Source organism: Hyalella azteca, unplaced genomic scaffold (assembly GCF_000764305.2).
Source record: "Hyalella azteca isolate HAZT.00-mixed unplaced genomic scaffold, Hazt_2.0.2 contig13555, whole genome shotgun sequence".
NCBI lineage: Eukaryota > Metazoa > Arthropoda > Malacostraca > Amphipoda > Hyalellidae > Hyalella > Hyalella azteca.
Window position 1 is genome coordinate 13,844 of NW_025943473.1, and position 72,089 is coordinate 85,932.

Consider the following 72,089-nt stretch of genomic DNA (forward strand, 5'->3'; position numbering starts at 1 on the left):
ATTAGAAAAGTACGCATTGACAGCAAACAAACGCTACTCATGTTTCCAATGCAGTGTGGCAACTGAATAGGCAAGGTAAAAAAAACTTCATGACCTTGCCTTTCATTTGAAATACTTTTCGCTCTTTCCCTGCAATATCTGGCTGCTTGGTGCGAAATAAAAAACAGAAAGTTTTTATGAATCGCCCTGTAATTGGTCACGACAGCAAATACGCTTTACTGTGTTTTTTGTAATAGTAATAGTATTTGAAGCACAAAAATACGACCGCGCATATTTCTCGACTTGAACGTTGTTTGATAAATGAATTCAGTTGCGAGCGCCATCTTATATGGCGAAAAACAAAAATGTATTTCTAAGTTGAGCTATAATTTTTTCGTTATTATTACGAGAAAATTAATTAAATATTTCTCGTTCCATGCTCCTCAAATTACAAGCAAACTTCCATTTCCGCTCTTGACAAAAAAGCTTTATTTTATTTGTAGTTTTGCCAGAGACAAATTAATTAAAATTCTCGGAGGGAGGCGAAAATTTACGAGTAGTGCGAAGGCTGAGCGCGAGCAGCGACATCGCGAGCTGTGCACGCTGAGGAAGAGATTCTTCTCTCCTTTTTGCACTTGCCTGAAATTGAATGCTCTACATTTTCGAAGGTAGAAAATATTTGTCTCTTTTTAGCGCATTTTCTCATTTATGGAAAAAAGGCGCTATTGTGCTCGTCCGTCCGTCCTTCCGTTCGTCCGTCCGTCAGTCCGTGACTTCACGTTTTAATCCTGACTTCACGTCAGTCCGTGACTTCAAAATGCGTCACTCACTGCAGTGAGTACTGAGTTATATTTTTTAAAGGTTTGAGTTTCATCCAAGAAATTGCACTGGAGATGATAAGAAATATGCGTCAATTTTGATTGACTCAACCTTAATTGAGTGTGATTAAGCAGTGAGCTTGCTTAATGAACAGGTAATCTCGACCGCGAAAGTGTTAAGATCCATATTAACATGTAATATAATTTGAAAAACATTTTAAAGTAATTTTCAAACAGCAAAATGGCACGAGCTTCGATCCGGCCGGGGGACTAGGAAACCATTTTTGGCTACCTCTTGAAAATTGTTAAATACCATCTAATAATGAGAAAGAATGCAACTTTGAACAAATTTCATGTAAACCTTTCTCGAGGTATGTTCGATTATGATATACTTTTCGACCTTCTTTCAGGAAAACCTATTTGAGAGACAATTTTAGGATATCCGTAAAAAATTGCAAAATAATTTACATCCATTTCGCGAAACAACATTGCAAAAAAATTGAAACCGGGTGAAATAATTTGTATCACTCGGGTACCATATGTATGCTCCTGTCTTTTTCCAAGATTCGTCACTGAATATGCATTATGCTCACAACTTATTGCGATGGATGAGCCAAGCAAATTTAGCCAAGATTAACCTCTCTGCTCATAAGCGCGAGATGCTCCTAATTTATTGCTCATTGAATGAAAAACCTTATGAAACACCTTATGAAACACTTTATGAAACACCTTATTACACGAGAATCTGGAAACAGAAAAAAGTAACAACGGAATTAATTATTTTATTCTTCAGCTCTCACCTTAACATTGAGATAGAACGTATTTCTTATAGTTTTCCTTTGATACCCACTATGCTCACAGGACAAAAATAATCATAATACTTCAAATTTTGAATTATACTCTTCATGCTCACAAGAGTTAATAGAAATTAATCTTTCAATTTTTCAATTTATTCCTTCTATATGATCCCAGAGCTTCATTTTTCATATAAATTTAATATTAAGAAAGTAAATGAAGTTGAAATATTTTCCATGACTTCCATGACTGTTCTGATCTTCTACACAAAAAACGTTCCATTTATATTCTTTCAGTCATTGTGAAAATGTACCTATTCATAACTTTTACTTTAAAATCCAATCTCGGTTCTCAATTCAAGAACGTCCACAGAATTTTCATCAGCACAGGAATGTTCTTTGCCAGACAGTCGTTGTTACGAGCATCACTGAATGCACGCATGAAGCGGCTTTTATGTTAATTAAAACATCAGATTAGATGGAGCACGAGGCCAATTTGGATACAAGAATCATACTCATTATTCCCTGGCTGCCAGTTCCGAAAATTTGATTCTACGGCAAGCATTTACGAAGATCGTTATAAAGTTTTGAACTTTAGAACGTCTTCATCGAGTTTCGCCTAAAGACGGGCGTTCTTTCTTTTTTGGCATGCAATTTGGGCTTCTCACGAGGAGCGTCTTGAAGTTGAGGACCTTACTGGCATTGCCTGACAGATGACTCTGAACAATGGCCACTTCGTCATCATTAAGAGCACGACCCAAAATATGACAAGGCTTATATCGCAAGCTGATGGGTCATGCCGAGCATCGCTGTACGAGCTTGATGTATTTCGTTCGCAGCCAGAATCTTTGATGGCCGTCAGGGAGAAATGTTACGACGTACGTTATTCAAGAGCATTGATGTTTTGCCATCATTCTTGATATCGTGATCGACAGGCCTAATGATTTGAAAGCGCTCGTCTGATGTTATAGCAACGCAATCTCTTGCGATGCAGCTCATGTATATCATATTAACTTGCAAATAGTAATTGCATGACAAATGTCTTTACAAATCCCCGTTTACAAAATAGCGAATATTCCTAGAATATTTTTAAAATTTAATAAGAATTGTGATCAAAGTCACTTTGAGATTTACATTTTTATTCCTGCAGACTGTGTTCCAATAATAAGTGCTTGACCATGTTAGAAACGCTTCAAACTAATTATCTTCTATAAATAATTCAAGAATCTAACCTGTTTCTTCCAAGTATTAAAAACCTTATAGTGCTTAAAATACTAGGAATACTTTCTTTTAAATACTTTATCATGAATTTCCCAACCAATATATATTTGTCGCAAGGCAACGTTTTAGGGTTAGGAAAATTGTAAAGGCGCCTAAGGGAATATCTAAATCATGTATCTTAGTGGCGCTTGTTATGTAAGGCATCAGTTTCAGTGATACGGATCAGCGACGAGGCGTTCCTTGGGGTTGAAGGCAAGTCCATTGAGGCGTGTCGAGAAAATATTGCTTGGTGCCGAGGTGTGTTTGAACAGTTGTGCTTGTTGGCAGCCCTGAGGGGGAACTTCCGTAATTATAAGCGCTTTAACATTCCGCCGGACGCTCCACAGGAGGCAAGAGGCTTCGGAATGCGATTATAAGCGTTGGAATTAAGAGATTCGTCGGGCACAGAGGCGCTCTTATAGTTTAGAGAAGCGTCTCTGTTCGCTGCCAAAGAGTTGAATCCTCTACTTGAGAACCGACTCTCCATCAAGTCGAGTAGGACGCCGTCGAGGGCAAAGCCAATAGTGGCCATAGTTCGAAGGCTTCTCACTTGGGTACAATGAATGGCAAGGTTACTCCTTCGCTGCCTGAATATTATTTCTCTAAAATCAAATAAAAGAATACTTAATAATATTATAACAAGTTTAATGAACTGAGCACTAAACGGTCAAAGATAACACGTCAGAGCGAACAGAAAGATGTAAGTCAAATATGCTACGAAAAAAATTAAATTTCGATAATCACGGAGCGTAGTTTTAGTTTTACAGTTTATTTCTCCTGTACTCTAAGAACGTGTAACAAAGTAGCAATCTCTTTACCGTTCATGCTATATTATTACTTATTCGGTCACCTCTCTGAAGGAATGCGTACCAAATTTCTAGTGCCAGTCGAGCTGTTCATCCACTGTCGTTCCCGCGAAATATTCAATCATTTTCATATATATTTCTTTCAACTTAAAGCAGACAGAGCGCAATGTAAGCTTCCGGCCTTTCCGATGCTGCCACGATGAAACTTCAACAAAAAAAGCTTGAATTGAAAAATTAATTTTCACTGCGACTGATGGGACATACATAACTCGCATGAGTCCCCCTTATGGCTTTCACATGACATATACGCAACAATCATACATCACCCACGCACCCTGCATACATAACACACATCATTCCCCATGGTACATGTATGGGGGCTACACATGCATAATACATCATCTCACCCCTGCTTGTCTATCTATAACAGCTCCGACGTAACCTCACACGTAAAATACGCAGTGTGTGTATATATGCTCGGGACGATGCATTAGGTTATGCTGGTATTGAGGCTCTAATAATAAGCCTGGCTGAGAGCCGTCACAGAAGTGAAACTAATCACCGAGCTTTCAATCATGAGCTGTTGGCTGTCATGTGGTGCTTGTAAAGCCTAATTTGCCTGCCTACAGCTGCACGCGGGCCCAGTCAAACGCGTAGACTTCAGTTCCCGTATATCCTAGTCGGTCGTTCCGACCAATCCTTATGCGGTTTTCGCTCTTCAATTCTGGTGTTATCAATCAACGCCACGTGGAGTTATCAATCTAAAGTTGAGTTCAATTGAAACTCAATTACAGAAGCCTGTCAAATATCCGCTGAACATTTTTTGGTGATGAGAATTTATTCTAAGTTATCCCTAACAGTGATATATCCGTTTGCACCCATTATCATTTATATTATTAACAATTAATGTAACAAGGTAATACATGAAAAAATTCCCACGTGCTCACTGTATGCTCAAAAAGAACAAATTCCATTTCTTCCGCATTTATTTTGCAATATCTTTTCTGTAATGCTCCAATTTCTTCAATAAACCCCTTCCGTTTTTTAATTGGAAATTCTTATTTGTATGTTGTACTTGTGTTGTCATAACGGATGAATTTTCTCCGAGTAGTCTTCAAACGATTGACGTGTTCGTTAATTAAGCTCTTGCTTTTCTTTTGACTATATATTATCCTCATGTGAAATAATTTCGATTGATTGCATGTTTATCGCATTTTGCATTGTGACACATCCCGTAGAAATATTAGGAAAATAAAAAGTCTATTCATAATAAAAATCACTTGTTGGGTTTAAAAAAATGTTAAAAATTCAGTACATTTCGGTTAAGTCTATTATCTTGCTCCCTATAGTTCCGCTCTGTTTCATTGTTTTCTTTCACGCTAAGGATGCACCTTTTAAAATTTCTCTTTTAGACGCAAGTTATTTACTATGACTCCCCCTTTTTTAAATTAATTGAATGATAATTGACTGCATATTAGATATGCAGGTGTCAGTAACATTTTCTCGCAGCAATATCAGCTTTCGACACATATTAGCTAATCTTAACAGCGCTCAACAGCTTTTAATTACATGCATAGTTTGTTATATACTTATATTGAACATGAATATGTTCAATGTGGGACGTTCCTCCGCTGTCAATAAATCAGAATTCATTAAAAGATTTTTCGGATTTTACGCTGTTGCCAGATGCACCAATTATACTTATTAATGGGATCCCCTTATCAGCTTTCTGTCCTAGAAAGCCTTTATCGATACGTCATCTCGAGGCTCGCGTTCTCGGCCCCTGGCGAGACTGGAAGAGGCGTTTAGAGCGATTTTGGCCAAGCTCGTTTTTAACGAAGCTAACAAGCTTTATCCTTACAAGGTTACACTCGCCGATCCATTTTGAAGTTACTTCTTTAAAGGGCGTGGGCAATAGCTGCTCTTGCCCTCGTATAATATAATTCAAGCTTTTCACTCTTCAAATGACAGGTTGTTAAATATTCATCAACAAGACTTTGAGAGCAAAAAAAACAGCAAAAAATTGACCATTTCTAATAAGCTTATGAGAGAAAACGTGTTGGAGTCCAGCTCCATCGTCAGTTCAAAAACCTAAAACAGTGGTTTCCAAAGTGGGCGATATCGCCCCCCTAGGGGCGATGGAAGGATTTTGGGGGGCGATAAAGATGAAGAGGGCGTTTGGGGGGCGATAGGGGGGCGGCATTCGGAAGTCGAAGTCAGAAGTTCGAACGTTTGTTTGACGATTTGTGCACAACACGTGCAGCGCATCATGACTCCCAGCGATGGTTTTTTCACCCAGATCTGTTTTAGCGCATTTACTCATTTATGAAAAAAATGCACTATTGTGCTCGCCATGTCCGTCTGTCCGCCTGTCTGTCAGTCCGTGACTTTACGTTTTCGTCGACGAGAAAATGCGATCTCTGTCACTCACTGCAGTGGGTACTGACTGAGTTATATTTTTTTAACCTCTCCTGGGTTTACATCTCCGACAAATTAACGGCCGGACTCGCGGCCGGTCTCACGGCCAATTTCCAAATTCAATGATAAAGGAACACCTCTCAAACTAATAAACTTAACTGGATGAAACTTGGTACACGTATTCATTAGGACCTAACGGTAATGTAAAGCTCGTCAAAATTTTTTGAATTTTGCCTTCAATTGTTTTTGCCATATTTATATTTACGGCCGAATTCACGTACGGGCCGAATTCACGGTGATCAAGGAATTTCTTCCAAATTACTGAACAGATTCGGACGAAATTTTTAATTTACAGTCCTAACTACCGAACGGTGATGTTTAGCTCGTGAAAATTTTTTTCGATTGTGCCTTCGTTCGCGAGTTTCATTCGTGATTTAAGCAGCAATACGTGCTTAAATTCGCAGTAATCAAGAAATTTCTTGCAAACTACTGAACAGATTTGAACGAAATTTAGTATTTTAATACCTAACCTCAGCATCGGCGATGTTTAGCTCGTTACAATTTTTTCGTTTGCCTTCGTTTGTGAGTTATACGGCTATACGTAAACGACTCTTGGTTAAACCAGCCGGTAGAAAAGCCGATCGTTTCTCCTTTATCTGTATAACTTGCAAACGAAAGCGAATAAGGAAGTGTGAAATCAAGAATGACGGTAAAATGAAAAAAATCTCGCAAACGACGGTAAAATAATTTTTTTTCAATCTAAAAAACACCATTTGGTAGTTAGGAATGTATATTCAAAATTTCGTTCAAATCTGTTCGGTAGTTTGGAAGAAATTCTTTGATCACTGCGAATTTCGGCCTGTATCGCAATATAACTCACGAATGAAGGTGATATTAAAAAAATTTTCGCAAGCTAAACGTGACCGATCAGTTCTGATGAATACATGTTCCAAGTTTTATTGAGATGCGTTCATTAGTTTGGGTGATATTCCTTGATAACTGAATTTGGAGATTGGTCGTGAGACCGGCCACGAGTCCGGCCGTAAATTTGCCCGAGACGTCCTAGGTTTCTAGTGTTGGAACGGTTAAAACAGCTGAAAAACACATTGGTTCACTAAAAGGGTCCTATTTATGAAATACACATTTGTGTTTAACCTTTATCTGTTAGAATTGCAGCGTACTAAATTTCAAGAAAAAGGCGCATGATTTTATATGTGTCTGTGGGGGGCGCTAGAAATTCACTAGGAAGCCAAAGGGGGCGCCAGCCTGAAAAAGTTTGGGAACCACTGACCTAAAACATGAGTACAAGCAATTATCACACTAAAATTAAAACATAAATTGTCATTTAAAGCAAATAAAAATGAGACCAACATGAACAGACAAGCCTATCTATTTACTATTTCGAGGGGATATGAACTGTAGGCGGCATTTACAGTAGGCTTTTGTTTAAAAATATACAGGGACTCTGAAATTCACAGGTTAGAAAACCGGTTGTGGCGGCTAAAACTCTAAAATCACTATCGGACACCGAGACATTGCACTGTTCGGCATGAACGCGTACTGCTGAATGAGCGGGATGCGCAAGCAGGTTTCCTGTTCGAAAACTCTCCCTTTTATGCTCCGCCAGCCTAGTATAAAAATTGTGTGCTATCATACCAAAATACGCTGATGCGCACTGCGCGCAACTATATTGGTAAATGAGTACGATCACATGGGAATGAGGAGTGAATCATTTTTATACTTGAAAAGAGAACTGATTTTTAAATTATTCACCAACAATATTTGAAGATTTACATTTAAGAAGTATTTAGAGAACAAAACTTTCAACTGCTAAGCCATAGTCTCCGAAGCGGGACCAAAGTAAGGAAATAAACAATCAACAGCATTCCTATTGTCATGTTCGAGAACAACCACAAAATGTTGCTGGGACAAAAATTATTTGATTTAAGTAAATTGAATAAACCAACTGCGATGAGAAGCCATTTAGTGAAAAGGTACTGCGGAAAATTCCAAATTCTGACTGCATAGCATGGAAAGTAGTGCAAATACGAAATCCATTGAATTTTCGATTTTCGGTAAACAGATGTCTAAAAACGGCCATTTGATTTTATAACATTTCAATCAAGAAAAGATGACATCTGTTTACCGAAAATCGACGTTTATCAGCTTAAGCACCAGCTTTTTTAACTTATATTCTTTTCATTTAAAATTAAATGGGATTCAAACGTGAACTGTGGCTTTTGTATTTGCTCCACTTATCATGCTATGCACTTATCACTTATCATTGTTACGCAGTACCTTTTACACTAAATGGTTTCCCGTCGCAATAGGTAGATACTAAAATTAAGAAATTTTTGTCTAAGCAACATTCCGAGGTTCTTCCCGACCGTGACAATAGGAATGTTGTTTATTGTTCATTTCCTTATACTCTGGTCCCGCTTCGGAGACTTTATGGTTAAGGAGTTGAGAGTTTTGTTCTCTAAATACCTCTCAATGTTAATTTTCATAAATTGCCGGTAAATAATTTAAAAATCAGTTATCTTTTCGAGTTTAAAGTACACTCCCTGTTTCCATGCGCTCGTCCCTAGTGTATAAATATAATTGTGCGCAGTGCGCATCTGCGTATGTCGGTATGATTTCACGCAATTTTTTGGCTAGGCTAGCGGAGCATAAAGGAAGGAGTTTTAGAACAGAATACCTGCTTTCACATCCCCCTCATTCAGCAGTACGCGTTCATGTCGAGCAGTGCTACGTCCCGGTGTCCGCGATAGTGATTTTAGAGTTTTAGCCTCCACAACCGCCTTTTCTGACCTGCTAATTTAAGAGTCCTTGTAAACTTTCAAACAAAAGCATAGTTTAAATGCCGCCTACTGTTCATATTCCTTCGAATTTTAAATAGATAGGGTAGTCGGCCCATGTTCACCTCATTCTTATTTGTTTTCATTTGACAATTTATACTTTATTATCTTCTATGTGAATTTTAGTTTGCTAATTGTTTGCACTTGTGTTTTATATTTTTCAACACACGATGGAGCCAGATTCCGACACGTTTTCTCTCATAAGAAATGGTGAATTTTTGGCTGTTTTGTTTGCTTTTAAATTCGTGATAAACTCGCGATTTAAGCAATCTAGTGATCATACTTTTTATTTTCAAAATATATCTCGTTGCATGTAGATGGACGCAGCAACTGACAGTGATCTTTCATTTCGTAAAACGTCGAAGTGAACTTCAAACTAAACGCTTTAGTAACAATCTCCAGTGAATCCGAAATTCTACCGTATATATGGTTGTGTACCGCCGCATAATTAATTGCCATCACACTGTTGATTAATGTGACTTCCTTGTGAAATAGCCAGCTCGATTTTTCGGAATATTGCTTTTGATGTATTTCTTAAACGAATTTGAGTCTCATATTGGGAATAATAGACCATTGAGCTAGAACGTGTTTGAGCATGACAGTAGAGATTTGAAGCAAACGATTAAACCATTGTTCGTTAAGATAATTCGAGCGTAGACTTATAAGGCTCGTCGTTGAGCGTATCAAACAAAGGAGGTCGTTACGCGGCAGGCGATCGTGTCTTCATCTCAGTGACGCTGTTTAAATAATGACAAATATCATCGGGAGATCTCTGGCCGCTTTTAATGCGGCGCATATTTTTAATGTGAGCCCCGCGATGACTCGACCTGCGATGCCAAAATGGTGCACAAACGGTAACGTAAGAGTGGCATTCGCCAAGCCATCGAGATCAGAAGAAAAAATGTTCCAAAGCGTTTTAATGCGTGGCGCCTCGCCCAATAGGAACCTTCGTGGCACAAAGACGACAATTAAACAAAGATCTTTGTTGTTTGGGCTCGTCATGCGAGGCCCGCGGGCCAGGAACTATATGCGTTTGTCCTCGCAGATAAATGACGCAGAACGGCCGGAAAGAGACCACCCAAGAACAGATCCCCGTACAAGTGACAGATGTCGCGCAAATCGCGGCCCCAATCACCTGGAACGATCATACGATTGTTTGTCTCTACAGCTGTCGTGAATACGACCTCTGAATACGGAAGAATTGTCTCGAAAATGCAAAGCTTTCGTGTATGATTGAAATCTGCGAACTTTCTCGAATGTGAGAGGAAAAGTAAAACTAAGATTTGTGAAATGACGATTGTTTTGTTTAATAGTATTGGATTTTAAATGCAAATGCTGAAACCATTAAAAGTTTGAGAGCTCTTACATGGACATATTATTATATTAATAAACATTAAATTAATTATATAAATAAAAAGCTAAATATCTTGCGAAAAGGACTTGGTCTAAAATCTCATCCCGAGCTATGAGTTTTAGTATAAGAGTGTTTGAACATGTAACAAAACACTATTCTGGATACAATATATGTATATAGTTCTTAAGACAGCTTCGAAGTTCGATCTGTAATATAAGTTTTACAGCTTAGGCCCTGAAATCCAATGCGGGAAAGTTGTAACAAGGCGTGAAATTTTACTCAACTTCGAAGCTGCGTTTTGGTGACTGGGTTAATGAAGGCCAAGGCTCAGCCTGCTCACTCCAGCGAACACTTGAGAGTCACAGAGACTCTTGACGTGTCAGTGACTGCCTCTAGATGCCTGCCTCAAGAGGATACACGAGGCCGCTACAAGAGTTGGTGCCAGCCCTCCTCATCTCTACAAGAAGTATTTCAGAACATACAAGTTTTCGGCGTGTAATTGCACGGTGACTTTGCAGCGCTTCAGGTGTCGATATGATCACTAGCAAAAAAGTCTACACCATCCTTGTGAGACCGAGGTAATGAATCAGAGGATGGAAGTGCTGAGCAATAATAATTACTGACTTTTTATTTCACTTCCGCAGAAGAGAATTCAGTTAAAGTCAGGAAACATTTCCTGATAACTGATGATTAGTAAATTTTAATATCTGGGCGAGCGATTACAGCAAAAAAATCAGAACTTAGGTTTTATCCTAGCTCTGTGTTTATCGTGACATGAATGCAGAGAGTTTTTGGATGAAAAAACTTCCATTTTTGCCGTCCAATCTAATATTTATTTATTAATTTTTTTAGTTAAATTTGACTTTAGGAAATTATTCAAGTGAGAAGCAACTTCCATAAGATGTTTCTCCACTTCAATTTTAATGCAGTACTTTCGTCATAATAATTTTCGGAATAGAAATAAAGGCCAAAATGGATACCTTTGACCCGTTTCCACTAACCATGCCATGAACATAAAATTAATATATGTAATCAGTCCCTCAGATCGTTGTAAGTCATGTTAACGAATTTATTATACATGTTTCATTAACGACACTTTTCATCATCTAGTCATTGCTTTTTAGGCACCCTCCTATATTGTTACGACTAAAAACCTAGATTTCCAACGAAAACTTCCTTTGTTATTCAGAAGTAATCCAGAACTTTTAGGACTCTCACCTCACTGGACAAGTTTTCCTACAGCCATAAAATTTAGCACTGAGCCTCTCTCTGCTTATCCATCCAAGAATCACCTCCATTTGCAGTGGACGCTAATCCATCAGGGCGAGGTGTGACTCAACGCTATTACGCACGAGATGGAGATGAGTGCGTGAGATAGCGCACCGGGCGCGCACCTTTGCTATAAGGCGGAACGCCGTGCAGACAAACCTGCAGCATATTTAGTCCTAACTGCGCGCAATATACATGCGACATTTCTGCAGAGATCGTGCGTCACGTGTAATATTCAAGCTACGCCAATGCATTTAGGCCATGAGCGTGTAAATACATTTTTAAGATTGTGCATCCGGTGGAATCAGTATAGTTTTGGATACCAAGCTGCGATATGTAGAAAGATGCTCATAGGCAGAAATGTGGAGAATAAGAATCGTTTGAGGATTAAAAAAAATTAGGTAACGCAATTTACAGATGTTCGTTATGTTTCTGCTTTCGCTATTGCTGGTCTTAATTTCGAGTTAAGATTTAATTAAAAAACCAGCCTAGGAGCATCGCAAAATCCGCCATGCCGTTCTCTGTGAGAGTCGGTATCGGGCAACTGCGCATGAGGCCGGGCCTAGACCAATTGACCACTGAGTCCGGGCCTGCGGGATCGGTCATAGTTTATCAGCGGACGTCGCGGCTTACACGAGAGCCGACGAAAAATACGTGAAACTTTGCAGCCCTTCCAAAAATACGCTGCCAAAATGTTGAGCTCTTAAAAAATGAACCTGTGAATCCGGATGTTTTCCGTACACTTCACGGGGCGCGGAAATGAAGCGCCTCAAAAGCATGTTCGAACCACCGATGACTATTTTTACTGTTTGTGCTCAAACTTGTAAAAATTTGCGACGAGAAAGGGCAAAGACTTTGAGTTTAAGTTCAAATATTGGTGCTAAAGATTGAAATGTTTGTGAGGGTTCGTTAAAATGTTTGGAAAAGAATTTAATATTTCTCCCGTAAGTAAATCGAAGTGAATATCAGAAGCTAATTAACGCGGCTGAGATCCGTGACCAGCACCTTTGTGAAGGTGCTGGTGGTTCAATACCATTAACACATTAAATAGTGACAAAATTAATATGCGAAGCGTAATCTGCACTTATATTTTTCATGTTACTCCTGTTCCTCATTAATGGACATTATTTCGAAGGGTATATTTAACTGATGGTATTCAAGTAAGCATTGTTTTTATGACATACCTGCAGAGTAAGAATCGTATTACATTAAAAATTCAGCAATCTGTTCACCAAGGGACGTTAGCTAATTCAAATGTCGAAATTAAGTAACACTCTAAGCCGGACCTTAAATCCTTTAGATTTATTTAGCTACTTCACAAGCTGGCAAGGATTTAGAGAATTTATGTACTAGCTTTATTTGATGACTCTCTTAAGTGCCACGCCCTGAATCTCGCAGTCTTCTAGCGTATGCATTGCCTCTTTGTTTCTGAGAGCCGCGGCGAAGAAGCTACTTTCAAGGAAATTACCTTTGGGAAAACAAAGCTGTTAGCCTTGCACATTGCTCTCCGGACGCCGTTTGAGTGTCAGACAACGTAGCCTTTACACATGTCAAGTTGTTCGGTGTTACGTTTAGCCCTGTACCTAACTATTACCCAAAACATGGATATAAATGTCTATTTATTCTATTGATGTCTATTGACGCGAGGGCTCCAGTCGTTAACAAATTAGGGTCATTAATTTCGACATTATTGCCACTTTTTGTAAGTGTTAGTTTTCAATTTAATTCGTGAACGAAACTATGAATTTTTTGTAACCTGGAGGATAATATTTACTTGGGTTATTACGATCTATAAGCTTCCAAATTTCGTCTACTTTGACTGCAGATACAACAAATGCTTTTAAAGACTGACAACTTAATTTCCTATGATTATTGATGTCACGAATATTTCAAATGTAATTTTATATTTACGGTTATATTATATTGTTTGAAGCAAAGGTGAAACAAATCCCATATACCATTTGTTCCAAGGCATGCAAGTGTTTGGTGTAACCTTCACTCTATGCCTCCTATATAAAGCAATTAATTGGTACTCGAACACGGTTCATTTTATATCCATAAAAAGCAGCAGAGAATATAACAAGCACCTTATATAAGGAATACATTAAATTAACGTTTCTAAAGCGGCCGTTTAGTTCCCAAGACGGTCGTACTCAAGTTCGATGCCGGCCGGCGGTAGCGAAGCAAGCGCGTTGCTCTTCCGCTTCTCTGGGCGCTATTAAACAAGTGCGACGTACAGCCCAATTACGGCCAAGTCGACGCTGCCGCTGCCGTAATGGTAATCCAAAGTGCGACCCAATTTACTGCCTAATTAACGGGCTCTGGCAAAGTGCGACTCTACAATCTATTTTTTCATGGTTCTGCCCGAAAATTCGTGCGTGAATGTTAATGACAATATTGTACTAATTGACCAATATTGAATCGTTTTTTTGTTATGACAGCACCAATTTTAAAATGAATGCATTATTACCGAGCATCTCAATTACCCCCTTACAACCCATGCAACATTTATCTTCGTTTCTTCAAGAGCAATTAATTTCATTTTTTTCAGTGATGACATTGGTCAAAATATCGATTGTCTCTTCTTAGTTTGTTAGCATATGCAAGCTGATTAATTGTTTTGGGTTCATTATTTTAATTTAACTTATTATTTTCATATTCTTTACTCATCAGACGATTGAACGATCCCCTTATATTATCAAATATTATTTAGTACTTGTTACTCTTCACTTTTTGTCACGTGTCATTTTAGTACTCAACAGTGAAGCCATCGAGCGTCACTTTTAATTTATTTTCAGATATTATTCCTGTGCATTCACTTGTCAGTAAGTTTGTTCGTCGCTCTCCGCTTCTTGTCCCGCATTCTTTCCATGCTCTTCTTTTATCTGGTGGTTCTTCATAGAGCTTGGCTCTCCCCTAGCTGTCTGGCCCTTCCCAGGCGTCCTCCGTCTTTTCTCAGGAAGCTGTCCCCCTCTGGCGTTTCGACGCGCTTTTAGAAAGTTGACTTTTACAGTGCACGAGCGTCCAGTGTCCGTAACTATGTTTACTCAAACGATCTCCACCCCAGCAATGGTCTTTTAAGAATCTCTGGGTGTCGGTTGCCTCTTTAATCCATCTCACAGGCTAGCTTTTTACTACATGGTTTACCAGGAACGTTTTTATCTCTTCAATGGTCGTTCAAAAGCCATGCAAATGGTCTCTTGGTTCAGGACTTGATAAACTTTTGTTATCTTTCCATATAAAATGCAGCAGCTAACTAACCCTTTTCCAATATTTTATGCAGTTGATATGAAATGTAGATATTTTTGTCTATGCCCTTGCAGCATCCAAATTGTTGGGAGCATTTTAAACGATTGGATTGGATTCATTTTGAGCTTGTCTATTCTCATTGTGTAAATGTGGATCAACTACTGAGAGACAACCAACGATATTGTGGAGATCTAAGGTGAATATTGTAAACGATATTATTACGTTAGCTACAATTTGTCATTAAACAGATGTAAAGAAACAGTATAAACGAATGAGACGTGCTTTATCGTCTTTCTCTTGGCTGTCTCATTTTTAATGAATCTTCATTACACGCGTATAGTGTAACGATCCCATACCGCGTGAATAAATCTGTAAGAAAGTTCAAATTGTAACCTAAAACATGCTTTTATTTTCATCTCTTAGAAAAAGCGCTTTCCCAGACCATTATGCTTCAAGTGAATTCAAGAGAAAGCGTTTGTTGCGAATGATAATACATTTTTTCTATTCAGTTATGTTATTTGTAAGTAAAATTTGTTGAAGCAGTTTATTAATTGCTAGGTACGAAGTAGAAGCGGAAAAGTTAGCACGTGTGACAGCGCTCCAATTAGAGATGTTTTTACCTCCCGTTGAAAAAAAACGTGTGTTCAACTCTAGCTTTATGAAATTAATTTCACTTCCAACCCACTTGTTCTCACTGTTTTTTAAGTTCATTATTTTTACGAAAATATCTAAGTTATTTACAGTAAACCCTCCTAAAAATAATGCTGCCATCCAGTTTCTGCTCACGACATCGAAAACAAAATTACTGTCGGTCTAAAGTCTCAATAATATTTTTCTATTTGCAGAATTCGTTTCAGATCTTGTCTCGGAAAGTTAAGTTTTTTTCTCAAGTTTCCATAAAATGATTGCACCTGCGTTGCGCTAAATTCCATACTTGTAGTAAATAGGTGTATCTGAAATTTGCTCAAATCATTATCTTTAAAATATTAGTTCATAATAAACGACCAATGAATTAGTCTAAAATAAGCTCCAAATGACCGTTTTTTCGCTCAACATTGTTAATGTTAAGACTTTTTAAAACTCTTCATTTTTAGTTGTTTATTTCCACGCTATCCTGAAATGGATTATAGCTTCTCAGGCGTTTAGCATGGCAGAGTAATCATGTTTTCAGCAAATATTTTTATGATTATTAAATGGTTTGCATTATTAAATGGTTATTGCAAATGGTTTGCAATATTAAATTTATTTCATAGTGCAAAATATTGAATTTGCCACATTTTATGTTTTTTTTCCTTTATTTTATACATGTATCACATATGTATATTATTCCTATATCATATATTTGAACATTAGAATTCATAGCTGATTCATCAGTAATTGTTTTGATAGATACACATTACTATCTAATGAAATAGGAAGTCTGTAATGGGAACTATGTTAATTCTGAAAACCAACTAAAAAAAATTACAGAAACTAACCCAAGACGCTAAATGTCCTAATGTTGAAAATAAAAGTATTCTTCCAGCAAACTTATCCCTAATTTTTCCAACGCCTTTTCATGTTATAATTGTAAACTCTATTTATTATTGAGCACCAAACACAGTCTGCGAGACAGTCCTACTTTACACACAATTCAACCATGTTTGCCAAGATGCTCTTCGCCGTACGTGATGGGGAAGTGGATGCGACACCCAAGTGTGGTTTTAGCAACGACGTATGTTTTTCTTCTCTGTTTTTAATGGTCGTCAAACAACCTCGAACCCTCAGGCTTCCAGTACTCCTGAAGCTTTTCTTTTTTTTGGGATTTCCTGTCTGCTTTCAAGTGGTTCACTCCAACTTTTTCACGAGGATAATGAATTTAAATCTTCTCAGGGTTTAGCTCAGTTTTGTCCGGAACGCCACAGGCAAGTTTTGCAACATGAAGAAAGGAATTTCTTAAAACTCCGCTGTTGAGATGACGTTTACTGCATCAACATCAATATTTAAAAGTATGTATCTATTCAAAATCTTGTTTTGATCACCCCTAAGTATTGTATATTCACGAATAAAAACTCTGAATGTCTCTGAAAAGCATTAAATAAAATTATTTCATCCTTGTAAAATTGTAAAAATGCTAAAAAATGTTAAAATGTTCAAATTTTACGTGTAAAAATGTATGTAAAATTTTTAAAAACCTCTTACGAAGTCCGATTCATTGAATATTGGGCAAGAATAATAATTTAACAATATCTACATTGATTTCCAGACCTCTTGCCAGTAATATATGCATTCTCCTTGAATGGACATGCCCCAACTAACATCGCTTAGCCCTATTTGTTCATTAGTAAACGCACGCAAGTCTGTAAATAAATTCAAATTATCAGCTGAGTTATTACAATACTATGCGACGCTTATCATTAAGGTTATTCGAGTTGATTAATATTCTGTAAAGGCCTTAGTGATAATTGACTCTTTCAGTGGAATTTCTTAGCTCCTCACAAAAGGGAATAACTGCTTGAAAAAACCTCACTCATGGCATTTTGTCGAGTTGCCGGGCCGGCTAGCTTGGTCTTCCTCTAGTTCGTTGGTATTTGCATGAGGTTTTTCCGTCTTTACTGAGGCAATCCAATAGAACGTCTGAATAATCTAAGCAGCCCACCTGAGGCCTTCTTTTTGACTTACTCGGAGGAGGGGCCAATTCTCCCTAGGCCTGCTATAGCGCCAGCCTGCGCCGGAGCCACCCAATATAATACAGAATTGTTATCAAGCTTATGGGAAGGCAAGGTTATAATACGTAACCTCCAATTACTGTATACATTATACTTATAGAAGGGTGTTCGATGTAACCCAGAGCGTTCTAAAACCTTATGTCTACATAAAGAAAAAATGGCTCAAAAAGCAATAAAACCTGCTTCAAATTACATTGGTAATCGAATTACAATGGAAATCGAAGTTATTTCAATAAGATTTCTGGCTGAAAAATAATATAATAGAGATTTCCCTTACGACAAAACGCGCTCTAAATTTAGATAATAATCTTTTTTAGTAATTGTTAATGAGAGTATATTTTAAAACTAAACAAAAACAGAATCTGTTAATTCACGGATAATTTCTATCGTAAAGGTAATATTGTAGTGAATGCTGATACAATTTAGAATATACTTGTAATTTTGTATCTACTGATGATATAAATTTTTAGATCAATGAAAAAAATTTGAAAATCCATGCTTCATCAACTAACTATTTTTGTTGGCGCTACAAGGTTAGCAAAGCTCTAAGCTGAGCCAGAACACAGTGTGTAGTAATCTCCAAGAATAAATAGCAATTAAATGGCCTATCGACTAACAGGACTTCAGTGAGAGCGAGGTACTTGATTTTGTTACAAGTTATTGTATTAATTTAAAATGATGCAAAAAAGTATGCGACCAAAGAAAGTGACCCTTTTTGAAAGTTTATCTCAAGTTGCTTTTGAAAAATCTATTTTCATTTCTTCAAGTGACGCATAAAGCTTCGTTCTGCGGCGCACATTTCCAACTGCAACATAACAAGCACTAGCAAATTTGCAAACAACTCTAAGCTGCTCTAAGGGTGGAACGCTGGGACCCTGAGCTAATTTTCTCCGTGTCTTCCTTTCTTTGGACAAATCCTCTTACACGAAGAGTGAACAGAGCGTGGGGAGGAAGTAACAAACTCCGAGCGCGCACGAGTCACAAGCATCCCGAACCTGGATGTATGATGAATAGCATTTCATCTTATAAAGCGTTGCTTAGCTGTAACCTAAAGCATCAGTATATTGAAGATTTTTCAAGCCAAAAATTGTCCTTATAAGATATTATAATCAAAATTTTTGTAAATAGTTCTACTTATTACATCACATTTTGCAATTTCTATTGCCAAGGTTGATGTTAAATATCTGAATTTTGGTGTGACGTTCAAAAATCTGAGTAAATTACTGCGTTTGTTCGTTCCATTTTAGTAGTACAGAAATCGATCAATCTGATCAATTTGAAGAAAATGAGGCATGAATTGTCTTCATTACTTAATTTTTTAAATCTACATAACTCATCTGGTGAAGTGACTCAATAATTTAGTATTAGTGACACTGATACTAATTTAGGCAGACGGTTCTTTTGGATTCAAACTTTTACTTGTGTTGAAAAGACCTGGTAGCCTTTCCCCAGAATAGAGTAGCCCATATACATATAAACCGTCGCAGGCCTCTGCCGAATGCACCTCACGGTCAAAATAAACTCCTGTAGCCAATTGAATAGATTCAAGTTAGTTTGTCTGTCGATACTCTTGGATGAAATTGGAAGTGGTCTCGAAAGCAGGGAGCATATTTCGTACTGTAGGCCTAGCTACTGCGTTGAATTTGGTGTCGGCGACGAATGCGCATAATGCATAGGATTTCAAGGCTTCCATTGGACGACCCTCGCTTCACTCCCTTTGACATTCAGATCTTTCATTATAATCCAGAACATGAAAGCGATCGCCAGAGTTTGGAGCAGGAGTCTGGGTTCATTATTCGTACCATGTTCTCAAGTTCGCCAAGACTCGTTGATATCGATGCATCGGTCGCTCGTATCGTCCGTTATACCTCTAAGAACGTGCGACACACGACCGAAAGCTTGATGCCCGACTAACAACAAAGCAATGAATAAAGCAGGCAGGCCGCTCAGTTATTCCCAGCCTAGTGAGCTTAGCTAACTTGTTCTAATTGAAGGTAAACCTGGAGCGCATGCCTAAATAGCCAATGCATCCCTAGCATCACTAGCAACCGTGCTTGCAATTTGTGACACTTTGACTCGGCAACAAACTCGACTAACTCGATAAAACTGCGCTGGACTCAAAAAGTTTTGATGGAATTTTGTATGATATGGTTGTAACAGTATAACGCTGTAACAGTATAACGCTGTAACAGTATAACGCTGTAACAGTATAACGCTGTAACAGTATAACGCTGTAACAGTATAACGTTGTTACAGTACAACGCTGTTCAGCCTCTATGTAGCAGTGACAAGTTAAAAACGGCGCTATGACACGAGCGATTTTACGAGGCATGTAGTTTCTGCAATGGAACATTTCTTGAGCCATCCGGCCGCTCTCCCCTTATTATATTTGTCAGAAAATCAACTTCTTTGACAAGGAATGGACGGCGCAGCTTGAGTTAGCATGCAAGATGAAGAGAAGAGGCACGGCAAAAAAAGTCCTTGCACAAATATGGGAAGGAGGGTTGGAGGCGCAGCTGGACGCTGAAGTCGCTTGACAGCCACGAAGCCAATAACAATTTAGATCGTTTCGCAAAATTAAAGGCGACGAATTGCAGAGTTCAACTTAATAACTATCTCTGCATTCTTTCTGCGAGAGCCTGAACGCGTTCACATTTACAACCAGTGGAAAAATTTTTCAAAGTTGGTTTAAGTTCTTCAACAATACACAAATAATAGAACAAAGTCTTAACCAGGAATATAAAAGATAAATCCTAAAATTACTCGTAGTTCTAGAACCATTTTTTATGAAGAACTAGTACATCTCATTTATTATCTCAAATCTTTTCTTCAGATCACGTTCGTTCAATAGAGCCCAAGCTTGGTTTTTTTATGATGCAAGCTCAGCAGGAGACGAGATCTCACTTCCAATAAAGTTCCCCAAATGCACGGCGCGACGATCACGAATTTCTTTAGGGTCCAAATAAGAAGAAACTGATAACGCGTGCAGTGAAGTCGTGCCGCTGTCTCGACCAGAATTGTTTACTATTAGAAGATCTTGAAGAAGATATTAAGGATTCACACGCGATCTTAGATGTCGAGCTGGCGCGAGGATGAAAAACCGTCGACACTAGATCGTCGTCTCAGTTTTTGACGCGCGGTGTCAAAACTTTCGCTATCTCTGACACCAGAGCAATTGCGCCGCGAAGTCTGCCTTTTGAGGCTCTCGACTGCAGTTAATGGCCTTTTTTTTATCGATTATTGTGGGACGAAAAAATTGACGGGTCTTTTCCAGTAAATTTATCGAATAATGCTGGGAATAATCACACCTCACTCTTAGAAGGGAATGTTTTTAATGGATATTCTGCTGCTCATTATCTCGCAGCGTTGAAAAAGACGCCTGAAGATTATTGAACTGCGTGGGAAACAGTGCCGAGTTTGAACATTTCCAGCTCAAGCTATCCTAATATTCTCAGAAATTCAAGAAAAAATCCAGAATTATTAGTTATTAAGTCATTATAAATAAGAACAGCAGGAAGGCCGAAGTCTAAAAGAGCAAAATGCGCTACGAGATGAGTTTCCATGACGTATGGGCTCATTTATAATCATGTATTTAGAATAGTATTCTTTATATAAAAATTTTATATAACATACTATGTAATCATACATCTTATTACTAGCAATAATACACAGAAAAATAAAGAATGCGATATATAATGAAATAATGTGAAATGTGGAAAGATTTTATTGGCGCTCGTCAGTAGCGCAGTTTTTGAGCGATGCTACGTGAAGCCCAACCGACAGCGACGGCTGCTGCTCTTCCCCATGCAAATTGTCGCCGTAAAAACCTCAACAGATGAAATTATAAAGTAAAATGGCTTCCATGGCCAGCCCAACCCATCTGCCTGCGTGAGTCGGCCGCTGCCTCAGCGCGTAGCTTGCTTGCTGTCTACGAGAATAAGCATCTGTCCCTACGCATCACCTGCTGCCTGCGTTTTTTCGCCTATTTCTTGTCTATGCCGAATTGTACATGACATTTTTAAGAAGATATCATGCAGTACCTGAGTCGAGTTATCTACTAGAAGTGATCGCTTCTACGTCCAGCCTACGCAACGCCTGTGACTCCCTGAACGCAGGCCTGCGCCTATGCATATCTCCCTTTTCACAGCCGCGTCACTGCCGTCACTAACTAGAAAACTTTGCGTTTATTATGACGCAAATTGCGGCGCAGGCTTCGTTTAACTGGCCTCGGCGGTACGGCGTTGCCGACGATGTGGTGGTGGCACAAATGTGAGCGCTCGACAAACATTACCACGCGAGCACGTGTCTTTTAGTGTTAAAATCTTTATTTTTACATGATTTAATTATTTACGCATGCATTTTGAACAAATTAATTCATTCTCAAGCTAAATTTGTGTTAAGATTGTTGAATAAAACCACTGTTCCCATAAAATAATTCCAAGAAGATTAAAAAAAATAAATTTCAATACAAATTGTAAATGATCTAATTATTGACCTTAAATACCGTCCACAATGCATGAACAACACTTCATGATGTCTTCGTATTAAATGTTTCATGAGTTTAAAAAGTATTACTGTCAAATCAGTTGTCGGTTGAAAATTGTTAGCTATACAGACCATCACATATAAGTTCAATTATATTATACCAAAACCCTTGTTTATGATTAAAACGCGAATGCATTTGTTTTGATTTTCATCCAATAGATCGTCCTTATAATAAAGGCCATTAAAAATTATTGCGAGTAAAACTCATCCAATCACAGACGAGTTTTAAAATTATAAGCATTTTTTATACTCGAAAAATATTTTCCCTGGTTACAAGAAGATCTCAAATATACAATTTATTTAAGCATTAGTCATTGAAGACTACCTCGATGAAGTCCTATTTACGGATTAAGGAAATAATGCAATACACAAAGTATATTAAAACGCTGAGCAGTCCTCCAGCTGACCGACGGGTGCAAAGAATTTCTAACAAAGAACTGACCACAAAATGCCGGTCGAGTGCAACTCTGCCAGAGTTGACCTCTCACTTCATCTTTATTTGTCCCAAAACAACAAAGTTATTTGTTTGCTGAGGGCAAATTTTACGAAGCAAAATATTTGCGGCTGGTCTGAAAGTTTCCTTACGTCGGCCAGATCTCAAGTTTTGAAGAAGGAGGCTCTTTTTGACGAACTGTTTCGTTTTTTTTCTCTTGGGCCAGGCAGTGTGGCTAGGAAGAGGAGCGGCATCAGCAACGTACCTTCTTCTACTGTTTGAAGAATGGCTGAAGTTGGAGCGCCTCAGGGAGCTCACGGCAGGATTAGTTTGCATCAGGAAGCAGTTTACTGAGTTTGCACGGACATGAAACGAGATTGTGTTTTCCTGAAATAAATTTCACTGTCTTCTTGAGTGTCAAAAAACCTTACATGATTAGGAAGCTTATTGCATTTGGTGAATCTTTTGATGACCTTCTGGCATATGCAAGCGTGGTTAGCGACATCTCTCTTTCGTTTTCAAGCTTCAAGCGGAGTCGAATTTCAAGTCCGATTGCAAATTTCAGGAACGGTGCATAGCTGAAAATTGGCAACTCGGAGTAGAATCTGTGAAAATTTCGATTCAGAAATTAGTCTAATTTTTTAAGTAGATGAGGTAACTGCATTAAAATATCTCTTCGTTAAATAGGAAGAATTCTAAAATATAATCGATACGTAGAATATGTAGTGCAAGAATTTATATTGCAAGTCAATATACATTCAATGTTCATTCAATGTCATTTCAGATTCTTTCACTTGAAGCAATGCTTAATTTGGCCTTCTATTTCCATGACCTCTCAAATTAAGCAAATTAGAGTATATGACTTATGCATCTAATAATTCACCTTGCTTAAGGGAATTACGTTGGCAAATACAGCGATCGTTCATCAGTCGGCCTTTTATATTTCTGCCGTGCGACTGACGAATCCACGGTTTCTTATCTCTCAGCCCAACAAGGTATTGATAAGAATTACTAAAATTCTAAGTGACTGTGAAAAAACATTTGATTTTTTGGCATTATGGGACAACCAATGTAAATTCCCGCTGATATATTCTGCTGCCCATATATTATTATGCCTTCTTAGGTCTTACTCCTTCCGCATTTTTATTTTCTACGTACACTGAAAAAAAAATTTTGCTGCTAACTCAAGTAAAGAAAAATTAGCCTCTGATAGAACAGAAGAATTCTTATAATAAAAAAAAACAATACCAATTTAAGTTATCTTAGATGAGTGTGTTCACTTTACCTGCTATTGTAAATAATTTTAAGAAATTTGACTCTAATCTAGATGTTCTCCTCAATTTGTAAAGTCGAGCGCAAGCGTAGCTTATTTTTTAACCACCATATTATGGTATTTGATAAATGTGTAAACCCAAGCTCCCCTTGATGTAATCAACTTGTCTAATACGATTTTCTCTTTGCTTCAATCCATGAACTGAGAAAAGTAAGAAACGTAAAACTTATGACTGTTGAGATTAACTGAATGAGATTATGTTGAGATTAACTGAATGTGTGATTAAACACTACGGGTCCAGCAGATCTTTCTCATGTTACGGGCGCAATTTCAGGTCCTCTTATATGGGTGGTATTCAAATAAACGAGTCCTGAGAACTTAACTCTGTCAAAAATTCATGGATCCTTCAAATATCGTGATAAGACCATTGAAAGGCCATCGATAATGTTCTGGAAAGTTTTAATAGAGGTTCTTTCAGACACACATTTCTCTTCAATAGCTGTCACGTTCAAACCTTTAATCGGGCTTCAATCTCTTCAACTACAATTTATGTCGTTGGTTTCTATTTATATCTCTACAGTGGCTTACAAGGCTACGGCTTTAGCTTCAGTTGTGCCTCCATAAGGGCCATTGGATGGCCTCCTGATTTCCATAAATCAATTAAAGGCCCTAACGCGATTACGTTCATCCAGCCCCTTGCCTACTGCTTCTGCCGCTGCCACCTTACCTTTCAATGGACGGCTGAGGCTCTTTGAATGATAATGGGTACTGTTATTTTACTTGCTGATATTCATTGTAACGGGACTGATATTTATGCGTAAGCACATTATAGCGTGTAAATGATGAAGTTTATACGGATGTCCTGTGTTCGTGACATGTTACAAATCTGTCGCCAGGTTACATGTTCCGTCACTGCTGCAAACACATGTTGCGATGAGTTTGATGACGTGTTGTTTGTTGTTGCAATGAGCTGTGTTCACACTGCGCTGAATAACTAATCATATGGTGAAAAGTTATTTAATTTCAATCTATCACAACCAGATGTACTCAAAATGGTTGATTATTATTAAATGTAAAATTAGTTTACGACAAATAACCTTTCAAGTGATGAAAATATTTTCGATACATTATATAATCGGAAAAGTACGTCCCCAGTACTGAAAAATATGAAAAATTGTTTGCATGTATGTATGTATGTAATAAATATTCAAAATAAGTTAGCGTTTATATCTGTCAGTACTTAGTAAAGCAAATAATAAATTTCGTATTGTAACTGACTGAACGTTTCAAACAATTTTTTAACATTTTTGTTTGATTAGGCAAGATTAAATATATGTGTCTCGCGATTATCTTCTTGTAAAATATGGAAGATAAAATCTGATCTGTGGAGAACATCATTAACTGAACAGTTCAGAGATCACTAATTTGATAAAAAGTGCAAATTGCTAATTTCATCGTTCAGCTGTCGCGAAGCAAAAGCTCTTGGCGTGCACTTCTAAAACTATGGACGAAATATCGGCGAGTTAATTAAACGTAGATTGTAAGCAAAGAATCTCATAGTTGATCTCTGCCCTTGAAGAGGATAATTCCGAACCCTAAACGACTAATCTAATCCCAGTGTTCTCCGTTAAACTCTAGGCTTTATAATTCATTGAATTTTAAACACGTTTTAAAATTTAAGGCCAAGCCTACAGTGTTATCCGTAATTGATTCCCACACAAGCGATAAGCTTGCAATTATATTTCACAAAACAGAGCTTTTTTAGCCTCTTCGAGATCCATTAAGTTATTTGTTGGGTGTAGATGGGTTTCTTTTATATTGCATGCATGATACCACCGATGTAAGGGAATGAGCCTTTCGTTGTGCAGCCCAGCAAAAAACTAGCGGGAGTCAATGAGTGTCTGGAGATCTACTGCGTACACTTTGAGTGTCTGGAGATCTACTGCGTACACTTTGAGTGTCTGGAGATCTACTGCGTACACTTTGAGTGTCTGGAGATCTACTGCGTACACTTTGAGTGTCTGGAGATCTACTGCGTACACTTTGAGTGTCTGGAGATCTACTGCGTACACTTTGAGTGTCTGGAGATCTACTGCGTACACTTTGAGTGTCTGGAGATCAATTGCGTACACTTTGAGTGTCTGGACAAATGTAACATTTGTTTTTCAAACATGTCTTTCAGATCATTTTTAGTTCACTAGTGAAGGCCTACTTGTCAAACGTGCTATTGCTGCCTTCCTGTCCTGTAATTTTGCATTGAGGGACTTAATTGGCTTTGTATTATCGGATAATAAACCTTTGTGAAGAGCAGCCCTTGTTTAAGATCAATAAAAATTTAGAACTAAAGCTGTCTAAGTTCAATACGACAAAGTGATTGTATTGGATATCTGATGAAGCGGATAAAATTAAATTGCCACTCACCATTTTCAGCGTAGATATTATCACATGTTAAATGCGGATGGTGATATAGAAAATGGACAAAGACAAGCGACTCGACGCGAAACTTTTCTCTATTAACATTAGAGGTTATGCGGAAATATTGTGACAGCTTCGATGCGCAAGAAGGTATAAAAAAATAATGGAAGCAACCTAGCTAAATTAATCCATATTGTAGGATAACAAATAGAAAAGTTAAAATTCATAGAGAATAGGAACCATATCTCACGAGAATGAAAGCAAATTTGAATTACGCAGTGGATCTCCAGACACTCAAAGGGGTCGCCTGCCGAAGACCACCACTGCCCTGGATGTAATGGACCATCATGATTCCTGCCTTCCGGAACGTAGCCTTCAACACTTCAAGCCGTCCGTATCTAGGCCGTGGGTCAAACCAGCCGGCCCTCGGTCGAACGGACACTTGTCGAAGGACGATAAATTTTGGAACAGAACTATACTATCTGAAACCTAACCTCAGATGAGGTGAACGTAAAGTTACGTAATTGAACGATACCCGGAAGTCAGATTCGATCCACGGCCTGGTGGTGCAAGGCAGGTTCTATGCGAGGCCGGAGGAAGACGAAGCAGAGTGGTTCACGGCTGACTGGTGGATGTCCGGAGAGATCCAAGGCGTTCGATTCAGGGCTTATTGGTGCACAAAATTGGTGGTGCACATCCAGACACTCAAAGTGTACGCAGTAGATCTCCAGACACTCAAAGTGTACGCAGTAGATCTCCAGACACTTAAAGTGTACGCAGTAGATTTCGCACATACGGTGCAATTGATGCAATTTCAAATTGATACCAGAGAATGCATTCTGTTAATAATTTCCTAAGTAATTTTTCAACAAATAAGAAACTAACTAGCCAATTTGAAAAAATATACATATAATTGCTGGTTTTCCATCTAGTTTGCAGTAAATCATAATGTGTGTGAAATCACATCGAAATGGAGCTTCTGACAATTCTAAATTGGAATGATTTTCGAATCATGAGTAAAACATGCAACAAAACATGAGCCAAAATAAAACAAACCATCATTAGTGTCATATTTACTTGATATAAGTGTCATCTTTACTTGATATGGCCGCAAATCCAAGACTATCTATATTCTACGTTAAAAGTTACATCGGATTCAAAAGAAATAGTCCTTATGTTACTCGGAAGAAAGTAACAGAAAGTACGGTTCAGCAAGCATAAATTATTAACATATTATTGCGATTAGGGTATCATTTCTTATTATAATTCAGTATTTTTAGTAGTAATCGTTTTTTTTATTTATTTCGTTAAATCAGTTTCTTTACATTTAAAATTAACAATTTGACGTTATTTAAAAATTTATTTCTAATTGTAATATCATTTAAATTGATAATTTAGAGCCAGAAATTCAAGTAAGAATGCCATATGTATGCAGTAATTCTCAACTTATTGTTTCTTTTCATTGCACCTATTCGGCAAAGCATATTTTATGTCACCAAATATTCATATATTTCAATGTGAACAAATGAAATGTTTTCTAATCCTTCCTTGTGCTTCAGGAAAATTTATTAAACAAATTACCTTTTCTAAATCTCGTCACTTAACACCATTATAGCTACATGTGATTTATCTACCAAAACACAAATATTGCACTTTAATCAATCTGGTATCCCGGAATATGAAGGATTCATTCCGTAACTCGACAATTATTTAAACATGATTTTGTTCTCCCACGAGATTCTAGAATTACCATCAAACAAGTTTCTGGTAAGACAATAAATTCTGAAACAACTGTTAACTTCAAAGCCAAAATGAAATAGCAGGCTAATCTGGACAACATTAATTGATACGTGACAGGATATCTTCACTATGTAATCAGGATTTCCTCACTGTGTAATCAGGATATCCTCACTATGTAATCAGGATTTCCTCACTATGTAATCAGGATTTCCTCACTATGTAATCAGGATTTCCTCACTATGTAATCAGGATATCTCACTATGTAATCAGGATTTCCACACTATGTAATCAGGATTTCCACACTATGTAATCAGGATTTCCTCACTATGTAATCAGGATTTCCTCACTATGTAATCAGGATTTCCACACTATGTAATCTGGATATCCACACTATATAATCAGGATTTCCTCAGAAATCTGTATTAGTCTGATTTAAGTATTCTAGCTTGAGTTGGAATTCATTATAGGTGCATTGTGTTGGAAATTTCTATTTTGCCTGTGGGATTAGTTTGCAATAGGTACATTTACTCCCACAACGATTAGAAATTCTAGTAAATTAGTCTTTTTAAATAAATAACTCTTCGTTTTCATTCAAAGTGTGACAGTCTCAACTAAAATTTGATTTGAACGCTATAAAAAAAATCTTTGAGTTAAATTTATTTTTTTTATCCGTTTTTCATTTTGAACCACGCAATCATTCTTAAATAAACAGAATACATACGGACTTTTGATTTTATTACATCTATCAGATTAGAACAATGGAAGCACAAATGATATGCATGTCCTATTCTACAGCTGCATCCTTCTTCATATGCTTCTACGTTCAAACATCGCTATTGTATTGACCATATACGAGTCTACGGAAGATATATGATGAGGCACTATTTATTATACAGAGACGGTTTCAACACACGAACACAGCTGTTGAGTACATCGATGATTATTCTAGGCATCAACCTTATACGTTATAATTTTCCAAGAATTGGAGAGCAAAGACAATTTTTTCTTGATGTTATATCTGTAGTTTCTTTGTTTCTTAAATTCATGGTAAATTTGCGAACTAAGCGAACAAATCAAATGAAAACTTGTATTTACTTTGTTTTCAAACTACAACGAATAAAATTAAGGTTATACCCATATTATACATCAAAAACCCGTGACTCTGTGGTCACATTGCACAGCTAAACGTCGCCTAAACTTCTGAAGTTAAGCTTGATCTTAAATAATAAAGAATTGCCTACAATTAGTAAACATTAAAACGGATAACCGAAAAAGCTGCAGAGCTAATAACATCACTTATACACCGGGTAACATTTACCATTCGTATAACACAAATAGGATAAAATCGCTTATAATGCGTCAACATAAAACCACTGTAACACATTCTTCTCATTCGCTTCTCCGACGTCATTCATCACAAGTTCTAGCACGTTTTGTTTGAGAACGTTGTTTTGAAATTAAGTTTTGAAAATAAGCCTGTAAGAATTTGATCTATACAATATACTTTATCTCAATGCATTATTAGAATTATATGGTAGTACATCATTTCTAGTCGATGTTCCAGGTAAGGATATTTTATTATGAATTTCACAAAAACAATATTGATCAAATTTTAAAATCGAATAATATTTTGAAAAATTAACCGTCCAATTCATTCACGAAGTCCCGTATTTCTTTCAGGTGTAACACTTCCAAAATTTTTTCATCCCGAGCAATAATAATTCACTCATATTACGCTCAGCGATGGCAAGACCAAAGTTTGATTGTTTCTACCAAGTTTTACCTGTGGTGAATATGCTGTTTTTAAACATAACTGCTGTTCACGACCGGAAGTACCTGCTATTCCATCACCGGAAGTGCCTGTTACTCACCACCGGAAGTAACAGCCGTTCACCACCGGAAGTACCCGATATTCACCATCGGAAGTGCCTGTTGTTCACCACCGGAAGTACCTACCATTCACCACCGGAAGCACCAGCTGTTCACTACCGGAAGTACCTGTTGTTCACCACCAGAAGTACCAGCCGTTCACCACCGGAAGTATCAGCCGTTCACCACCGGAAGTACCAGCCGTTCACCACCGAATGTACCAGCTGTTCACCACCAGACGTACCAGCCGTTCACCACCACCAGCAGTACCAGCTGTTCACTACCGGAAATACCAGCTGTTCACCACCGGAAATACCAGCTGTTCACCACCGGAAGTACCAGCTGTTCACCACCGGAAGTAGTCTCGAGGACAGTCTCTAGCAGACCCGCACCAAGTCGTCTCTGTGAGGCTGGGGCACTTAAGGCCTCCTCTGCGTGGCTCTTGCGTGACGTTCCTGGAGCGCACTTGCTCGCCGATGCCACACGTCTTGCTGCACGCCGACCACCCAGACCACTCGCCTACCTTGCAGTCCACCGCCTGCTTGCTTCGATCTGTAACGTAAACATTTAATCAGTATCTCTATAGACATAAATTCGTTCAATGATTCCAGGCTGAGACTGAAAAATATTTTTAAAATGATCTGTTTTGTAAACAACCGAAGATCCATAAGTCGCAGGATCGCAGGATCTTTTCTACCAAGGAATTGCGACTGAAAAGAAGGCTTAGGTCGTTAATATAAACCGCAACGAATCTTAAAAAAAAGGAAAAAAAGGTTCATGTAGAAAAATAAAGTTCTTGAAGCCGGTGTAAAACATTAGGTTGTTGTTTTGCAAAAATAATTTTGTAAATCAGCAATACTCTCAAAAATCATTCTTATTTTCGTTTATCTTACAGAAGATATCGCTTCTTCAACTCAAAGTAAATGGCATCTATAACTAAGTAGCGCTTGGAGCTAAGCTACATGAGCCTATTTCTAGATGAGGAATTGCATCTTCAAAATCTCACTCAATTAATAGAACACCGACCAGCGAATGAAAAATATGTAAATTCTATTGATTTCGTGAAGTTCGTGTTAAACTGCTTCCAAAAATATCTTCTCTTTCTCAATGCACCTGTCACTCAACACGTTCCATTGAGTTCAGTGACGGAAAATATTATTACTAGAGGCTGGGTAAACAAATCTAACAGCTCACTGAAAAGCAATTTCATTACAAAAATTTCACGATTCATGGATAATTACAACATATACAATGTTAATATATATTCCACGTGTTTTTTATTTTCCGTGCAATCTGCGTTTTCTGTTGTATCCATGAAGTGGTATGAAGTATGAACAACTTTAACTCCTATTTATAGTTAAGTTAGAAAAACTTTTCAGGTAAGGAAAAATATTGTAAAGATTTTATCCAGTTGGCATGTGGCCTTGTGCAAATCGTAAAGCGTGCTAATGTTATTCTGAACAAAGCACCATTATTGCTTAAGATAGCTGTCATTTTATTGAACTATTCATTTTGTTCATTCAAGACAATTCCATGAGTTTTGTTCGTTCTTCATTCTATTTCTGATAGAATAAATAAAATTTCTGATATGACCTAAAATTTTGCACTAAATTTTGAAATACGATCAGTCTTCAATAATATAGTTAACCATATGTCATTTTCTTCTTCCAGTGCTTGATCAAGTGAAGAAAATCACGGCATCTAAGACTATACTATTTTCGTGATTAGCCGTAAGACGCTCAATGATATTTTCTTCATATCATCACGACACGGCATAGGACGTTATTGAGAGTACCGAACATATTCAAACTCTTTTTGCATTTAAGAACATTCCATTAATTTTAAAATCAATAAGGAATCGGCTCAAAAGATTTGTAGGCGGATTATGTTTTTGAGATTAGGTATTTCGGGTCAACAAACCTATTCAAAACTCGTTCTGTCGTTCAGAAGCCGCAATTTAATAAAGGTTATCATCACACACAAATGTAAAATTTTTTCATTGGTGTGCACTTAAATTATGTAGTTTATGAGTAACGGCGGGTATGTTTTCTAAAGTGTGAAAATTTTAATTGTCGTATTTCCCGACAATTAAATTAGCAATCTAAAAAAAAATTAAAAATTAGCAATCTAACAAATGTGGAAAATTAGCAATCTAACAAATGTGTACGGAAGATTGTCTTTTTAAAACAAGCCTAATGACAGGTAAGGAAACGTTTAACCTTTTTTCTATGTATGCAGAACCTAAATAAACTTTTGCTTACGAGGCTGTATGCCGTTCAGTCGCTCAAGTTTACGCCTGTTGCGCCGTTCCAGCCGCCGCTGCTGGCGACGCTTGCGTCGCTGGTCCCGCTGGTACGTCTCTACGATGCTATCAATGACTGACATGGCGTCGCCCCTGGGGATGATGTGCAGGCTTGACGACTGCAAAGTGGAGGAAACTTTTAATTTGAGCACTCAACGAAGAGCAGGATTTCCGATAAAAGAAAATATATTATATGAGGCGGATGTTGATTCAAATATTTTGAAAGGACCGTCAACCTAACTATTGCTTTACCTAATTTTTTCGTTGATTACAGACGAAATTTTCGGGCTTAAGGATTAAAGGAGCACGTTTCTTACACGAAAATACTCCTAAATAGAGACTTTTATTATGAATAATTACATTACCTTGAGTATTCGATTTTGATTCAAGCCAGGCTCTTCGGGTTCGTCGAGCTCATTTTGAAGATCAGAATGTGTGGCTGCGAACTGGGGAACGAAACAGTTGAGCTCCGAATATTTGATGTAACATCTATATTTTATACCTTGTTTGGTGGTGACTTTTAGTAATCGTGACATATTTTCCTAAAATTTCTCTTAACTTTTTTTACACATATGCACTCGCGTAATTGATCAAGTTGACATGCATGCTTCATCAGGTCAACGAAATTAATCAAGTAGATGCTATTTTTGCCAGAGTTCAGAAAAATTATCTTAAATATAGTCATGATTTTTTAATTCAATGAGCTATCTTTTTGGTAGAAGAAACGACATGGCGCTAAATTTCTTAAATTTACTTAGAATCTAATCATCACCTTTCTCTCTCTGTGCTTCCTATTCTTTTCCTTGAGTTTTCTCCTCTTTTCCTGCAGCAGCTGCTGGTGTTTCTGATGGTTTTCAATAGCCTGTCTGTTGCGCTCTTGCTGCAACCTGTCGTACTGTTCCCGAGGAAGAACAGCATTTAACGGAACAGCTCTTGTAGTTGCAATGTTCCCTCCATCTCTGCCATAATTCTCGACCTCGTCCACTTTATTTGTTAGAACAGCAACGTCGTTAGAGATAAGATTGGAGTCATCGGCAAAATGCTGGCTTTCGGGCGAAATTGCCCCGTTTGTCAAAAGTGGTGAAGCTCCTGGTAACTTCGCCACGCCAAACTCCAGGGAGGGACCAGCATGAGTTGTGCTAGAGTTATTAGGCCGGTCAGAGTTGAAATGAATCTCATTAGACGTCACGTAAGGAGGATCACGAGATGGCACTTCTTGGGAGCGAAGTGCGTGTGAGAGATTCGTTGTTATTTCGGGTAAAGTTTCCCCGGAGTTGCTGATAGAATGAACAACATGACGAACTTCAGCTCCGACTGTCCCTCCGTCAACAGACTTATGGCGTCGCACCGGAGTGGGAAGAATTGGAGGTGGAGGAGTTTGTCGCGGCTTTTGAGCTTGTTGCCGAACACTATTGGCTGCGTGAAGACCAGAAGGAATGTAGTTGTGGTCTATCTCGTGCATGGTCGTCTGACCTGCAGTAGTGGTTGACGTGGTTGTCGTGCTGGTGGTTGTCTCTTCGGTTGATGAGGTTGCATCGATCGCGCGAAGTGGGATCGTCACGGCGGTGGGCTTCACGAGCCGATACTCGCGAATCTGTGCGCAAGTAAAGAAATTCGTTTTATTGGCTGAATTCTTCTACTAACATTTGAAGAATATATGTTCACGCAATTTATACATGAAAAAATATTGTAACTTTAATTTGGTGAATCAGCAAATTTAACTCATTATTTAAAGTATTTCAGCATAACAATTCCTGGCTTTATGAGCATTCCAGTCATATTTTTCCGCTGGATCCTGCTTCATTTCAGCTGGATCCTGAATATTGTATGAATGATAAAAATTTTATTTTTTCCCTTCTCTTATTGATAAATTTTAATGGTAAATTAAACGCTGCAACCTTCACAATGCTGACGGACGCCATCGTAGGTAGTGTAGGTTTTTCTGGGTAGGCAAATGACGACGCGGGGTGGCTGGGCGACGTGTTGGTGATGCGCTTGATGACGTCGGCAGGCGTGAGCTGCCACGACGGTGATGTGAAGGCCAAACCTTGATCCGTTCCTGCGTCCAGCGGCGACAGCTAAAAACAACTATAGTAATAAGTTGTGAAATAAAAAAAACAAACAGAAAGTATACATTTAATTTTGTTAATCACTTCAATATTCTGAACGCAAATCGTATTGCTGTCTCTATAGGTACTAACGTAAGATTCAAATAAAAAACTATAACCTAGGATCATGCATCCTGTCAAGATATGACTCGTCAGTCATAATAATTATTGGAACTCAATTTTATAGATTTTTTACTGTAATTTTCTCCTGAGAGCATTGAATATTCACGGTGCTTGACGTAATTAATAACTTATGAAAAGTCGAGTATAATTTTTGAGTTTGTATTTAATCTGATAATGAAAGCGCTCTACCCTCTGCACTTTTCAAGCAACGCACATATGATGCTACTTAAAGTCTCAGCAATCAATGAATAGTCAAAGCATTAAAGTATCAATGAAAACAATTCGTGACCGATTAATCAGCAAAGAAGTAGCTGCAATTCAGCCAAATTTATCACGAGGATTATTTGAAGATGTCATCAGTTAGGTTTGCACATGCCCATCTTTATCGCAGCCACTTATATTCAGTATTGGCATCTTACTGTATCTATGAGAAAAGACTACAACATTTACCATCAAGATCTTTGCAAGACACAAATATTTATAGGATTTCTCACTCCGAATCCCAAGAAAATACAACACTTTTTCTCGAAAATAATATTCAGTCTCAGCTAAGGTTAATTTGTACTATTAGATATTATTATTATTTATTAGTAAACATTAAAATCATTAAATAATTTTTAGAATCTGTTCATAAACTTATTATAATAGGAATTAGACTTTGGAATAAACCTCAAGACTAGTCGCGTTCAACCAGTGGCCAGCGACGCACAGGTCCAGCGAGTCCACCCCGACAAACCAGTCGGGCGATGGCACAATCTTCGCCACCACCGACACCTGCAACAAATCATTTCTTTAAATATAGTCAATTATTTGTTTGAAGTAATATTTATCTTAGCAATATTCATCTTATTCGTCTAATAATATTCAACACTGCCTGAATCTCCTTACGCTGGATTGATTTCAAGCTAAAAAACTAATATAATCCAGCTGAACTAATATAATTATAAGCCAAAACTAATATGAATATAAAAAATAATATTTATGATCCAGGAGTAGAATTCAAAGGCAATTATTAAGAATTCAGTTAAGTACAATTTTTTTTCATGGATAAAAGTTTTTTGTGCATCATAGGAAAATCTTAGAGTCAAGATAGTTCCCTCTCTCTCTCTGATCTTTTATGCTCTATTGACCCAAGAAAGTAGCAGGTCCCGAACGTTTACAGAATTTGATTGCGTCGTCCCTCACAGGACAAGTAAATAATTTATCAGTAAATGCCAGGGCAGAATATTCTTTATTAGTTATCATGTCCGTTTCATTTTCAATTCAAGCAACAACAATTGTCACATTTATATTATCTTTAGAGTTGGTTGTAGGATAATTTTTTTGGATAATTATGATATACATTCAACCGTGTACGTTTCATAACTCGTCAAAAATTAAATTTATAAGTTCATCAATTGTTAGCCTCCCACAACTGAAGACATATTAAGAAGACGCGTGTACATCAAATGTAGTGAAAATGTCGAGACGATATATAGTATCTGTGACAGAATCGTAGCTTAGTTTCAGGCATATTCTCTTTATACATGCGGTCAATAATATGATTGATACAACAGCTGCACTGAACGTCTACCTAGAAAAAGAACCGTAGATTGATCGCACGATAAAACGCCAGAAAAACTGGCCTCTTGCAAGACTGCTGAAGAGATGGGGACAAGCCTGTCAAGAAGTTATATGTATTGTGTAGTGTTTTTAGCTGCACGAACCATATCTCTATACATGCAGGCAGACTCGTGCTCACCTTGGAAATGTTGAGAAATTTGGTTGATAAATAATGCGTGTTTTGGATAACTTCTATAAAATCAAATGTATAGCTTATTGCTGTTGTCCACGCAAGAGTTCGCTATTGTAAATTTGAGCTGCCTATTAAACAACTGATCGTTATTCCAAGATTTGTGTGTTGTTTACACAATAGAAACTTATCGCCCCTTTTGATGGTTGTTGACACAACTGGCACTTATCATCACTTTCCTGGGCCTTTTGCTGCGAAGATGAACACGGTATTTGTTAAAAGTTTCATAATACCATAAATTGAGTTCTTACAAATGTGATGATGAATATAATTAATGGATGAAATAACCAACTTACTTACCAGCGAATGGTTGCCATCAGCAAAGAATTTTGCCCGAGTCTCCCCCACACCCTCTTGAATGGCAGGAGCGTAGAAAGCATCCAGCACGCTCGGTCCCTGCTCGCGGGGGACCAAAATGTGGGTGCTTGTAAAATACTATACGAAGCTACGAAATTACCATGCATACATAGAAATTACCATGCATACATATAAATGTTCATCATGTAAGTTTTGAAGAGAAAAATTTGTCCTCTAACATAGCGTATCCACGTATTGTATGAAAATCCATGATTAAAAATAAAGCCTATCGAGCCATTTTAAAAATATTTTTTGAAATATATGAATTTAATTTTTTCTACCATCCATTGATGGATATAAATTACAAGGCACAAATATGAAACAATTTTTACAAACTTTGTGACACATTATTTTCCAATGAAATGTTTATGAATAATTTGAAGAGTTTTGAACAATTCAAAAGTTTTCCTCATACCTGACTAGCGTACGTAACAGCGTCGAGGGAGTCGGAGCGCCCAGTCTCTGCGAACTCCTTGAGCTGCTGTGAGGCGACCTGCCCCTCCCTGAACACTTGGTGCTGTGCGGAGTGCGTCACGCCTGCTCACAAAAACAATGGGTAACTTGTCTAAAATACATTTGTTCCTGTGATGTGCGATGATTGTTATATATGATTGTGCGATGATTGTTATTTATGAAATCTGCGTACAGTGTTTTAAAGTCGCAAAAGTTCAGACTAAAGTTACCATCTTAAATCCTAGCCTGAGCCTGTTCGTACAAGCTTTACTACAGTGTTAAATTATCATTTCCTACGTCCAATAATTTAATTTTTTTAGCAAGTAATGTTTCTGGAAGAACTTCGTTGCATTCATGTATAAAGAAATTTTGTGCTGAATTATTGAATTGATTGAATTGATTCTGAGACCGTTCAATAACCATTGAAAAATTCATTGCATTATGAAGTTGACTAGGAAAATTGGCGGAAGAACGAGTTTATGAATCAATTGATTTCTAACATATGTTAAAAGATTTCAGAAATTTTAGAATGAAATAATCCCTAAAAATGTTTACCTTCTGTCGTTGTTGCAAGTCCACACATTCTTACATTTATTTAACTCAAACACACCTTCCAGCTCCAGTGAAGTTTATCGTTTGAATACTAAACACTGAGGATTAATTCCTTGAGAGATTGCATCTGATAAGTTCAAATCAAATCCCGAAGCTTCAAAACCTGCTTTTGAAAGGCCATCGAACAACCGGTCATCATCTGTTGCAAGTGTCGATAAACTTGTATGCGAGAACTGCGAATATTGCTCGGCAACCCTACCTGCAACAGCGAACTAATGCATTATGCATCAGCTTAATTTCGTTGGCGCCGAATGAATTTCCATGAGCAAGCGAACTCGTTAGCATTTTCTACCCCTACAAAAAAGTAAATATAAATGTGTAGCTTGACTAATCAATTTTTGCAATACAAGCCAAGACGTTAAGCCACACCGATAGCTTAGAATTAGAATATAGAAATTATTGAAATGCTAACACGACTGACAAGTAAAGGGTTTGACTTATATAGACATAGGAGTATACAACCTTTGATCAGTTTTTTGTACTCTCATTTGCTTCCAGTAGGTAAAGAAGTCTATAACCAATGCATATAATTCACTTTATTAAAGCCGTGTTTATAATTTTGACAAAATCCAAAGAATTTCAATACCTATTCAGAAAGCAAATTTACAGTCGATAACGTCCGTCATATAAGCCACATAGTAATTTTTTACTGGCCGCAAAGAGGCGACATGACACTGGCGTCCACGCTCGTTAATTTGACTGGTAATGCCAATCAGCGTTGACTTGCTGCGCGATTACGTGTAACTACAGTAGACAGTGAGTCACTGGACACTGTACTGGGATCGTTCGTTCTGGTGGTTCAGAAAGACGTTGCACAAATAAACAGTGTAAAAGTCTTCATTCAGGTTCAGACAGAGTTACACGTCCAACAGACGGTCTTGTGGTACCAGCACCCTGTCAGAGCATATATGTTTTCAATCTCAGCATAAATGTTACTAACTGCCTTCTGGGATGTTTGTGAAAACAATTTTTTAATGAGATTTACAATTACAACAATTTAGAGATTTATTGCGTTAATAAATTCGACCCATGCCACACACGGAGTCTTATCCCCAAATTGTCATTAAACATCGCCTGCTTAGCGAGGAAATCGAATTCGGTCACTGTCGGTTATTTACAGTGGCAATTCCTGCAACATGTGCCTCCAAGCAAGAAGTCAGTCCGCATCTGCGCATCGCCTCTGATCAACGATAACATGTCTCTCGCATTTTACTGCCCTCAAGGCAAAGAAGGACAAATTGCCTGACCAATAAACGGGCCTCACGCAGCGTCCCACAACTTTTATTGGCCCTCAAGCAGGAAGAGATAAATCCCGTTGAATAGAACACCTCTCGTGGGGCCTGCGATGAAGCCCATGAAATTTATGACAGGCTTTCGTCGGGCTACCTGCTGTGATGTGACATGTTGCTAAAATCACGACAACTTACTGTCTGAACCAATGAAAAGAATCACAAAGTTCACATCATGGCACATAATCTACAACTCACTCTCATCGCGGTAACGATGTCGCTTCAATCTGAAATAATTTGCTTCATTTGACGGCTGCACCAACGCAGGGTAGGGCATGCATGTCTCACAGTCACTAAATAAAACAAGCTCCGTACATGACTTAGTCTTAAATTTAAAATCTTATATCTTAAACTAACTTAAAATTTTAAAATATGGAAGTTTTGCTAGCTCCTGCGCATCCAATTTGACGATAAACATTTAAATTTACGTTCACTATTTGCAATAGTAAAACCCAAAATACTTGATAATTTCTCTTGATATGAGCTGATTGGATTATTCTACGCAAATTCAATAGAAGATCTTGATTATCTGGTTGTAATTAGGCATGCAAATAGGAAGCGCTCAAATTTTTCCTTGTACATTTCTAGCAAAATCCTATATTAGAGCGGCTTAATTTCCCAGCTTTGCCAACAAAAATAATCACACAATGTGAGTTATAAAAGCTTTTTCTTTGAATATCGTAGCTGAGGGCTAGTGTCGTTCATATCTCGTGCATTCTCCTCAAGCAGGATTAAATGTCAAAAAATTTTTGGAAAATGTGACAGAATATAATTTACAGTGTTTTTTTTTTGTACTGAAATTCAGATATCGTTAACACAACCCTCATTCATGATAGTTATTTTGTATAGCATACTTTTTCCAACTGTAACAGAAGGACAGAAAAGGATGTACAAATTGCAGATATCGATTTGGCCAAATTTAATACCGAGATGAATTCGGCCAACGGATTTTCGCTCGCCTTCCGTCTTAACTCACAATAAATTTGATTTATTTATGGGATCAAACTTCAGATTTTATTGACCAAGGGTAATGATTAATATGTGATTTATGCTTCTTAACTACATATCATCGCTAGCTCAACGTTCATCGGCTTTGCATTAAAATTCAAGATTTGATCTGCGTTTAAATTCTGTCTTCACTTCTCAATGACTTGGAGCTTTTTTTGTGTCAGTTCTTCATCTCCTGAATAAAAATATTCGGTAGAAAATGTAAGAGCAACGTAAAGTTTAGAATGTTCGCAGAAGGACTTCGTAAAGGAATGGCGAGGCTTTGAGATTTATAGCGTTAATAAATTCCAGGCATTCGTGTTTCGGTGCCGTTCTGCGCCAGGCGCCGATTAGCCATGGACGATCGGTCATGATAGTCCGATATAGAAACTTATCATTTATTCCAGCTGAAAGTTGAACATAGTACGTTTTTCATGATAGTTATCCACATTTTTCGCATAAGAATAAGTCATTTAGTTATTCTAAATACAGCAGACACGACGTAAATAAATTTTGTCCGTCATTCCTAATCCAGAGATGGCAATCCGCCGTGATTGTTTTCACCAACCCATGGACCATACGCATAAATTATCCCCATTAGAAGACCAGGCCCCATGTCTTGGAGCCCTTCACTTCATTTGCACTAGGGCGAGTCTTGCCTGCGTCTTATGAATAAAATATTACCCGGTCATAACATTGTTAAATCTTTACTGCTGCTGAGATAAATTCCAAGAATCAATTTACATCTTTTTCATTTATAAACAATTTGAAGTTACATTACCTGGTCATAACATGACCATAACCCTTAGTGCAGAGAATGAAAGTTTGACGAATCATTTTTTATCTTATTCATTGATAGAAATTTAAGGTTAAGTTGCTTTGTCAAAACAAATTTACAATATTGGGTAACAAAGTGTCAGAGTATATCAGCTAATTATGTACTTTAAACTGATAAGTCAGATGATTTACAACAGTTATTTTTACAACTGTATCTAAATTTAATGAATTATGACAGAATATATATCAGCTTCTCATGGCTGTACATATACATGAAGTATTTCACAGAACATGCAATTGCACGTATTATTTTTTCTTTCAATAATTATTGTTAAATGATAAGAGAAACATTCGTGCCTATAAGGTCGTCATGGCAATGCTGTCGGAATTCGCAGAGTCGACACAATACCAGCGAACCCAATGACCTTTCTTTTTCCTTCATAAGCCATGTCTGATTCCAGTTTTAAACCACAAAATGTATTCTAGCAATATAACATGATATATCTGTACGGAATGTAGATACAATGCAATCACGTAATGACAAATATTCTGATGAAAGACTCTTCATGTCTCAAAGTTGACTACTGAAAAAGAATCAGTTCATCGCCACTAGGTCAGTGTACCTAATGAACTCCTCAGATGAGTTGCTGTGACTTCCCTAATTTGCTAGCTAATTGATGAAAGTCCAATCAATTCTGCCAACGCTAAAGTTTGAAGACCTCTAAAGTTCCTTGCCAGAAGTTACAGCGGTAAAAGTGAAATTAGGAGATAATTGAGCATGAATTTCTCCATGAACTTCTTTTATCGCCATTCAATTTTCTAATAATTGTCAAATTCTTTAATAATTTTTTTAGCATCTCGAGACGCTGGATTTCCAATACCGAAGAATTTTTCTCCACTATAAGAATGTGTAATTTATCGAACTACCATTATTTTAACCCCGATGATTTATTTAAACATTCTATCTATTCATCCTTTTCCATGAGCGGTACCTTTGCATAGGAGCAATTCTGTAAGTCCATAGATTTCATGTGACAGCATAAAGGTGGACGACGCCAAGTTTACTCACCAGGCAAGCCCTTAACTCACCGGCACCCATAATTCTCGCAGTGCGCACTTCAGAGCATCACTGCACCTTTGGCACCTTAACTGCCTTGCCACCTCACACGGCCCGCGTTGCCCTTAATGTGGTAAAATGTTGCCGCTTTTGCTGAGTAGCTTTAAGTGAGTGTGTCCCGAGACCTGATGTATGCGCGCCTTGCTTGTTAGGGAGCCGAGACCTTAAAACGAGTGTGAACCTCAAGACCACAAATGAGCGGAAGGCCCGAGGCTCTGAAGAGGTGGGCATGTTGAGACCTGAACAAGATGTTTGCTATTCTGAATAATACGTTCGATGAGTAGCAATTTAATATACGATTTTCAACATATTAGGCACATGCAGTGTGATAATTCGGACGTTAGTGTAAAAATCTCATAAAATGTGTCTTAGAAGTACAGGAGTGTGACGATAGATTTTTTGATGGCAATGAGAGTAGAGTATAATGATTATTTAATCATCAAATACTGTGTGAGCAGAACAAATAAATAGAAAAATGTGGGAAGAAAAATGTACAATCTCTATTTTGATTTAAGAAACACTAAAAGCGTTATTGATAATTCATTCCCAGAACCAATAGAGTACTAAATAATCTCTTAACTGATTATGATAATTTCAATTACCACCTGCCATGAACTTCTCAATGTGAACATATTGTGGATTTTGAACTACCCGCACATTAGACTTCGCCATCCTCCACTTGAAGTTTGGTCGAGAGAAATTTGCGAAAATCTAGAATTGATCTTTAGTCGCACAATCAATAAGATTTAAATAAAGACTTGAATAAATTTTAATTAAGGATGCAACATTTATCAAAGTAGTAATATTATAGTTATAGGCATTAAACAAATAGTTATAAAATTGGGTAATAAGGAAAAACCTGTGAGTACCATTGCAATAGATTGAACATATTAACTAATCAATGTGGAACGCATACTTCAGACACAAGATTTAGTTTAAACACTCGTTCTACCAACTGCCAAATGTCACTGTCTCATCTTACATGAAAATGATAGATAACATAAATTGAGCATCTGAGTATGAATATACATCTAAGTTTGTAAAATGACAGCCACTGTAACGGAAATTAAATAACAAATATTTTAAATTCTCAATGATCAGCTCGCAATTCTTCTTAGTTCTGCGTAGCAAAAGCATGACTCAGCGCCGCATTTATAAATCCTTTCGGGAGTTTTTTATTCAGTATTGCCAGACAAGACCGAGAGAGCTATGCAGTAAATCACCTTTGTTTGATAATAACCAGTCTTCCGCCTGAAACATGCAATTCATGCCGCTAAATGCCATTCATCTAATAGCCTTGTTTTTGGGAGATTAAGAAACCGTTTTTGTACGTACGCAGCTCTCATACATTTCCAGGAAAAACACTTAAGGATGCAGTGAATTAAATTCAGTTAATGTTTTGAGAAGTTGAAAAAGGCGTTCATTGGAGTCCAGAATTTATAATATATCTCTGAAGAGGATTCACGAAACATTTCACAATGGTGGAATTAGCATAAGGAAACCATTGGCAGCGTCTTTTTTCACTCTAGATTCTTCTGAATTGTGCTTTGATAATAAATGTTTAGAAATTTATCCGTACAATTTGATTAACAACTATTAATCAAACTCGCACGATAGTCGAGCGATTAAATATTCAATATTTTCTTAAGGGCTTTTTTCGCCCTCTGCCTTACTTTCTGAGTATCTAAGAAATATTTCTGTTTAGTTCAACAATTGTTCTAGCTTCTGTACAAATGTGTTAAAGTGCTAATTCTGGCAGCTGTCGGCTAGACCCTCGTTCATCACATTCACTCATCAAAGTGACAGTCTCAGGTTATTCAACACCGCTGCTTGTGCTCACTGACATGAACTTCAGTTCGCGTCATCTCCGCATTTAACACAACCATAATAATCGTGAGAAAGAGTGAACAAAACGCCACCGATGCAGGGCAAAGATTATCAATTTTATTATCTTTTTATTAACAGTTTAACTATAGATAGAAGAAGAAAATTAATTCAGTGAGTTCATACTAGCTAAACTACTTGTTTACAGTGATAGAATAATTAGAGAACATTTCTTGTAAGCCATAATTTGCTTACAAATCAAAAAGTAGTTCGAATTGAAATAGAATTGGGTTTAATTCATGCCATACTCTGTATAAGACAAAATACTGTTTTATTCTACACTCGTTACTCCTGCACTTGTAACTCCATGAAAAGTAGTATAGAAGCCATCATATTTACTGAGATTCAATGCAGAATGAAAATTAGTTTCTGGCTCGACCACACGTACAGAAGAGCGTTTGAACACTTAGGTTAGGTACTACTTCGTCACTGTACTACCGAACATAACTGGGCATGTGTACTACTTCAACACTGTACTACCGAAGATACTTTAATGAATTGGGTGGAATGTATAGTCGCGGTGGAGAACCAAGAACTTTAGCTAAGTGTAAATAATGGTCTAGCTAATCGTTCCATTCGATTATAAATGAACATACCAGTGATGAAAAATATACATGATGAGTGTTTGAATGGAGAAATTTCTTTTTGTTGGCATTGCATTTTTTTCCCATTATGGCGTAAACATTGATTTATCTTTGAACGATTTAGTCTCCCTCGATGTCCTCATCCCTTTCATATCAGAACAATGGGGTTTGGTGCTGAGCATCGTCTGACAGATGGACGACAACAAAAACTTTAGCTTATTGTAATAAAAATAGAGATTTTCATGATTCAAATGAAGTAAATAAAAAAATACGTAACTGATGAGTTTCAGACCATCGAAATAGGCACGATTCTCAGAAAATCTCAATAATGTGGATTTAGAACTTTACTAGATTTTATCGAAACTGAGGGTGGCGTAAATGCAGGCGAATCGCTTATATTCTGTGGCTCATTCTGTGTAATTTAACAAAAGATTAAGCCACAACTGGAGGAAGGTAGAGGCAGAGACGTAAGAGCTGCCCTGAACCATCTATCTCGAAGTCATCAATCTCTCAGCCTGATGATGCTGCGTTGTCGGCCATGCGACATCCAGCGAACTCCCGTGATGAATCGTCGAGTTGCAGGTTCTGTTGCTGCTTTGCCACCGGTCGAGGGAGGATCGCTTGAAAAATGCTAATTAACTAGACAAGTTGAGGCATTTCATCGAAAAAAAAAACTTAGAAATGCGTCGCTAGAGACAAATGTAGTGCTGGTGTAACTCTTCAGTTGCTAAACAACTTATAAAACTTCTTATCTCATTAACAATCAAAGGTCTAATTAAAAATCTCCCACGTGATTCGAATAATTAATAGTTACTTCAATTGCACCAAAACACGTTTGTTGCTAAGTAAGACAGTAATCCCTCAATATATCATCCTGAAATTTAGCTGTCTTCAGGCAGCTGAATACTCTGACGAGTTGTAGTATCCCAAGTCACGATCTTTCCTCCGGCACGACCAGGGCACCAAAGACTCATTCACTTGAGCAAGGTGTTCGAATAAATACCAAGCCAAGGTTAACCCAACGCGCTCCGTGTACACAACTATCCTTGCTGAAGACTCGGTCCGACTTGCATACCCGAGCCATAGCTTCTAAGATAAAGCTTTAGTGCATCCCGTGACCATGCAACGTTGCTTAGGTGGGGGACAAGCAAAATAAATTATGCTATGCAAATGGCAGCGCTCCAGCATGGCAGGATATGTCAGTGAATCATCTTTAGATCAGATCCGAGACTGCTATGTCGTGTTTCTTGTCATGGTGGTTGCAAATCAGTTATTCTGATAATTATATATATCTGTTTTTATAGCTACAGCATAGATATTTTCAATAATAATGTATCATGATGGCTCACCATTGAGACAGACGGTTAACATCGTAAAAAATTATGAGACATCACAAACAAGTTTCAGCTCAAACCCTTCGCACACCTTCTCGATGGTTGCATACATTCGGTACGAGTCACACAATAAGTGTTCTTTACTGTTCTTGCTAGTTGTTCAGGACCTGCAAGACAATATTTATCCTGTTCTTTACGACACATTGTCTGGAACTGACCACGTAGTCCATATTTCGATTCATATCAATGGCTTTGGCTGTAGGACAAAGGGGATTGTCTTTTCAGTCATAACTTTTTAATGCTAGGAACATCACTCAATTAGAAGAAAACTTATCAATATTTGCAATTTACGTCCCTTAATGTAGTTAAACGGCTATGAGAAAATTAATCATCCATATAGTACTGTCAAATTAGTAATCAAATTTTACGCTTTTGAGGAAATCTGAGGCCCCTGCTTAAAGTTATGTTGAGTTAGTGACTGTACATTGCGCAAAATATTATGTATCAGCGATGGTTTGAATTATTTAGAGAGTAGTATTCATTCACTATCGTACTCTCTAGACAGTTTAGTTGACGGTTGCCATTGTATTGAACGGTGTGGGGGATTGGAGGTAAGGCGAGGAATGCCAAATGTCCAACACGACCACTCCTGGTTTTACTGCCTGATACCTTTGGAGCGCCGTGGACCGGAACAACTGAGCAGTCCTAATGAGACTCCAGACGGTACTATAGTCTCCGAGCTCGACATTGGAAGCATGGAGATCGGCTTACATGCATTTCATTATCAAAAAGTCAATTCGCTCGGAAAACATGGCTCAAAAAACAAAAGCACAGAATGTGAGAATAAACTGAAAATGTTGGTAACAAAGCCAAATTATTACATTTTAACGGTTGTACCTCGTAAAGATTCCTTGCAGCGGGGGTGTAGGTCAAATGTTACGCGCAGGCAAGGAGTTGGATGATGTCCAAGAGACCTGTTGTCTGAGATCACAAACAACGATATTAGGAGTTGAAGTGGGCTCAAAAATAGGTGAATATACGACCGTTAAAAGCTTCAGTGAGACAAGGATGGGAATTAAAAACTGGTTTCCATTGTTCATAGAACCAATAAAGAACAGAACTAAGTGTTTCGCGGATACTCAACGGTCAATGAGAAAATGTTACAAATTTGCTCAAATATCAATATATTTTAACATGAAGCTTTAAAGTAAAGACTTTGGTAAGTCACGAACAAGTGTTTTTTTCGGGGCATGCAATTCAAATACCAAAATAGTATGAGTTAGAGCAAAAGTTGTTGCATTGAACATGCCGTTGAAATTATCAAAAATTAAAGAGTTTAATTCATCCAAAAGAGTTTAAGCCATTCCTCATCAAATTTTATCTCACTTAACATCAAGCGGTCGAACATGCATCCTTGACGATACTCATGGAGGCATGCCGCTTTGCTGTGGCGTTCGAAGAGCTCGCAGGCAATCGACTCCTCTTTTTCGGTTATTAGCGCATACATGACGATGTGCAGACACATTTTTGGTGTCTGAATTTGATGCTATCGCATCATAACCTAAAGTGCATTCCAAAAATTTGCGTCTAAATATGATTTTACTATTATCATGTTTTCAAGAGAAAGTAGAGGTATAGTTACATTTTGGACGGTAAATGGGGTATTTAACCTACAGTTTCCATATAATTTTCAGCCATAAATTTTCTTCGCTCAAGAGAAAGCTTGTGCAGAAAAAGTTTAACCAAGCCATTTGCGATATCATGCAATGTACGGAACGTTCACTTTGAACGCAATGCAATTTCTTTGCAGCTTGGTTCGGTGTCATCAATAGGTAGTATCTCAAACAGCTGTGATTACTAGCACAAGATCGTTGCTTCGTATTTTAGAAGGCTGACTTGAGCCACTATGCTTCACTTGTGTCGTCCATAACTCAAAATATAGTGCCAGTTTAAGTGTACATTTTCTTGTGGCCTAATGAATGCGCTCTTTCAGATTTGCGTCTTGATATAGAACTGGATCCACCCCACAACACGCTCGGCACTCCTTGTTCCTGAGCTCCAGCCAAAGTACGCTCATGTATATAACGAAGAGCCGGCTATCGAAATATGAATGGGGGACCATCTGCTGCGACTATACAACCTGCAGTGAAGCGGAAACCTGTTTTTCGAGCGAGTGTATGACGAGCATCGTCTGAATAGTGAGCTTAATGTCAGGGCTCATCGCTGCAATGCAGGCCTCTCGTATACTGTAACCTGAACAACGCAAAAAGCGAGAGGTGCAACATGTCTCGTATGACTCGATCCCTGCGAGTTGTGGCTCAGGCAATTATATAACGAAAGAATTTTTAAGCCTGGTGAAACTGGCCTCTTCAAATGAATTTTCCGATGTAAAAGTTGGGATACTACTGAATAGTTGGTAAAATTATGCTTCTATTATGATGCACGCGCTTGCGATTAACTGTGATGTTCCATGTTCTCCTCGATATTCTCAATTCATCAGGAGATGTCATTTAGAAAATCATTTAAATCATAGAGGAATGACAATTTTTGTACATTCGGCACTTCACTCTCCCAGTATCAACACTTTTTGCAACCGAAGAGTCTCTTCTTAAATATGCTGTAATTTTTGAAATTTTCTGCGGGTGAGTGATTTATAATTGTGAGTTTACGAGCGCGTGCAAGTCTACTTTAAAACGAGAAGACGTGAAATGTTCAATAATTTTCGATACAGTACAATTGTTATTTTGATTCAGCAATATTCACACTGCTGGACTAAATATATGTATATATTCAAAACAGTTGATTAATGTAGTGGAGAGAAAAATATATAAGTTTTTCGTTGATTTTAGTGTTGAACGTTAAGCCTCATCTTTGTTTGACAGAGTTTAATTGTGGCCTCAAGATACAACTGAGTAAGGAAGTAACGGGCTCCATTTTTATTTCTAATCAATGTACACATTAGTTAGATAATTTATTTTCGTGTTCTGATGACAGCCAACAGCTAGTAGTTCAATAAGTAAAAGCTTTAATTTTGTTCAAGTCGGCCGAAGCAAACATTCAATTACAAGTTGTTTTTTTGATTAAAAAACGCACAAAAATCTGAAGATCCTTCCAACCTTCCACCATGCAATCCAGCAGCAGTATCATTAGAGCTATTTTTCACCAACAGCTTATCTATTCTATAGCGTAGCTTTGCAATGAAGCGTCGTGTCTTATCCAGAACTTTATCTCCTATTAATTTTACCCGACGTCGGCCTCTGCTGTAGGTACGTCAGGACCAACCGAGTGGTCACAACGAGTTTCCTTCTCGGCTACTCTGACTTGTTAACCCATCACAAAATATTCCTATGTATGTAGTTAATGAGTTTCTGTCACAACTTTCCTGTTATTAAATGTTAGTAGTTTTCGAATCATCCCGCCCAGTCTTTATGGATGCAGTTTTTTAATAAAATAACAAATGATATACGAAAGAAAGGATCCTTCGTCAAAGACTCGGATAAGCTAAGGGGTCAGTAGAATCCAGTTTATCGGTTAAATATTAAGGTAACCAATCTAAAGTCGAGCTAAAAATCTGTATTATTCCTGCTTAGTTTAAGCAATAATCCTTACTACAATTTAACTAAGAAAACGGTTTATCAATAACTCAAACCTATTCACTACCTAAGCTTCACATGTCACGTTAAATCCTTTTCAAGTATTATTAAAATGCTGTTCAGGGTCTATTACCAAAAAATTATTTCTAATATTCAACTTATGATACTTAATAATATAATGCAGAATGAATGCATCACATACATCGCTACATAGCGTTGCTCAGTCATTCTAGTGAATGTCCGAGATTATAACAACTGTTCAGACTGAAGTCCACGCAACGCTCTGGCTCCTGCCAGCAGCCGTATTAATTAAAATTATTTGACTGAAGCTCACGGCAACGCTCGCGGGCCGATGCAAGTTGCCGTATTAATTAAAATTGCTTGACTGAAGCTGACATGTGTTCGGGCCCATGTAAGTTGCCGTATTAATTAAAATTGCTTGACTGCAGCTCACGGCAACTCTGGGGCCGATGCAAATTGCCGTTTTAATTAAAATTGCTTAATTGCAGCTCATGTTAACACTCGATCCGGCCCATGTAAGTTGCCGTTTTGATTAAAATTGCTTGACTGAAGCTCACAGCAACGTTCGGGCCGATGCAAGTTGCCATAATAATTAAATTTCTTGACTGAATCTCATAGCAACACTCGGGCCGATGAAAATTACCGTATTAATTAAAATTACTTGACTTTCGACTGAAGCTCATATATAGCAACACTCGGGCCGATGCAAGTTTCAGTATTAATTAAAATTTCTTGACTGAAGCTTATAGCAACACTCGGCGCATGCAAGTTGCGTCTTTGAATGAGATGAGGTGGAAGTTCAAGGCCAGCAAAGCACCTCCGACTTGGCGGCTTGGTCTGGCTAAACTGCGATGCTGCTGGAGAAGAAAAAAATATCGTTTCAACCCTAGACCTCGAAAAAAAATAGATCTTTCACAATTTGTACTCAAGGAAATAAGTTAGATACAGTTTTAAAATCATGCAATTTTTTATGAATGTCTCTTTTACTGTTCACTCAACGTACGTGGTCTTTAATGATGCGTAAAGTCAGAATCATAATCCCATTTCATGAAACCAACAGGATTTCATTTATGTGTCTAAGACGCGCTAATAAAGCACAATTACTCAGTAATACTTCTCATTAAAACTAAAAAGAAAACTAAAGTAACATTAAAACTCGATTTGTAAAGAACCCTGTGTTTCATTATCTTCGTAGGCTCCCAATGGAAAAAAACATATACAGCTCAATAGTGTCTAAAATTTCTTATAATGAAACATTGCCGATTTTTCATTCAAAGTGCATAGGTAATTCTATCTTTCTATCAATTTCTATCTTTGAAACGTTCCAGATTTTTTATTTTTAGCTCGATTGATTTAGCTTACGAGTAAACGCCACTGAAGGTAAAATTCTCTCTGTCTATCTAAAACTTTTCCGGACAAAATAAACCTGTGAAAATCGACTTTTGAATTCGGATTTTATTCCAACTAATAAATCTAGAACAATAATCTTGAATACTTCACAGAAATAATTCTGTTCAATTTTTCATTATTTACTCTACAGAAACTAACTCTACCAAAATAGAAATTGCTGCATGCGAAAAAAGTGTATCTTTTACGTTAATGAATCGTGTCACATAAAAATATGTCGAATGAAAATTGTTCTCGCACTAGCATCAAGCAGTTAAGTCGTGCTGTGACAATTATTTAATAAAGTCCCGTACATCGTCAAGACGCACAATAACTGTCAAAACTCTGTCCAATATATTCATTAGCCATCCTCATAGTCGCCGCATCCACTGTACCAGGCAGCCCATAAGTGCATGCGAGTGCCAAGATGCTCGTATATCAAACAGCTCTGTTTGCGGGAGACCTTCAAAGGAGGCGCGCGAGACAGCATTATTTGCGCTGGACGTTCATCGCAAACCTCTTCTCCATGCAGCAATCAGAACCTGTTTAGCCGCATTACTGCTGGTCCCGCGCAGGTCAAAATTTACAAAATTATCTAAGTTAAATGGATAAAAATATTCAAATTTAAGTTCTTTCACAGAAAATGAGATACATAATTAAACAGGGGATTTTCGATCAAGGCTATCAGAGAAACTATGAAGCCCCAGATTTCTGTAGAAAATAGCATCATGAACCTCGCGAACTATTAGCTTGAACAGCCATAGTTCAAAAGATTACCGGGCTTCATTGTATAGTGTGAATTAATGTGTGTTGAGAGGGCTATTAAGTGCATGTTGACTCACTCTAATGCCTTGTGTACACGTGAATTTGTCAGTGTATTCGGCCAACAAACAAACATGGTTTTACGCTCAGCAAGACGACGCACGCGTGTCATGATCTGAGAATAGCAACAAGCTCTTCTCTTCATATTCAAGACGCCCTACTACGTAACCTTTGAAAATCATGAATGGGATTTAGACAATAAACAATTTTAGAAAATGCAAGTGCTGAATATTAACTTATTAACTTAACGCTAATCATAATTTATGATAATTGCCTGTGTTAAAGCAAGTAATTGCTTGTGATTAAATAGCAATACTTTTACCAAGCTTTAAGTCTTCTAGTATTTTGTTAATGATATTGAAACAGAGCTCTACCTTGAACTTTATTTATAGTCAGAAACATACACCATAAAATCATAAATGCATTCCCAAAAGTCTCTTGTTGCAATACAGGAAATCAAGCAAAATAATTAAATACAAAAATATGCCTTTGACATTTTTTCAAATTCGAATTCTTCATTTGGTTAATAAGAGTTCTGAAATTCTCGCCTTAGTTTTTTGCCACTAATTGCAAGGACAGCAATGGCCTGTAAGGCTAATTGCTGCAGCAAAACAAAGACCTTAGGCTAATGGCTGGCCCTGGTGCCGAGGTGGACGCAAGAACTAAACATGAACTGCATTTTCCCGCCCCCGTGAACGTGTTGTGCACAGAATATGTAGCCCTCACAATTAATTTTATAATACAACACATTTTTTTTAATTAAGACTCAGTTAAATTTTAATGTATTGCTTACTTTACTGCAAATAAATTTATCGTGTAATCGCCGTTTCAATTGCATTGTTATGTATTTTCATTTTTCATCCCATCAAAAGAAAAATATACCTGAGCTTGACGATGCAGGTTGAGCAGTAGAGCTAGGCCCACCAGGTCGTAGACCAAAAAACGTTCATTTTTTGATGATTTTCGTACGCTGATATTCATAGCTCCGAATAACTGATGGCATCATTGCTGATAGCTGATCAATATGAATAATTTGAGTTCTCAATGAAAAATTTAAATTCTGATTTTTACCAAACTCTAATACGACGTGAAAATAAAAGTTACAGCATCTTACAGCACCACACACGCATGTGATGCAGTAAATTACGGACTAACGTCGGTGGTTTCGTGAATGAATATGTATGAAAATATCTTCCAATTCCGTCCAAAACTCGAATCCGGCAGAAAAGTTGGATCAATGTTGAAAAAATTGAGTTTTTCTTTTGACAGAAGTTCTGCTCAAAGATCATGTTGATTTAAATTTAAATTGATTAACTATAAATCCAACTATTCGAATTCAACAATCCTATACCAGCTATGGATTAATGTTCATAAACATTACATTCGCAGTTTTCCATCAACGAAATGTTTTGGCTTCTGCTCACTGTTACTGGGATGTACAGCGTTGATTAACCGACTATGCTCGATAATCTCCGTACCTATATTATTCCGCCCCGGATTAAAGTAAAATTCAATAAAAAGTGTATATAGGCAAAACATGCATAAATAGTGAAAAAACGCCACTCTCAAGTTCGATACCTAATACATAAAATTTAGTATTTCATTTTGTGTTTGCAAACCAAGAAATTTTGTATTAATAGCTTAACAAAAGAGGTACTTTGCTGGCTCGTTTGTCACTGCCACGTTGCGTTGCAAGGCCTCACCCTCACTTCTATCTACCCCCACTCGATCTGATTAATAGATTACCGTGTGCTATTGCCAACAGTGTGGATCTTCAGACTCGCCTTACCAGAAAATCAGTTAAAGCTGATTTTTTTCTAAATCTTGAGTCCACGTTCATTCATTCACGTTCATTTATTCAAAGTTAATGCTATTTTTCAACTCTAACTTTAAGATTTATGGTAGCATTTTATGCGCGTCTCACAGACAAGAGATCATTTTTATTTGTAGCCGAGTACACGGAGCAGACTTTCATGGGTGACGCCCAGTCGGGCGAAGCTCGCCATTCTCTCGGAAAATTCATATTGCGGGTCACAAAAAAAACTTAAGAAAGCGACGGGTGAGACTGACACGGCAACAAGACTAGATGGATGGGTTCACTTTTCTTTAAAAATATTTCCTGTCGTGGGAATAAAAATTTGAATAAATTATATGGAACTCTATAAAAAGTATCATCACACTTTGACACTTAACCTTCAGACTGTAAACTGTACAAATTAACTTGATGTATCTATGAATTACTATCGAATTTTATAGATTCCTTGAATTGCTTAATTTTTTTATTGTTTTAACTGTGGTGAAAGTTTTTCGAGAAAACAATATTTTCGTCTATTGGGGCACCTAGTTGATAAATTTAGGCGGATTAGTTGGATAATGGCTGACTGCAGTCCGCTTTTGTAAGAATAATTATCTGATGTCTAGGGATGAATTTAATGTTATTTAAGTTCTTACTACATGTTGAAATGAGTAGTATAAATTGTACCAACCCAGTTAACTCATGACTCATGGTTTAAATTACTCTCGCATATCATCAGACGATTATCCAGTATCAATGTTTGATTTCAAATCTATGAAGAGAATCGTGGAAATGATTAGAATAATTTCATGTGTTTAGTGTATTCTTCACTCTCATTTTAGTTACCTTAGTTATTTATATCAGCGTATATTATTGTTTATGTAAGATTCCTTTCAACATCTTATGACCGTATATCTACGTCTTCGTAACTCATGTTGATTATGTTGAGATGATGTCTGAGATGTTCGTTATTTCCCAAACCTTGCAATATTGCGAAATATGTTAGTTGCGCAATATGTTAGTTTGCAACATATTGCGAAATATGTTAGTTTTTTCATCGCTGTTTAACATGGGCTGAAATGCACTTAAAATTTTGAGTTAATTTCCCACGGCTTTTAACGAAGTTGAAATTCGCATCTGGGTTCAGCGCGCGTTAATGTCGGCCGACGAGCGCTTGATGAGCTCGTTAAGTGCATACATGCAGGCTGAATTAGGGGCTTCGTTCCTCATAAAACATAATTAAATGCTCCTACGACTCTCAATTATGTTTTAATGTGCGCAAAATATTATTTATGTTGTAAATTTTTGTTTTATTTTACGAAGTGTTGATACCTGCTTTCATATCTTAAAACTAACGATTAAAAAGGCAAGTTCATTTTATGAGCTTTAGTCTTAGTTTAAAAAATCACTGTTCATACATTAAATATTTAGTTTCTGTCATACTACGTGTGATTTAATTCGAATGGCGCATTGTAATGTTTGTCATAGGTCAGGTTATAGGTATAAATTTTAAAATTGTCATTTAAAAAGGCAAGAACTCATATTACAAAGTCAGCTACGAAAATATGTATGCGCGTTGACTGAATATTTTTCATCACAATCACCTATCATCCTATCGTTCAATCACCTTCAGTCGTGCAGTACAACAAACATTTGAGGAAAAATGATTTTTTCTAAATTTTGGCGGTTATGCAGCTCATAAAAACAACAAGAAACTCGTTCATCCTTAGAAACAAATTCATACATTCAAAAATTTATTTCTACTTTCAACCACGAAGTACATACTTTCACATAATAAAACCTAATATTAGTGTTTTATCTGATGCTAACAGTCATGGTTAGTCTCCTGTGGGGTAAGTGCCAGTCATTACCCACACAGTAAACCAACAGGATTGTAAATGAAAGAGACTGGCACTCTGATTTTAATGCAAGGCAAATTAACAACAAGGTGGGCTTTGAATATAAGTATTACGATGTGGAAAAATAGTGTAAAGAATAATACCCTTGGCAACGTGCGTATCTGTTGAAAAGTAAATCTAATAAATGATCGTCGTTGAAGATGAATAGAGAAATAATAATACAATTTAACAATTATTCAGACAATAAAAAGGAACCTATTAGAGCTTAAACTAACCTGCAGCGGGGATCAGCCGTACGATAATGATCAACGAGAAAATTGTGCGCGACGTTAACTTCCTATAACGGTGTTGCCAAGGTAAAGGTAATTTATAATTTTATTACAAAATAAAAGTCGCAAAATGACTAACTCTACACTCCCATGAAATTATGACGAGACCAGGAAATTATATAAAAACATGCTGGCAACATCAAAGATTTTTTCGAAAACCAAGGCAAGTTCCCCACCTATTATTATTAGCGTTACGAAACGTGTCATACAGAGTTGGACTTGTTGATGAACGAAATAAGTGAAAAAATTAATAATAAATATGAGTGTAAATAAAAATACGTTTCCATGCTCACAATCACGACTTTGAGCCGAAGCAGGGATCCCGCAATCCTGGTTGGCGTGAACCAAGTTCCTATGTTGGAACTGCAATGTTTATACAATTTATTAAACATTATTCGTATTATTTTAACGTTTTATTTAACTGCGTATACGAGCCTTAATTCATTTATGAATTACAATGCAAATACAATCTGCATATACAAACCTCAATGAATCCGAATGTTGCACGTTTGTTCACGAGCATTGTCCGCAAAAGGAAACATCAAAAAATCCGCAATCTATATTAATTAACTATCGTGTTACCAAATTTAACATGACCAAATCTTGTTGAAAATTTGAACCATCCTTCATTCTGTTGGCCCAAGTTATTCAGAAGTAATAATGTATCAGTCCCTTACATGCATGTAAAGGTGAATTAAGGCCATCGATCAGATACATGTGGTGTAATAAATTCAGTTCAAACTAGTTTGTATAAGAGGCTGTGAATTTAACAAACCTAAAAGGACGAACGCACCTTTTAAGATCAATGTAACCGAGTTGGGGTCTAATGTGTTTCTTGCAGGCTCCCTTGATTAAAGTTTTTTTTCAACTCACTTATTTTAGTTTCTTATAACTTCAAAGTTAACATATTTGAGAACTAGTCCTACATGTGATTAAAATAACGATTTGAGTCTTCATATTCTGGACGAAGCATTTACGGTGACTTTGAATGATTGTTTTCACTACCAAGTGTATTTTTTTCTTTTAAATATGCTAAAAAAACCTCAGCTGATGGATGAGATTAAAAAAACATGCAATTACATTATGCATCTTCGGGCACCACTAATACTGTTCTCTTATATTTCTGTCATTATTCCGTGTGCCGCACGTGTAAAGAGTGAAAATTTCTGAAACGGTTTGCAAATTTGAATCGAATGAGACACCTATACATAAAAACAAATAAAAAAACTTTTAAAACCACGTTTTCTTAACAGACAAAAAAGAAAAACATCTACTCTTACATAACATTAAAGTTGTGTAAAATGTTATGTAATGTTAAGTAAGAGTAAATGTTTTTCTTTTTTGTCCGTCAAGAAAACGTGATTTTTAAAATTTTTTATTTGATTTATTTCATTGATTTTAGTTCTGTAAACACCAGAAAAACGTGGTTTTTAAAAATGGTTTTATAATTATTTATTTACACTCTATTTTATCAGTGGAAAATTTGGTAAATCGACCGAATCTATTGGAAAAGCGTGTATCAGCAATACGGTTTCCAATGACCGCTCTAGAGCGTATTTTTTGCGAGCTGTTTCTAAGCGTCGCTGTTTTTGCAGAACCGTTAAATTCAGATTTTTATTATTTAGGAAATATTTTAGTAAATATTAAAGCAAGCCATAAGTGCTCTAAATTCGGGTTTGAATTTTTACTTTTTTTAAATTTAAATCATTTTCCAGGGTTGGCAACTCTGGTTGTTCGACAAAAAAACTCGATTCCCAACCTTGAATTTTTAAGTTTTTTTTTTTTTAACTTATTACTTCTGATGATCAAATCTTGAATTGTTAGGCAGCATAAGAATGCATGCCAAATTTGAAGTTTCTAGGATCGTCAGAAGTCCTCTAATTAAGGTTTGATTTTTCTTGTACAGACGGACACGAAACGAAAATAAGAAAAACGTGGCAAAAGTACGTTTATTTACGCGATTCTCAAATCTTACCGAATCACTTCAGAAGCAACCTACAAATTCAAATCACTTAGGTACATTGAAAACTTTACAAATAATTCCAAAAACATTTAAAGGTACACGAAGAAATTTCCTCGCACACCACACAACCCTTGACAACTTGTTTACAGAAGGCAGTCATGACAAGAGGCAGTCATGACAGGAGGCAGTCATGACAGGAGGCAGTCATGACAGGAGACAGTCATGACAGGCGGCAGTCATGACAGGAGCTGTCTCTTATACACATCTAGATGTGTATAAGAGACAGGTATCAATGTTTGATTTCAAATCTATGAAGAGAATCGTGGAAATGATTAGAATAATTTCATGTGTTTAGTGTATTCTTCACTCTCATTTTAGTTACCTTAGTTATTTATATCAGCGTATATTATTGTTTATGTAAGATTCCTTTCAACATCTTATGACCGTATATCTACGTCTTCGTAACTNAGGCAGTCATGTCAGAAGGCAGTCAAGTCAGGAGGCAGTCAAGTCAGAAGGCAGTCCTGTCAGTCGATAACATCAAGCCAGTCGCGCATTTCGTTCCGACTCCGTACCTCGCGACTGAAAACATTTCGGGTCGCGAGTTTTGGACCAGTAATTTTGTGCCTCTGACGCCGAGTGTATCAATGACATATCCATTCATGTAAGGTTAACAAACGCAGCACATATTCCTTCTAGCACTTATTTTTATTACAGCGTATTTTTATATCTGCCGCGTATTGAATCTACTTTTTGGAATTTTCATATATGCAGTTAGATGGCAGTTCGTTGCAGCGCTTAAAAAGCTTTAATTGACGAATAACTTTTATTTTAAGTCATTGAATGCCTTTACTTTAATTTATTTCTGTTGTGTTTTTAACTGTAAAAGTGTCAGAGTCGTGCGACATCAGAAAAATTCAAGGGCCGAATCCGTGTTAAAAATCTATTTATTTCTTTCGAAAATTCGGAAAATAATTAATGGTAAAATAAAACGGCCATATTACGGCAGGTTCTTTACAGTTTAATACACAGACGAAATTTCAATACCAACATTAATAACTAAAGACTTATTAATGGAGAAAAGTAAATTGAGGATATTTTGTTCGAATACTTACCGACTAGTTTAGTCCATTGCGCATGAGGTCGCCATTGAGGATAATGTTTCGGAAAGTCCTTCTCGCTCCAGAAAGTCTTGAAGATCACCCGATACTGCGCGAGTTGTTCCTTAGGGCATTGCGTTGTTTCGTGCCCCGCTTCCGAAGGAGCCTCGGCGTTGCTAAGAACCACAGAGAACGCCACAATGGCTACAAGGGTCCCGTAAATGTGGCTATGCACTGGCATTATATTGCAGTACATGTTGCACTTTTTCTTTCCGTACACGCATGTACACACCAGAAGTAACACACGTGTCTGTAAATGTCAGCTATGAGCTTACTACAGGTTCATGGACATGCAAGAGCCAGTAGTGATGGTCAGAGGCACCGCGCGATGAGGCTGACGAGCCAAGACTGGCGCGGCGGTCGCGGCTGCCGTTGCGATCTTAAACTATCGTGACGCAACGAGTTCCTTGATTGTTTCAATCATCGCATTGACTAGCACCTCATAGCTGTTTATTCATCATGAAACTTACTTGCAAATATTGATGTACAAATTTCATTTGTATACCATGGTTCCAGTGTAAGCAAAAAACATCTACATTTTGTTTTGTTTATTTTCATTGTCATTCGTACCACTCAATGGACTGAAAACGAATGCTCATTATCAGAATAAAAATATCAAGATATGGGGTATTTTTTATTATGGGTAGGTACTTAGTTTTAGGGATATTTTCAATCACAATTAATCTTAAATTTGAGCATGAACAAAAAGGATCATTTGGATTTGACCAATAAGGACCTCCACATTGATTTATACAATTATTATCACTTACAATTATTTGGCATCTATTCAATTCAAAGTCTATATTATATTTTTCTAGGATTTATTGGGTTAAAATTTATCAAGAACAATCTGATATCGTTATATTTAGAGTCCTGTTATCTTTAATTTTTCCTTATCATGTTTATCGAGGTTGGTTTTAACACCTTAATGTCATATTTAATATATAGCATTAAGCATTAAATATATCATTAATACTATTATGCTAAGTAGTGAGCCAGCCTCTGTGAACAACAAACTTACTTAATAATAAAATTGCTCGAAAATTACGACCAACTTCTGGGCACGAATATACCTCCGTACACAAATCGAGATTTATGATGCATGAAGAAAAAAGTATTAACCCAATCTATGGTAAAAGTTAAATTAAAGCTTGAATTGGGAGTGCAAAACATTCAACTAAATCCATGATTTTTCAGTACTGCACCTCTTCGTCTTATTGAAAATTTTCACTCACGTAACTGGTGACGATATATTGCAAGATATTCGTTTATATTCTTTTTGTGCTGTTGGAATGTAAACTTATATATGTTATGCTTCAATATAGATACTTGAATAATTTGTTTAGCAGGAGGAATTTTCTTTGAATTGAACATGTATTCCCTCGTTTTAAGTTTCAAACAATCTAATAATTTTCCAGGAACTCCTGCCTGAATAATTTTCCAGGAACTCTCTATTGTAGGTCCCTTTACATCGCAAACTAAATTCGAAAACTTTATGTCCAACTTTCAAATAGCCTTCATATATACATTAGACTCCAATCTACTCCACGTAGTACATTTATTTCTTATCAGTTTTTGTTACTAAAAGAATCGAGTCAACAAACCAACAGAATCCTGTAAACAAAGAGTTGATAAATTGTATATAATTTGATCAGGTCCTGAACTAACCCAAGGCTGTTAAGGTGTCAAGCCTTGACAGATTGTGATTCTTATCTATCACTTCGATGGCCAACTTACCAACCTGGGCGCATTGGCCGACCCATAGGGCGCGGCATAACAGGTTCCACTACTAATTTTTTACCTTACTCCGTGCCATGTCCAATGGCAAATAAACTCTGTGTGAATCTCATGAATAAATAACATCTTGAACATGGAATTTTTTATTAAAAACTTCCATAATATGGCATCTTGTATGGGGACGATACTATTAAATCTCCATAATAATTTGACTAGGATTTAGCTTTCCTATAGATAATGCGAAGTTTTACTGTAATATTGTGCAATACTGATGAACGAATGTGTGTAAAAGTATAAAGTTCATCGAATATTTAAATAATTAGTTCATTATTACCTAATGAAAATATTAAGCTTAAAAATTAAGTGAATTTTGGCAAGGGACAGCCATTTCATTCGTGGAACAGAAACGATTGTGTGAATTGTTCAAGACTCAGCGCTACACAAAATAATTTACAATTATTATTGTGTGGCTTGATATGCTAATCGATACAACATTATTTATCATTCCATTGTATTACATGTTGATCACCATCGTAATTTTTTATTGTATTTTATTTCTTTGTTTATTTCTTTTTTTTCAGTTGTAAGCATACACGGGTCGCCTGCCGAAGACCACAACTGCCCTGGATGTTATGGACCATCATGATTCCTGCCTTCCGGAACGTAGCCTTCAACACTTCAAGCCGTCCGTATCTAGGCCGTGGGTCGAAGCAGCCCTCGGTCGAACGGCCACTTGTCGAAGGACGATAAATTTTGGAACAGAACTATGCTATCTGAAACGTAACCTCAGATGCGGTGAACGTAAAATTACGTAATTTAACGATGCCCGGAAGTCATATTCGATCCGCGGCCTGGTGGTGCACGGCAGGTGGTGGTCAAGGCCGGAAGAGGACAAAGCCGAGTGGCGCACGGCTGATTGGTGTAGGTCCGGAGAGATTCAAGGCGTTCGATTCAGGGCTTATTGGTGCACAAAATTGGTGGTGCACGGCTGCGCTCCCAGCATACACACCACTATTCATGTAATGCGACCCTCTGCTATTTCGGGTTCCGAACTTCATTTAACCTCCTGAAAAATCCCCCCATGCAAGTCATTAATAATTTTAAAAAAATTGTATATCTAATTTTCCAAGAATTCTGTTTTTCAGAACTACTCTCATCATATTTTACATTTTTAATAAAATGTGAGTTCTCTAGTCGACATTAATTGCAAGCTTTGTTAGGACCGTCGACTGTTTTTCGCCATCTGTTATAAGTTTATTGTACGTGTCTTACATCGAACTTCTACCCGAACTTGACCGCCAGTTTGTCATTTCTAAGCGTGAAACTATACGTATGATTAAATAAAATAATTAGTTCACAGATAACTTGAGTAATTAGAGAGTTTTTTTCTGAGTCCAGAGTAATCTCGGGACCGAACTCTGTGTAATCTGTAATTTCAAGATTATTATTTATGCCACAATTTTTCTACTGCAGCCTTCTTCTTTTTCTGTTTTCTTGTCTCTTGTCTTCATTTCTCCCTGCACGTCTTCACTTCCGGTCTGCTGCAGCTGCCGCTGCTTGAGCGCTCGGCGGCGTTGCCATGGCAACTCTCAGGCTTAAAGATGCGCGCTACTCGACGCATTCAAGGCCTCCTGTGCTACGGCTTGTAAATCCTGCGGCACCTGAAAGCATGTAGCATTTAATTGCGTGCAGTCTACGTGCACTAATTACACGGGATACCTGCGATTTATGTGACCCATATCCGTAACAACAGGATTACATCGTACCTTTAGTTGTAAATCCTTTATTAGTTATTACCCATACCAGTGATCCTTGCATGATGTTACCCATACCAGTGATACCTGCATGATGTTACCCATACCAGTGATACCTGCACGATGCATTACCCATACCAGTGATACCTGCATGATGTATTACCCATACCAGAGATATCTGCTTGATGTTACCCCCCAAATAAAAATTTAAGGTGGCGCATCAATGATTATCAGTGGCTACAGGTGGAAATTATAGGTGGAGCACCGATGGCGCATCGATGCGGCCTCGATGGCGTGTCCGGCCTATGTTCCACCTATAACCTGCCTATGGCCACCCTACTCGAAAAAATCTTCTTCCACCAATAACTGCCCATTGGCACCGGTGGCGCATCGATGAGCCACCGATGGCCACCTTTAAAATGAAGTCGATAAAAATTTTTCCTTTAGCTTCATATACGATGCATTTACATTTACTGACATTGCTCCAGACAGCCATATTCTGAGGACGAGGAATGAATATACACCCTGGTAGTACAAGTAACAATGTCAGACATGTAACAGGAACAAATTATCAGAGTACCATACACATAACTCGTGAGAAATCGACTTGAAGAAAGCCTCAGCCTGCAGGATTCGAACTCCGATCTCCCGGGCGCGAAGCAGACCCTCTACCGTTGCGCCATCGGAGAGGCCATGGCAGTCGAGTACTTTTAAAAGATTTAACTGAAGTATTGCAAATATTTATTTCATCGAATGATAGAAGTTAAAGCTCCCACCGTGACGATTAGATGGTTCCATTCGCCATTTTTTATGAACATGCTGCTATAATCGAGATAACAGCCGCTGAAAGATACTTCGTTTATCCATAACGAACAATGGTTCAGCTCAGAGCACAGGCTACAGGAAAATGCTTGATGAGTATCGAAGTAATTTATTTTAACAGCGGCTAGATTTGAAATACTTTCGTCAAGTATATTCTTGCGTGTTTTAACGAATTATCACTCGATGATTTGAAAAGTTAGGCGTGAAATGTCTTCATCACTTCGTGTCACTATTTTTCTGCAGCCTAATGTTTAATATTTTTCGTAGGAAAGACGTAGACTCCACTTAATTAGAAATGTAGACGTAAACTCAAAATAATTATCTGGCGGTTTAAGAAAATTTCTCCAAAATAATTAAACTTCACTATCGCAGTCAGCCATAGAAAACCGAATTTTTACTCGTATCCCTCTGAGTAAAGAGGATACTATTTTGACAAGCAGATTACCCGGAAAACACGTATTCCAAGCAGGACGTGTTAATGCGTAATGAGAAAGAAGCTTAAAGCCGACGTGCTCCAACCCAACAGGTATGAACTTGTACACGTGTAGCTGCTCGCAGCGCTTTAGAGATGCGGGGCCGCTGTCAACTGCGTCAACGTTGCTTCAGATAATTGCGTCAACTTGAAAATAATATAAAAATCGTGATACACACATAATCGAACAATATAATTTATACTTAATGATACAATCAAGTAGTCTATCGCAATATTTCAAGCACAGCATACTTGGAGCCTACACAAAATTCGCAATAAATTTACGCAATATACAGGGTGGGGCATAACCAATTGAGCAGTCTTGAGGCGAAATAAAAGAGTAATGGAGTTACATAAAGAAGAAAGTTTATTTTCCTCGAGGTTAGCATAACATACCATTTAGAATACTGATGTTTTGAAAACAATATCAGGAAGATGGTGGCCGTTAGCTGCAATACACATGAAAAATTGAATTCGTCACCATTTTTTGAAAAACTTTCTTTTTCGCAACAAAATTTTCCACTGCTACTCGGAAAATTTATATCAGGAGCAGTCCAATACATGCCCAGTTACTTCAATGTAGCATGAAAAATTTGTGAACGCCCTACAACTGTCCGTCAGTTTTACTCGTACCTACCGAATTCACGCTAAATTAAACGTTTATCAAAATCTTACTAGCCAAGCACGCAGAACGAAATCATGGTTTCATCTGGATCTCAAATGAACTGCAACCCAATTACTCCTTTCTACCTTGGATAAATCTCAGTGGCAAATTCCTTCGTGCACTGTGCTGTTTGTGAAAACGGTTAGCGGTGGCTTACAAGAGATTTACCTGCAATGAGCCATCGATGGTTCATATCCTATAAATCATCGATGATTCATCGATGACTGCCGCCTATACTCGCCACCCTCTCGATTTATTGGAGTTTTATTGTCGATTTTTTGGCAGATCTGGCCACCCACCGTTACGCCACCTGTAATCTACCATCGCCACCTACAATCATCGATGCGCCACCCTTAATTTTTACTTGGGCCATACCAGTGATATCTGCTTGATGTTACCCATACCAGTGATGCCTGCATGATGTATAACCCATTTCTATGATGAATGCATCACTGTTTGTGACGCCTTTCTACTAACGTGGTGATTGTTATACCTTTCCAATTTCACGGTAGCAGAAATCTGCGTAGAATATTCCAGTATTAAATAATTTGTTCAATATTGGAGCTGCTACCACACTATAACATTACAATCACCATAAATTATGTCTCACTCTATAACATTGAAATTTAATATAGGAATCAATTGGAACATACATAGATTCCGGGGATATTCCTATGACACGAAATATACGACCGAGTTATCTTGTTAACTAAAAGTTCTTTGCATGCTTCTTGGCAACTAACATAGGGTAATTCTGGTCCAGATTTGCAAATAATTAGGCACAGAATTTAGTGTAAGGGATTATTTGACGTCGATGACGGAATTTTGATTCATGACTGAAATTTTCTTCCCCGTTCGCTGAGAGTTGTTGGTGAAATTCGTTGTGTATCGAATAAAATTTTGTCCTGTTCTTGTATCAATTAGTGGCTTGAATTATTTTTAGTTGGCGCAGTGTTTATTTAACGAAAATTAAATTGCGATACGGTATTGGTGTTGGAGCCTAAACTGTATATCTTCAAAGTCTTGTACATTTTCATTGATTTAAAAAATCGAAACATTCTGTTTAATCATCCTACAACTAATGTAAATTTTTAATTAATTATTAAATCACCTTCGCCTCAGCATCCTTTTCTGTAAAGTTTTCTTCTTTTCCTTTTCCTTTTTCCTGTGACAGTTTGTCTGCCCCAGAACAGATAGATTTTCAGTCGCCTAGCTTTTTAAATTAAACAAAATTACACTACACATTTTAATCAGCATCCTCTCGTGTTATAAAACTGCAATGTTGCTGGATTTCAATCTTCTTTTATTGCCACGATGATATTATTGACGGCAGAACAGTAAAGCATTATTGTTTATTACTTGCTTAATACTTATTTTACTTATTACTTAAAGTAATGTGCTTATATCCCCGAATGGGATTCAGGCGTCGAGGTTGCATCGTCAAGACGAGAATGCCAAGTCAACTAATTCTATTCTGAGTGGGATTTACCTATCATTTTCTAGGTTATTAATATGGTGGTTAATTGGAGACTTGAGCTAACTAATGATAAACTTTAAGAAAATTTTAACTTTATCTTATTAAATCTTCCTAAAAAATTTTCATCGCAAAACTGAATTTGCAATTAATTTTCTGGGCACCGAATAATCATGGATAATACAATAATAATCAATCTGCTGAAAGATTTCCACTGAGGTGAAAACAAGCAAACACTTGCCCCATTCACAGGTCATGGGTGTATTGTATAACAGGTCAAAATCCACAGCAGGTCATGAAGAATAGTGAAGTTATACGTAAACTGGCTCTCAGAAACAGAAGAGTAATTCGCTGGAAACCTGTGCGTTACGAGAATAATTAGACAGAAAATTAATGAGCAGGTTCCTTGGAAAACGACGGGCGAACTACAATATGGGTTCAAGTCGAAATGTTTTTTCTGAGCAACATAAATCTAAAAAGGACGATACGAAGGCATATTCAAACCTTTCTTACATTTCTAAGTTATTTATGGGACATATTTTTCAGAGAACAGCGACATACGGGCTTGTATTGCATCAGTAGGCGCGCGACGTTGTTTCATTTAACGACGGCTCGCAAATACTTACGACGTGATTACTCGGTCATGGGCCCCGTGAGCGAGGCAGCGGATGTTCGGTCATGAAGCCCGTGAGCGAGGCAGCGGATGTTCGGTCACGAAGCCCGTGAGCGAGGCAGCGAATGTTCGGTCATGGGAGCCGGGGATGAAACAGCAACTATTCTGTTATTGTGACCTTGGCAAAACGGCAATTTTTGCTTATGGCTACCATGGACATAAGAGCAATTTTCGGTTATTGGCGCAGCGATTGTTTATTCATACACGACGTGAACTCCGGCGCGATCGTTCAGTTATGGGCGACGTGGACGAAGCATCACTCAAACTTAGGCAGCAAGTTTTGACAAGTTCCGTAGCAGCCCTCCAATGCCGCGCTCTCGTCACGGTAGCGGGATCCTAGTACCGTTTTATTCCGCAACAAACATGCAATTCTTAAGTATGGCATGTAATTTTATCGGTAATTTTCCCGGTTCTACTATGAAATGGAAAATATGAACACACTGTTTTGGAAGACCGCAAGTCAATATTTGAAAATATTTTAATTGGAAAAACTTTTGAAAATAGTTGAACGGATAATTTAATGTGCCTAACTCGGTTGTAATGTTTGTAATGTCAATAATTCAATCCTTGCTGTGGATTTCACTAACACAAGTGCCTTGCGAGCAGATGCAAATAAATATGAGAAAAAACGTGATATATTATAGCCTATCTTCAGCAAGAAGACCTCTTCGAATACGTTATTTATCATTCCTTAACATTTACGACATTTTCTTTTAGTTTCTCCCAGCGAGAAGTTTGTTTCACACGAATCGTGCGTATTGGTGTAAAATAAATTTATATTCTCTGAAAAGAATGTCATGCTCCGTTATAAGTGTGGCCGAATTGAAGTACCTTTTAGAGTAGAGCTTTAATACCTCCAGAATGTCATGAAAGGCAGGAGCTCTTGGTGGCGTACATTCTTAGGGACGCAAAATAACGTTCGCCAATGACACATTATTCCCAGAATCAGTTCATTGTATGCCAACAAGTGCCCAAGTTAAATATGAAAACTGGTCATGCACGTCATATTAATAAGAGGGCGTTCATACGCAGGAGGAAAGTATGTCTTTGTTTCATTTATTTGGCAGTAAGGCAGCACCATAACAAAAGGCACTCCACCTAATCATTTCCTGAGGACGTCCCTTAATGGAAATGCACCTCATATACGAGCGCACGAGCATGTCGGCACAAGACGATGGATGAGCAACTCATGAACTCGAAGTTAATTGACATGCTGGTGCTTAAAAGGATCTTAAGAACACAGTTAATCTTTTGGTGCTCTTAAACTAGCTTTTCAAGCAAGTTCAGTCGACTTTTCTTCGCTAAGCTTTCATTCTCTACATGAGCTTTTTCTTCGTCCACCCACGTTCGACGTACCTCACGAATACGATGACAATTGGCAAGCTTCGCAGCACGTGTTACTGAGAAGCAGTACACAAAATTACGAAAACTAATGGAGTTGTTTGACTACTAATGCTACAAAAATGTATGATTATTAATGTCTATCTTACCTCTGTATCCGGGGCAGGTAAATGTCGTGCAAATCCTCTTTTAATATTTATATAAAAACGAGTTCAGCGAACCCTCGTTTAAGTAAAATTCAGCCTCGATCGCGTAGCGCAGCAGTGCTGCACATGCTCGCACTTTTACAGCGTTAAAATTAAGAGTGACGTATACACCTTCTGTCGTGTTCGCAGGCTGCCATGCAGATTTGGTTATGTTTCGAGCTGGTCGGCTGAGAAGTGTTTTGAAGTTGCGTAAAATAATTAATAAATTCTGAGAATGATTATTGCAGGATATTATTTTAATTTTCCGTTTTGTAATCATCTCCAAAAAAAATGAAAAAGACATTCGTATCAAGAAAATTTTAGAGCCCATTTTCGAACGTAAAATGAAAAAATATCGTCAACTAATCATAATTCATTCTAACTGTTTTCGATTGTTGGCAACACATGTATGTATTGTTGCCCTAATGTACGTTTTTGAGTTTAACCTTAAAATGTATTCTCTTTCGTAGTGTTGATTTCGTGAGTGGGTGCAGAACTGCTACAACGCGATGTTTCAAACACTTTATTGTCCCTTTACTTATGCCGGTGCGCGGCAAGAAATTAATGAATTAAGATAGATTCAATGTCGATGTATGAATTTTTAGATCGAATATAAACTTTCAAATCATATTGAGAATTCAATGTCAATTTATAAAGCTCAATCAGACAAGAAGCTAATGTTCAGAAAATGGAGATTGGCTTTCTTTGAAGCTCGCGAAAAGAGAAATGTCGTCACGGTTTCTTCAAGTGCCAACAGCTGTGCGGTGGGAAGCTTGCGTGAAGAACTTTGCTTACTTTGAACACATCGATTTTTCGATCGCCAAGTCTTACGACCGCTACGATGAGAAGATAGGAGGCTATTGGCTGCGCGCAATTTTCTTTTCATTAATATTTCTCAAATTATAATAATTCCAACAAAAATTCTTCTTATTCTTCTACATCCTTTTCTTATTAAAAAAATCTTCTCTCTTTCACACCATCTTTTTTCACGTCTCATTCCCAATTCAGTCAATTGCACGCAAAACATGAGGTTCATAATGCATTCATTCAACTTCATAAATGCATACTTATCTGGTCATCTCTGGCAACTTGAGGCCAACCTTTCTTGCAATTCCGTGCATCAATACAATTGAACCAAATACTCAATTTACTTTATCTCACGAAAATTAATCAACATTTCACTCTATTCCAACTTCGCCGTAATGATGAAAGGCTGTATTTCAATTATCATTGTAGACATTCATCATTGCATCTTTAATGCTTTCGATGTGCCTGAATGCCTTCTTTGTCTCCTGCCAATCGCACTTGCCTACTATTGGATGGCGCTCATGTACATTCTTATGTACATTCTTATGTACATTCAACTGGAGCTTATATGTACATTATCATTCATGTCTCCTCATATATCTTTCGAACCTTTTATCATTCATTCTCCAGCTGTGCTTTATATCTCAATGCTTTCATTCCTGCTCTCCGAAACGTATTCCAACCCAAAACTCCTCTCATTGCCTCTCTTAATTGCGGTGCAACGGAAGCTCCAAATGCCGGTCAAGGTACTCTACACTGTACCACCTTCCATATTTCAGCAACATTCCATGCAATCACATCCGCTCGATACATACGCCCATGAATTGCAATGCTCTCCGTTACTTCTCTCGAAACTTCAAAAATACTTGCTCTTGCATCCTTTTAGTCCACTTTTGATCTTATACATCTATAGCCCTCCTAAATATTTTTTGCCATCAAAGTCACACACACTGGCCAGGGTGGCCCAGTGGTTACACTTCAGATTACCGGGATTGGAGCAGAGAGATTATTTGAATGTGTTCAACAGGGCTCAATAGTGTTCAATAGTGGCTATTGTGTTCAATAGTGGCTATTGTATTCAATAGTGGCTATATTGTAATATATTGTTAAATAGTGGCCATTGTATTGTAAAGCATTTGTCACACAAAATTTCACCTTATCTGTTCCCACAGCTCCAGCTACACTTTGATTGTGTAAATACTTTCGTAAACTTAACTATCCTCAATTACTATTCATTCAAACCTTTACAGCATATAACAAATTGAATACAGTGATTAACAACATTCCATTCAAATTATACACAATGACTCGCTCATCTTATAATTTACATTCATCTTAGTTTGAGCAGTGTATTGACTTTAACAACTGATTTTTCCTGTTTGAAATATGCCTATATATGTACGTTTTCAACGATTTCATTTCAGTATTAAATGGTCCTACCTTGATTCATGAAAACAACGTTTTCTCTGAAAATTTCTTTGAAAACTTCATCATATTTTTCATGGTACTCTTTCTAAAAACTATTTCAGCAATAAGTTTTTATTTAGAACTCTCCTTCGGTTTCAATTCAAACTAACTTCCCATTCGTAATACCAAAATAACTTTAAATAGATTGTTATTTGGTTTTTAATCGAGATAAAAGCAATTCCCTGAACATCATTCTGGACGAATTAAGATGCAACTTCAAACGCGATACGTAAGAAAATGGATAAAAATCTTGTGGTGGTTACAAAATTTCTTTTTAATTAATGGCTATACTTCTTTCAAGTCATTGTTTTAAGCTATAATGACTGGACATGCAATCGGCATTTCCTGTGGCAGCGTTGCGTTTTCCTTATCTGGTAAATAGTTATGCCTGCGGGCAGCTGTTGTTTTTCAGCAAGATAGCGTCACGAATTATCTATGTTTGTGTCATATCATGATGTAACTTCACAAGTGATTCTATTTGAACCCCCTATATTTAAAGAAATAATGCTTCCTAGAATTATTTTTACATGGATTTGATGCAGTAATATCAGTTGAACTTATCTTTAATGAATTCAAATCATTATTATTTTTCAAACCTGAAATAAATGCTAATATAATGATTGATAACATATAATGATCAGGACACAATATAATGATTAATGATAGTGAGTCTCAATTGCTATTCACTTAAGAGTATGACAAAACGCCCTTTTCAAATGTATATGTTTGATTAATAGCTTGAATCTATTGTTTATTTTACTCTTGAAATTAGGCAGGAGAGTTCATCAGCAATAGAAATTCATTTAGATGATGTAGTACGCAATACAACATTGAGGCGTAGCGCTCTAAATAATGTATACTATATTTGTATCCAGTATTTCTTTAAGATCGCGACTAAGCTCTGTGTGTCTGGTTGTTATAACATGGCGGTCCTTATCGATTTTCACGATCATGGAATTCTGTAAATTGAAGTTTATTGTTAGTTATTTCAGAATTGCCCACGTTCGAGGGATGTAATTCAACCGAAATCTTGCAACAAGTGAGGAGACCGGCGAGCGAGCGAGCGGTAAGGCGCCTGAGCAGGGGTTGCGCCTGCCTCGCAAGCAAGACCGGTTGCCGGAAAGCGGATGTAGTCGCTGCGTCCGGGTTCCTGTGTGAGCTGGGCAGCCTACGCGCCCATGTCTCTTCTTACACAGCATTTCCTTCCCTACCCTATTAAACTTTTATACCTGAAATTATTTTTGTCACTGCGTAAGTTTAAACAATACAAGTTCTATGCAAGCGCTCCTACAAGAATCTCTCACCATTCTCAGTCACACCGACCGTGAAATCTTGTCCGCGGTATTGAAATATCTCTTATTATATCGCAGTGCGCGTTTTACTCCCTATAATGAACTGACGCGCACAACATTCGATAACGAAATTGGTTGTCTTGTGGCACTCCGATGCACATGAGTCACATGCAGAAAGATTGGATCATCACGTATACGCGGCGTTTGAATGGAGAAACGATATTGTTGGTCCCTTGATTCCGCGTCCATTTGTTGCCTTTCATTTTCGGTCCCTTGATTCTGTGCTCATTTGTTGCCTTTCATTTTCGGTCCCTTGATTCCGTGCCCATATGTTGCCTTTCATTTTCGGTCCCTTGATTCCGTGCTCATTTGCTGCCTTTCATTTTCTGTCCCTTGATTCTGTGCTAATTTGTTGCCTTTCATTATTTAATCCGCGAATCGTATTGTGGAATTGAAACTCGCCGTATATTGCGAAACTCAAATATTATTGTTTTGCTTGAAACTCGCCGCATCAATTTTGAATGTTTATCTTATTTTAAAGTAATGCATTTCTCTAGAAAATCTGAGACGAGCTTTTTTTCTCATGAATTCCTCAACCCATAAGCTGTCAAAAAAAATAAAAATTTCAAATTTATGGTTATGTTGTTCCATACTGTGAATGATTTCCATTCATATAGCATTATTAAAAATATTTTAAAAAATGTTCGATTTTATAAGTATTTTTATTTCATGAACATCGCTAGTGTCATTTTAACTCCCCAGTAATTTTACAGTGGATCAAAAAATACGGCGAAGCCGAGCCGACAGACTGCTCGGGTAGGCCGATTGTTTAGGATCCTGATTTTTTTTGTGATTTCCGGTTGTGTATGCAGAGCCATCCATAAACAGGATCCTGCCTAAAAATTCTTGAATTAAGAAATTCCTGGATTGTGGAGATATTTTACACTAAAGGTTCGTTCCTAACCG

General features: G+C 37.4%; 1 protein-coding gene across 1 annotated transcript; it reads right to left on the reverse strand.

Annotated features, from left to right (window-relative positions):
* Positions 1-27,720: 27,720 nt before the first annotated feature.
* Positions 27,721-58,772, reverse strand: LOC108681221. The gene is made up of 10 exons (XM_047883742.1): positions 58,391-58,772; positions 36,886-37,007; positions 36,414-36,509; positions 34,991-35,095; positions 33,989-34,168; positions 32,863-33,684; positions 32,456-32,536; positions 32,050-32,209; positions 30,112-30,340; positions 27,721-30,056 (listed from the first exon to the last, which is right to left on the reverse strand). Exons 1-9 carry the CDS (start codon positions 58,629-58,631, stop codon positions 30,135-30,137), a joined length of 2,013 nt encoding a protein of 670 aa, XP_047739698.1. The 5' UTR covers positions 58,632-58,772; the 3' UTR covers positions 27,721-30,056; positions 30,112-30,134.
* Between the last annotated feature and the right edge of the window lie 13,317 nt (positions 58,773-72,089).

Bases quoted from the DNA above. Each gene is read 5' to 3' on its own strand.
- LOC108681221 (XM_047883742.1), bottom strand. From the start codon at position 58,631: ATGTACTGCAATATAATGCCAGTGCATAGCCACATTTACGGGACCCTT. The intron at 37,008-58,390 runs GTAAGTATTCGA...TTTTGTGAGCAG, and splicing joins GCAATGGACTAAACTAGTCG to GCGTGACGCACTCCGCACAG. The intron at 32,537-32,862 runs GTGATGATTAGA...TTCGTTCCCCAG, and splicing joins GGAAGCACAGAGAGAGAAAG to TTCGCAGCCACACATTCTGA.